Raw genomic sequence first — 70,705 nt, 5'->3', positions numbered from 1 at the left:
TTGAGAACAAAGTAGGGTTTGAGGCCTTAAACATCCAAGCTAAACTTCGGAACTTCACAATCTCAAGATGGTGTCTAGGGTCAAATGCCAAAGACTTCTCTGTTGAAGATGGGGTGTTGGTGCAAATACTAGGCCTGCCTTTTCATCTGTGGAAGCAAGAAACTTCTGAAGCCATTGCATTGATGTGTGGAGGATGGTGTATTCTGGAGAGACCTCTACTTGGCTGCTATTCTACTAAATGCAGTAAAACCAGAGGAGATACCACGGAAGATAGAGGTAAGAGTCAAAGATCAGTTCTATTCGGTTTGGTCTTATTCATCCATTGAAGCTCTGCTATGGAAAGAGGCTTGCAAGGAGGGAGATGAGAAGGTTGAAGAAGAAGAGCTGCGTCGAAGTAAGGGATTGGCTGGTTCAAACAAGAAAAACACTTATACTAAAATGGAAAAACACCTTTTGGAGAGGCAAAAAGGTAGTAAACAGGGGGAAGGTCTTAAGCGTAAAGAAGAAAACAGGCTGCCCTGCAGCCGGACTTTTGCACAAGTTGTAGCTGGTGCCGATACTGATGATTTAAACAAGGAGAAGGTGTCAGTTCAGGAAGAACCGGACCTAGATCAGGTGACTCTGAACCGGATGAAGGATTGAACGTGTGTGGCCCCTCAAAATGTCATGTGGCGTCGTAGGTTGTTAGTTATGGGCTAGGTAATAAGCAAAAGCCCATCAAGAAATTTGGATCGACAACCAAAGGTTCAAAAGGGCCCCAGGACAGCCCGTTTGAAAAAGAGTTAGGGGGACCACGTGAGTCACTTAAAACTTGCGTGGTTGAACAAGGGGGCCTCTTCTAGACAGGATGATGTGTCTATCATCGTCCTCTTCGTGACCTTTTGTTGGTTGCCGTTCCTCAAGAACGAAATCGACTGGACAAAGCTCGTTACAATGGACTTGCTTAGAAGATGGGGGCTGGTCAGGTGAGGAATACAGTGAAGATTTAGACACGGAGGATGCATGTAGCATAGGTAGTGTTGAGTTGCAGGTTAAAGGGGATTTCCTGGAGGAAAGCAGTTTCAATACAGAGATTATGTTCCTAGAGGAAGATTCATCTGTTGGGGGCGAGATCAAGTGTAGGAAGGCTGAAACATTGGCTACTGATGTTGTGCAAGCTACACCCTCCTTAATCGAGGGAGCTAATCAAAGAGAGCAGTATAGTATGGGGTTTGGCACAAAGAGACAGGACTCCCCTGGGTTAGGTGGAAGTAGACCAGGAAGGGAGACAAAGAGGCAGGGTCTGCTTTTGACGAGATCAGAAGAGGCTGCTAATCTAATCCAAACCACTTAACCGCAATGTCTGACCGGGGGGGAATCAACGTCTTAAGCTGGAAAGTCCCATTCCAAAGGCCTTTCTAGCCCTGCCTCGAGTTGTTTTCAGTCAGGTATGTGTGTCCCTTCGGTTTTTGGTATTGACCTGTGTGTTAAGCCTTCTGTAGATACCCCAGCATCTGCTCGAGAAGGGGATGGTGATAAGCTAGAGGGTGGAAAGGTAGATCCTGGAAAGAAAAGTAAAGGAAAAGCCTGATTGTGATGGGAGAGAAGGTAGGGAGGAGGAGATAGAAAGAATTTGGGGGTGGATTTGTTCAGATTTCGAAGAACACAGAATTAGAAAGGGTTATGTGGAAGTGAGTTCAGGAAAGAAGGGGGCCAGGAAGGAGGTAGGAACTGAAGGAGTAGAAGAGGGTAAAGGGATAGAGTCGCTTAATATGGGAGATAGGAGCTTGAAAGGGGAAGATCTTGATGAGGGGAAGGACAGATGAAGAAATATAGTAGGAAAAATGAAAAAAAGGAAGGATAACAAAAAGAAAAAACAAGCCGGGGTGGAATGATTACTTTCAGATATTGAAGGGGATTTAGAGTTTAGTGGAAGAGGTGACAAGAGGAAGAAATCTAGGTAAGGATAGGAGGTTGGCAAAAGAAGGGTTCTGGAAAAACGTTCTCTGATGAAAATAGAAGTTGGAACGTGAGAGGCTTGGGGAGCGCAAGGAAGAGAAGAGTAATAAAGGATCTTTTTTGGAGGGAAAATCATGATGCTGTGTTCCTAAAAGAGACAAAATTGTCTGAGATAGATACAAGATGGGTCAGAAGCTTTTGGAGATCTAGGGGAGTGAGCTGGTCACCAGCTCTGTCCTGTGGTGCTTCAGGGGGAATTGTGACAGATTGGAAGGATGAGATAATGGAACCTTTGGAGTAACCGATAGGGAGATCCTCTATTTCTACCAAATTTAGAAATGTGAAGGATGGTTTCATGTGGGTAGCAACCAATGTGTATGGCCCTAATTCCTATAGAGAGCGGAACAAATGTGGGAGGAATTGTTTGCAATAAAAGGATTATGGGATGGCCTATGGTGTGTGGGAGGGGACTTTAATGTAGTAAGATTCTTGGATGAAACCAATAACCCCCGTTTGTCAATCACAAAAAGTATGAGGAAATTTAATGAGTTTATAGATGAGTGTGAATTGAAGGTGATCCCACTGTTGCAACACAAGTTCACTTGGCCCAACCTCCAGGAAAACCCTTTGAGTTCAAAATTGGATAGGTTCCTCTTCAACCTAGATTGGGAAAACTATTGGGGTAATTTAGTCTCTGGAGCTCTGCCTAGAGTCACTTCTAACCATTGGCTAATTAAGATAGGTGTTGAATTCTTTAGCAACGGTCCTAGATCCTTCAGATTTGAAAACGTGTGGTTAACACATCCAAAGTTTAAGGCTAAAGTGAAGGAATGGTGGGATGAAGAGCTAAGTGGGGTACGGTGGAAGGGAGTGAGATTTCACAAGAAGTTGCAGTGATTAAGATTCAAATTAAAAGAGTGGAATAGGGATCATTTTGGTAGAGTGGAGGAACAAAAGTTGAATATTATCACTCAAGTTGAGGCCTTAGATGAAAAGGAGTCCCATGGGACTTTGATTGAACAAGAGAGAGAGAAGAGAAGACAGTTGAAGGACTTAGAAGATGTGCTGCTTAGGGAAGAGATTTGTTGGCAACAGAAATCAAGGCATTAATGGATTAAGGAAGGAGATGGAAGCACCAATTTTTTTCATGATTTGGCAAGTGGATATTGAAGGAGTAATTTTATAGCCAAACTAAAAGTGGAAGGGGAGGTAATTGCAAATCAAGAGGAAATAGCTAGAACCTTTGTCAATCACTTCAAAAATCTGTATGGAAGACCTTTGGCTGAGAGGCTACCCTTGGAAGGATTGGATTGGCCCAAGTCTGGGCAATGAAAAAGCTTGTTGGTTGGAAAGAAATTTTGAAGAAGCTGAGATTAGAAGGGCAGTGTTTTTGATGGATAGGTCTAAGGCGCCAGGCCCAGATGGTTTTACAATGACCTTTTATCAAGATTGCTGGGAGATTTTGAAAGATCTTTGTGAGATGTTTAGAGAGTTTGCAAACAACCATTTAGTAAGCCCAGGAGTCAATGCTACTTTCTTGGTCTTAGTCCCTAAGAAGATTGATGCTATCCTCCCAAAGGATTTTAGACCAATAAGCCTAGTGACTAGTATCTACAAAATCTTAGCTAAGGTGTTGTCATTGAGGATTAAAGAGGTTATTCCTTCCCTAATCAGCAAATACCAAGGGGCTTTTGTTCAAGGGAGGCAAATTATAGACCAAATCTTAGTAGCTAATGAATGCTTGGGAGAAATGAGAAGATCCAAAAAGAAGGGATTTGTCTGTAAGCTTGATCTGGAAAAGGCCTATGATTTGGTGGATTGGCAATTTCTTTTACAAGTTATGAGGAAGTGTGGTTTTGGAGAAAGGTGGTGTCAGTGGATTATTGGCTGTGTGAGCTCTAGTCACATCTCTATCTTGATTAATGGAGTGGTAAAGGATTTTTTCTCAGCATGTAGGGGACTAAGGCAAGGAGACCCTCTCTTGCCCTTCCTTTTCACCTTGTTAGCTGATGTGCTAAGTAGAATGATCTCAAAGGCTGATAGGGAGAATTTAATAAATGGTTGGAAAGTAGGCAGGTCTGGAGTGTCAGTTACCCATCTTCAATTTGCAGATGATATTTTAGTCTTTGGTGAAGGAGGGGACCTGGAGAAGTTAAGGAATCTAAAGCTATTGATGCAAAGGTTTGAAAGTATGTCCAATCTGAGAGTCAACCTTGAAAAGAGCAGTGTGGTAGGGATAAATTTGGATAATAGAGAGGTGGAGGCGATTGCAGGGTGCTTAGAGTGTCTTGTAGCCACTTGGCCCATGACCTACCTAGGACTTCCTTTAGGGGCAAACCTTAGGGAGAGCAACTTTTGGTGCCCGGTTTTGGAGAAATTTAAGAAGAGATTGGTTTCTTGGAAAAAGAACTATATCTCTTTGGGGGGTAGGATTACCCTAATTAGAGCCACCCTGTCTAACCTACCAACTTATTTCTTGTCAGTCTTTAGGATTCCTTCTAGAGAAGCTAAGAAGATAGAGAAGTTGATGAGGGACTTCCTTTGGGAGCCGAGGGAAAGTAAGAAGGATCATATGATGAAGTGGAGGTAGTATGCAAGATTAAAGAAGAGGGAGGTCTAGGAATAGGGAATCTGATGCAAAAAATACGACTTTGTTGGGAAAATGGCTATGGAGATGGCCATTAGAGGGAGAAAGATTGTGGGTTGAAGTGATAGGAAGTATTCATGGCCACTTGGAGAGCGGATGGGATGCTGGGGTCTCTTGGAGGGCAACTTTGGCAACACCTTGGAAGGCAATTCACAGTGTTCTCCCTCAACTCAACAATTTTCTTAGGTATGATGTGTGTACTGGTAATTTGGTTCTCTTTTGGGAAGATATCTGGGTTGAAGAGGCTCCTTTGAAGGACCTCTTTCCGTTTTTATACACTATCTCCCAGTACAAGAAAGAGCCTGTTTCTTATTTTTGCTCCCCTTTGGATTCTCTGTTGACTCTAGTTTGGGACTTTGGGTTCCGACGAGGTCTAAGGGATGAGGAGATTGTGAGTCTTACTTGCCTATTGAGTACCCTTGAGAAAGTTTGTTTGGACCCCACGGAATCAGATAAAAGGCTTTGGACTCTTGTGCCCTCAGGTAGTTTTTCTTGTGCCTCCTTCTTCAAAGCCCTTTGTCATTCATTGTCTGCTCCTTTCCCTTTTAAGGAGGTTTGGTGCAAACCTGTTCCCCCTAAGGTTTTGGCTTTCTGTTGGGAAGTGTTTTATGGGAAAGTAAACACCTTGGATAATCTACAAAGGAGAAGACCCTATCTCTGCACTTCACCCAATTGGTGTACCCTTTTGCAGATCCCATGGTGAGGACTGCAACCATTTGCTTATCTCCTGTACTGTTACAGCAGATTTGTGGGATTGGCTCTTCTTGATTTTTGGATGCAGGTGGAATAGGCCAGCAGATGTAAGCTTAATTTTTGACCCTTCTACCTTTGCTTTGCGCCATTGAAGAGGAAGTGTGATGTGGAGGGTTGCAAGAGCAGCACTGCTTTGGACAGTGTGGGAAGAAAGGAATGCCCGAGTATTCCAAGGGAAGCTGTGAAGCCAACAAGATTTGAAGGACTGTATCCTGTGTAGGGCTATAGTGGCTAAAATCTTCAGAGTTATTTCAGCAGTTTTTTTTTAACGATCTGTGGAGGCATTGGGCAGAAGTGGCAAGCAGTTCTTCATTGAAGACAAAGTTGCACATGAGCTGGGTACCTCCACCTGAAGGCTTCCTGAAATTAAATTTTGATGGGAGTAGCTTGGGCAACCCATGCCCTTCTGGGATGGGAGGGGTTATAAGGAATGGAAGTGGTTCTGTGGCTCTCCTTTTTTCCGGTCCTTTAGGTGAGGGGGACTCCATGAGGGCAGAACTTTTAGCTGCACTACAAGGGGTACAGTTTGCTGTACAGATAGGAGTGGAGCAGTTACAAATAGAAGGTGATTCTAAGGTGGTTGTGAGGTGGTTACAGAATCCAGAGACTGTAGCTTGGTGTTTCAGAAACGAACTTAAAAGATTCAAATGTTTGACGAGAAACTTATATGTTAGAATACAATGGGCAAGGAGATCTGCTAATGCTATGCCTGTCTGTTTAGCCAAGCAAGGGGCAATGAGGGAACATTTGTATTGGGCTCAGTTGTAATCTGTTTTAAGTGTTTGTAGGGTTGGAGAGGTTGCAGCTCGTGCCTCTCCAAGTGTCTCCTGTAAAAGTTGCTTCTATTTTCTTTCGTTAATAAATTCTTCATTTATCAAAAAAAAAATCTAAAAGTGCTAATTTTTTCCATGTTGACCCTGATGTTCTTTAGGGCAGACACATTGTAAGTGATATTCTGCTGGTTCAGATGAGTCAATTTTCAAAGTAAAGTAATTTGCTTTGCAGGAAACATGACATCTCTCGTGATGCCAGCTGCAGCCTTGGGTGCGTTGGGCTATGGATACATGTGGTGGAAGGTATATCAGATCAAATGACTAAATTAATCCCTTTCCATATTTTACTTTAGTTCATTATGAATTCCAAATCCCAAATAATATCTACATTAACACTGCAATAAATAAGTATCTCATCAGAAAATGCTATATGCTGTTTTTCTTTTTCTATTTAAAGTAATGTATATAGTTCATATTGACAAGTTCAAACTTCTCTCTCTCTCTCTCTCTCTCTCTCTCTCTCTCTCTCTAATGTTGTGTGTTTGTGTTCAGGGTCTGTCATTCTCAGATCTTATGTATGTCACCAAGCGTAACATGGCAAATGCTGTTTCCAGCATGACCAAACATCTGGAGCAAGTTTCTTCTGCTCTTGCTGTAAGTCCCGGTTTCGTTTTTTACTATTGTTTTGTGCATTTTATAATTAACCAATAAAAAAGTTTTTTTTTTTTTTTTTTTTTTTTTTTTTTTTTTTTTTTTTTAAGAATAGTTCCTAGATTCACATTCTCGTGTTTTGAAAGGATTGCAAATCCAAGCTTATTCTTCTTGCTTTGAGAGTTTTTTTTTTTGAAAGATGTAAAATTAAATTTGTATTAATATCAAACAAGAGGGAGGGCAAGAAACCCTCATCCAATTACAAAAAGTGTGCCTCTGTAGATATGCACAGAATGTATACAATCAGCTCCTAGACATACTCAAAATATGATAGACAACCAACTTGAAGAAAAAGTACTAGCTGACACTCCTACAAAAAGATTAGAGCAACCAGCCCAATTCTGCAACAACCATTCCTCTCTACCAATAACTGATTCTACAACCTTTGATTTAGATTCAAAGATCCTATGGTTCCTTTCCTTCCAGACTGTCCAGCAAATGGCAAAAGGCAAAAACTTCCACAAGCACTTTCTCCAGGCTGAGAAAGCACCACACTCCCAAGAGGATAACATATCAGCTACAGAACAGGTAAGACACTTACATGGAAGAGCCCGAAGAAATGGCGCCACACCTGATAAGTAAACAGGCAGTGAATCAATAAATGATTTACAGATTCAGAAGCCGACTCGCACAAGCTACAGGTTCCTCTGAAGTTCAAGCCTTGCCTTAGTAAAACATCCATTGTTTGAACTTTATCCCTTTGCTGCAATCCATAAAATAAAGATAATTTTTGAGGGAACCTGAGTCTTCCAAATCTAGGACCAGGCCACTTTAACACCATGACCAGACACAGCTGCATAACAAGATTTAGTAGTGAACTGTCCATTCTTTTCACAAGTCCACACTCTAGTATCAGTATACTTGAGATTGACTTCAACCTCCTACAAACTCCCTAACAGATTTTGGAGTGCATCCACCTCCCAATCGTTAAGGTTCCTTTGAAACCTGGGGAACCAAACTAACTGACCATTAATAGACTCCAAGAAATCCCTTACCACACCATCTCTGTTAGGGGCAACTACTGCCCTCCCCTACTTTGAAACCGAGGAAGGCGTGCCAAAATATCTTTCCACACTACTTTACTTGTTTTGATAGATAATTGTTAATGTCTTTAATTTTGCTACCTCCATAGGCTGTTAAAAGATGATGAAACTCTTATTCCTTTATATCTTAGGGCCCAAAAATCTCACAACTTTTATCTTTGTGATCCTAGCAATCCTGTAGGAGTATTTTTGATATTGATTTAGTTATTTTTACTGAAACATTGCTCTTAACAAGAGAAGAAGCTATAACCCAGAGGCTAGCTCTGATTGAAGGTGTTAAGCAAGTGAAGAATCACAGACAGGAGTGACTCTGGGTTTATCAATCTTAAAGAAAAGAAGGTAAAAACGAAAGATCCAGTAGGCTACCAGCACTGGAGGCACATTCATTGCACATTTAGATCCTGATCATGAGCTAGTAAAACTATCAGAGAGAGTTGTGAATCTGCAATGCTTGGTGGAATCTACTCATAAAGTAGAAAAATAAAGCCAAAGGGGAGGCAATATGAAAAATTGCAATAGGAAAATAAACAGTAGAGGCAGCTTTCTTAAGTTGAATCTGAAGATTTCACATACTTCCCAATGACACTTATTCCATTCCCTTTTATATATGTATTCGTATGCATGTACATATCTATTTATGTGCATATGCTATGAGTATACTAGATTCTGCCATGATGCTTTTAGTAGTTATTCTACTTTGGTTATTTTGGGTTTAAAGTAAGGATAATATGGTTGCTGTCATCTTTTTTTCTAAAAGAAAAAGGTAAGTATGTGGATTTAGGCATCAAGTGTACAAATGTGAATTACTAATAAAAAGGGTTAAGGAGAAAGTGTAAAGGCGTGGCACAAATTAAAACATGTCAAAGCATGGATGTACAGGTTCAAAAATATTTTAGTAGAGACCAACACACATATCTACATATATGAATATGTATGCAAATATATTTATGATAGAAAACGGTAACTTTTATTGAGTTAAATTAGTACAATTTGTGCACACTGTATGCAGATATATTTAGTAGTCCCACTCCTTCGACACCATTAGTAGTTGTACTGCTTTGGTTATTTTGAGGTTATAGTAAAGTTGATGTGTGGTTTTTTGACATATCGTGTTTTCACGCTTATGTTGTTGGAAGATCAGGGGTCTGAAGGAAAAAGGAAAGTTGGTGTGGAAGACTATCCCGGCAGCTGTACTCTGGTCCATTTGGACTGAAAGAAATAACAGAATTTTCTGTAACAAAAAGAAAAATCCGGATGAAATTGTGCAGTATGCAGTCAGTAAACTGGTTTCTTGGGTTGCTGTTAATACAGTCTTCAACCATGTAAATGTATTCCAGCAACTTAGGACCCAGCTCCTTTGGTGTCTGTAGCACTTGTTGTATTTCTGGCCATTCTCATAGTGGACTGACTAATTCTGTAGCTTCTTTAAATATTCAATAAAATTACTTAACCTTTTCAAAAAAAAAAGTGGTTTTTGGCATCAAGTGTCCATACCCAAGTAACTTATATTGGGTATGGGGATGAGGAGAAAGTGTGAAAACATGGAGTTAACGCATCAAAGCATAGTTGTACTGAACCTATTGGTGCAAGAAGGTTTTGGTAATACCTTGCTAAAGGTATCAAATGGAGAGAAAATTATGTTTTGGGTGTATAATTGGAGAAATGAAGGGCCCCTGTTTCAACACTTATCCCAACTAGATTTAAGAAACCTAGATCTTTATCTAAGAGTTGATCATGTTATCAATAAAAAAATGCATCTGTTGGGATGTAGACAAATTAAAGGATTTTTTTCCCCCTGAGTTATTGAACAAAGTAATAAAAACCTATTTACCAGAGACGAACCAAGAAGGCAGTATGTGGTGGGGCAACAGTACCAATGGAAAATTCTCAATTAAGTCAACTACATGGCTGGACATGAACATCCAGCAGGAAAACTAGAATGTTCTCAAATTAAAAATAAAAAAAAGTCCCGAATCTAAATATTCAACCAAAAATAAAAATTTTCTTATGGTATTATCACCTATTTAGCTACAATTAGGTTGCTGCATATGAACTGGTATTTGATTGGGTCTCTTTGCTCTTGTCTCTTATCTATCTCAATGTCTTCATCTCTTCTTCAGTCATGAATGCTCAACATTCTGTTCCAGGCAAACTTTCAGGGAATTTTAAATTTGCTAGAGGGGATTGAACCTTTGTCCTTGGTGTTAACTTACATGGGTATTTTAGTAAATGTCAATTTCATACATTATTAGTGGGGACAAGCAATTTGGTAAAGTAGCATTTTTTTTGAGGAAAGTTTAACCAATTTGGTAAAGTAGCATTGTCCTTGTTTGGATGGTTGCTGATATGATTTTTTTTTGTCATTTTATCTTTTAAGTTGGAACTCCTTGTTTTTTTTGGAAGAAGGTAAAGTTGGAACTCCTTGTTCCATGCATGTATATGCTTTATTGAATCTGTTTTCTGTTTCCCAATAATATTTCAGGCCACAAAGAGGCATTTGACACAGCGGATTGAGAACTTGGATGGAAAACTAGATGAGCAGAAAGAGATATCAAAATTAATTAAGAATGAGGTACACTTTTATGGATATCTCCTCTATTTGACAGGTTTACTTTGATATGGAATGTCCAGAAAAGGCATGCCATAGGAAAGAAGTCCTGTATTTTGGTTATTTTGAATGCAATAATCTGGATTGCTGATGGTTGGAGTAACCAAACATTTCGAGGAGAAAAATGGTATTTTGCATTTCCTTTTGGAAGAAACCAAATGTGAAGCACATTTTAACCTAGTTAGTATGGCTGTTCTTTTGGTAATCTATGATTTTTAAGATGAAGCGTTGTTTTAATCATATCCATTACCATAAATTGTTTCTCTGATCTTCCTGCTCGTGTTATAAATATTTATGTTTTTAAGAAAGATTATAGATGTGAAAAGGATTCTAATTAGAGATATTTAATTTGTCAATATTCTAAGGGTATGTAGCTCATATACCATAGTTGCATAAAACTTTATGAGCTTCCTGCATTTTCAAAAGTACTATTGAACATCAATGGTTGATTGGGTTAAACCTTGTAAAACAGGTGAGTGATGTTCGTGCTGATCTCTCACAAATTGGTTATGACTTGGATTCTTTACAAAGAATGGTTTCTGGTCTGGTGAGCTCAATTCTTGAACTTCTGAATATTAACATCTCATCTCCCCTTTGTTGATAAGTTTAAGTTAATTAAATTCTTATTTATTCTCACTCTTTCAGGATGGAAAAATATGCTCGTTGGAAGACAAGCAGGTGAACCTTGGTCCTCAACTTATATGCATAATATATTACATGCATGATATAGTATTCAATATTTTAAAGTGGATTTTTCTCTGATTCTTTACTTACCCTTTTTCAATGATTGTTGACAATACATACCTTGTTCTACACCTACCAGCATACAATATTTTAAAACGCGGAGGCGTGACGCGAGGCGTATAATTCAGAACGCAAGAGGCGTAAGCCTTCTTAAGAGGAGGGGGTTTAGGAGGATGATGAAGAGGAAGGGGGGATCTCATTTTTTCTTTATTTTTAATAAAAATCTTTTATATTAAGAAGAATAAAGATGCATAACAGTAGTTCAAAGGGGGGGTCTTGTCAAAGCGAAGCGAGCTCACCGAAGGGGCAGGGGGCAAACCATTTTCTTTCCCTTTATCTTTTCTTCCCTTACCTTTCTTTTTCTTTTCTTTTCTTTTCTTTTCTCTTTTTTTCTTCTCTTTCCTTTCCTTTCCTTTCCCTTTCCCTTTCTTTTCTTTTCCTTTCCTTTCCTTTTTTTCTTTTTTAATTTTTTTCCCTGTATTTTCATATCAGGTGTGCATGAGGCGTACGCTTCTAGCATGCCTCATGAATACGCCTCAGGGCGTTTTGGGAGCGCCTCCAGGCGTATGCCTCCCACGCCTTTTAAAACACTGCCAGCATATCTATGCAGGAGACAGGTAACCATACCATTCCTGGTTCTCCTGACTACAGTTTTAGTCAAAATGGTGGTTTCTTGACTTTATTTGAAGCAGAGCATTCCCTTCACTCCAAAAGCCTTGTTGTAGAGGGTAGCTTGCCAGTGGAGATTGGCTAGCTGTGATTATCTCCATTCCATTTCTTTTATATATCCCCAATTCCATTTTTTTATCATTGATCCGTTAAGGTTTCTTGCACCCAGGCTGTTATCTGAAAACATGTCACAGGTGTGCGGAGTCCTGTGGGTACGACCCAACCTTGAACCTACTGATCCCAGGTACAGCAGGTTGTTTGATCATGAATCTATACAATTTTGATCTTTCATTTGGAGAGCTCAATTAGCTTCCAATATAGTGATCAAATATTGGTTGTAGAAACTATTAACCATTTCCTTCCTGCCAAAATTGATCGCAACTAACTTGTGATGTTAGGGAGATGAATTCTCAAATACTTGGGAGTTAAAAACTAGGGAACAGTACTGATGAAGCATCTAATGAAATTGAGGTTTGTTCAAGCTTACCACTATGGATAACAATGATGGGTGATCATTGTATGATTCCTAAGTGCAAACCTATCTGCCAATGCAAATGGAAAGGCTCAGCAGAAATCAGCCCTCCACTTGATAAATGGAGAAAGTTTGAAAACCATAAATTACCAAACATTTAAACATTTTTTTATCAGTTAAGCACTTCTTGCAAATTGCAACAATATTTTTGGTGTTCTTCTGTACTTAGAATAGCACATTCATTTGTGCTTCCTAAACTCAGTTCGTTCATTTTTAAGGTTTATGAGGAAAATAAAGAAAGAGAGCTGAAAGGTGGAAAAATAAGAGAGAATCAATTCGGTATACCATGCTAGTTGATCTAGTCTAATTTTAAATTTTTAATCTATTATAAGGTCAATTACAAGTATACCCCTCATAAGGTGTCTTGCTTTCCAACTGGTGCTAATTAATTAGAAACATATGAAATAACTTCCATAATCTAATAGTCATTAACTTCTTACACTCTTAAAAGGGGTTTATTTATGAGAAGTACAAAGACATTCCTATATTGTTTTTGTCTGTGAGAATAGGATGAAATTTCTTTCTTGCACATATGCCAGAGAGTTGATTGAAAAATAGAAAGCACCAAACTAGCTAGCTGGTTATTGTTGATGAATTGTGATGCTTAGAGTTGACAGTGGATCAGTGAATGGTGTAACAGGATTTATTAGGCAGCCTCATATGGTTAGGACAAGTCTTACTTGAGTTGAGAGTGGATCAGTGAAACAAAATTGCCTCCATCTTGCTGCATGCTAATGCAAATCATGAAACAGGGCGACTAGCTTGAGTCAAAATTGGATATGTGAATGGATCTTCAGTTTTAACCCTTGCTTTGCCGCCATCTTAAGATGCAGCACCCCTTTACATAGAATTTTTGTCAGTTTGCATAATACACTCCGAGTAAGGTTTTATACTTTAGTTTTGATGCAATATTCAGTCGATGTGAAAGTCTTGTCCTCACAGAAACATTGTAAAATCACACAAACTATGAAAACACTAGAAATATTTGAAATCTATGTTAAACCTTTTGATGAGATGCAATAGACATCAATACCTACTTAGGACTTATTATACAACCAAAAAACTATTTAGAATAGGAAACAGAAACAAAACATAGAAAATTATGTATGCTGTTTTGCCTGCCTAAAATTCTTAACCATAGTTTTCAAGGCACCAAGGTGAGGCTAGGCGACAGGGGGGCACCTTGTTGCCTAGTCGCCTAGGTGATGGATTTTTTTTAAGTAAAAAATACATATCCTAGGTAGTTCCCTAGGTTCCATAACCATCTTTCCTTAACTATCCATAATTTTCTTAAACTTCATGTTTAAGCCTAGAAAATCAACATATTTATGGGAAGAAAAAGAAGGAAGAAAAGAGAATTCAAAAAATGTGGGGACTAAACCCCTATTATTGTTATAGGAAAAGAAGAAAAGAAAAGGTGGAAAGAAAATGTGGAGGAAGAAATGTGTTGATTAGACAAAACTTTAAGTTTTTCCCTTACTTATTGGTTCAGATTCTGAAGTCTTTGAGGTTCAATACAGCAGTTAGCAATGTTTGTGTAGATTAAACCCTAACAAATAAGAATTTAGTAAAAAGAAATTAGTTTGTAAACACAAAAAATGATTTTTTTTTTGTTTAATAACGTCTATTTTATAATTGTAATCTCAAAAAAGTAACAACATAAAAGTATTTTATAAGACAGTATACATAACTGCTTGGCAATTGGGTCAGGCGAGCCTCCAAGGGCGCCTTGTCGCCTAGATGTTGCCTTGAAAACTATGTTCTTAACATCAATCCCTAAACAAATAGTTTATGGCCATAGTCATACGGTAATGCATTGTCTTCACAAATAAATAAAACAAAAATTAATTTATGTTCATTTGAGGTTTTGTTGTTTTAATCTATTGATTTCCTTTAAGTTTTTTTTTTTTTTTTATAAATGAATGGTAATTTATTAATAAGAGGAATAAGTATACATTCACCCTAAGAGGAGGCACAGGATGTTACCTCCCCTTAGAAATGAAAACATGGATACAGTCTTTAATGAATACAATTATAAGGAAGCCCCAAACAGAGAAACCCGAGTTACCCCTTGTTTAGCCAAAGAATCATCTATGGCATTTGCCGATCTGCTAACCCACTGAAGTCTGACTGAAATATTCCTTGTGAGCCAATTAACTTTCTTAAGAAGATCCCTGACCCTGTAACCCCAGAAAACTGTTCCTGTATTCAACAACCAACTCACTACGGCCGCTACCACCTTAGAGTCTCCCTCAACTGTCAAGTTCTCCACTGGCCTGAAATAAGGATAGAATGTTGCTATCCTTATCTCTCAAAACCCCTCCTACACCTGAAGGTCCTGGATTGCCTTGGCTATTCTCATTAAAGTTCAGCTTTACAACACCCTCCATTGGGGGCCTCCATTCTACATGTAATCCATTCTTTTTGGAAGCTGTGGACGCCACCCCTACCCAACTTTTCTGAAAATCATCATAAGAATAACTCACAAAAAGGTCTGAAGTTTTCAATCATAAAATTGTTCGTGTTAATATGCACCCCTTTACTTCAGTGGGACTCTTTTCCTTTTCTTGGAAAATTCTAGCATTTTCATTAATTTTTAGAAAGAATCGTCCCTTTTTGAACTGAAATCATGTTTTTCATGCTATTAGTATAATATTTTGACTGGAATAATCAAAGCCTGTCGAAATTTGATAACAAGATATATAGATATTAGATGTTTGACCTAAACTTTGACTGGGTAAGTTTTGCTTTGGTTACCATGAAACCACAACATGAGAATTATTGGTTCATTAATATAATGATTAAAAAGAGAAATTATTTAGGCAAAATATGCTTTTGCCAAGAGAAATGCTAAGGATATATCTTTTTTTTTTTTTTTTTACTTTATGCTGCTTAGAAATGCATCTTACGCCACACAGCTGGAATATTATGCAACTCTCATGGACTGTTTTATTGGGGGACCCATCTCAAATGACATAACATTTCAGATATGTGGTGTAAGATGCATTTATAAGGGGTGAGCAGCCCAGTGCACGGGGCTCCCCGCCACTGTGGGGTCTGGGGTGCATTTCTAAGGGGTAAAAAAATAAGTTGGATTGTTAGTATGTTGTGTTAATGCTACCAGAGCTACTTAAAATAAGGGATTTATGCAGCTTCTGTGGCAGTGTTTATACATACATTGGCAATATCTTTTCTCTTAAAGTAATTAGATGTAGGCAATATTATTACCCACAAGGAATCTCTTTCTTCAGTCCTTACTGGAGAGAAAGAGAGAATATCTGAGAATGGTTGAAGTCAGGCATTAATTTTAGGTTAAAATTTTAGGGTCTCATATGACATCACTTTATATTTCTGTAGTGATATATTGATATATCTTCTACATTCCAGTTCAACTGCAATACTACTTTACCATGCTATTGAGTTCTGTTCCAACTCTGGATTTTATCCATGTCAAAAATATATTGTCAATAAGTGACTTTTGGTCGGCTTATTATCATATAGTAGATGCTGGCATGCTGCTATTGAGCTGGTGTGTGTTGTACCATGCTATTGACTCTGTATTCGTTCCTGACTTGTAGCTAAGGACACTGGTAGCATAAAAACAATTACCCAGTTGTTTATATTCTTATTCCCTGTACTGGTTGTGGTGACAGGATTTTGCAAATGCTGGTGTGTGGTACCTGTGCAACTTTGTTGGTGCAAAGGATCAAAAAATGTCTGACTTTTTGCAGGTTGGAATTATGAACTGTACATAGCTGTTTTATTTGTTTGGGTGGGTTGGGCACTGTGTTTTGCCATACTTGAATATGCCACAATTGATACTTCTACTTCTAAACTGTAACCTTGTAAACAAATTTTCAACTTAATGGAAACTATCAAAAAAAAAAAAAAAAAATCAACCAAATGGGACTCTCTGTGATTGTGTTACCATTTCATTTGAGGTAAAACTGCAATTATATATGTGCTGACAGTTTGTTTGACATGTTTTGCAGTCTCTGCCTAAACCGTCTAATAGGTCACGTGGTCTTATTTCAGAGGCTCCATCTCTAAAGGTTTATACTTTACTCTATGCTTCTGTTAGTTAGTTTTCCTAATAAAGAACTAGCTACAGAGGAGTGATGTTATGCGCCTTCAAAGGCATTCTGGATTATACCCTTCTTAGGACATTGACTGTGTTGATGGATTTTCTGTTCACATGCTGAAAACCAATCTAGTGTTTTATAGGTCTAAAGTTCAACTTGGGATTATTCCCTTTTCATTAGTGACACAACTATAGGAAGTCGTATTCTGGTAACCTATAATTCAGTACCAGATGCTGGAAATCTTGTCATAATGCAAGAAGAATCATGCTTTTCTTTGTTGCAAGTCAATATGCCTGATAAAGGGCATCCTATTTACCTGCTTTTCATCCTATCAGATGGTCCTTTTTATTGCTTTAAGATTTTTTAATCATTAGCTGTTTGTATTTTTTTGATGGTAAAACCTATACAGTAAAATGTACAAAGAATATAGGTTTTTTTGCATGGATCACATGGAAAATTTGGAGCTAGGTCAATGCTACTCTACCTGCTCCAACTAGCTTATTGCTATAAGATATTTCCATCCTACAATTCACCTTTGATTATTTTTACAAATCTTTGGACTATAGTTTCAGTCATGGAATTTTTCTTGATGCTTACTATGGTAATTTGGTGAATCTAGTTTTAAGACTTGAGAAAGAAAGAAGCTTATGGAAATATACCATGAAATATTTTTAATTGGATTTGGAATATTATTTCCTTTTACATTCTTGCAGGGCCTCAAGCAAATTGCAGACACCATTACATCAGGAAATATTGATAAGACTAATGGAACCATGCAAAATGATTTTGGCAAGTTGGAGAACCATCCCAAAAGCTTGACCAGGTTTGGATGGAGTTTTACTTCGATTTTAGGTTTAGTTCCTGTTGAAGTTCTTATTATCACCCCTTTCTTTCTTCACGCTCTTTCAACCACCCAGACCAAAAGTTTATGATGCAACCAGAGGTAAATCAATTAAATAACAGGGTAGTAATAAAAGGAATTAACACAGATTTTTGGGGTTATCATACAAACTTTATTGTGCTTCCAATTCGTAGTCAGTTGATCACTGCATGGATTGGTAACCACTTGAAAATCTGGGTTGATGGAAATTTCCCTGGTAGTGGGTAGAGGCGGATTTATATGTTTTGGTTATCTGCGGCTTATGCAATTGGTTTTGCCTTTGCAAGTATTTAAATTGGAAATTTCCCCGGAATGTTTATCCCTTTTTTTGTACTAAAATTCCTCTTATCTTTTTAATGAAATTGATTCTGTTATTAATCATATATACACACACACACAATTGGTTATTGCCTCGGAGGCTGTCTCATATCATAGCAATTGCACATGAATCCCTCGTTGACTTTGACCAACCTTTCGCCTTTTCCTTTATTTTGGTTGAGCCCCTTTTTAATCTTTAATTTCTCTGATGCATTTATGAAACATGCTTTGCAGGACTGCCTCCATCAAGTGTTGAATTTAATATTTTCAAAAGAGAGATGTTTGCCAGGATTTCTATGTTCCATATGCCTGTGGAGAAGTCTGACGAATTGAATAATTGGAATGTAAGCCGATAAAAAAATCAAATTGGTTTTTTTTTTTTACCTTTTTATTCTCTTAACTCAAAAGGGAAAAATGTACTTGTTTGATTTGGTGCGCACTTCCCATGTAGAATTTCGGCCTTGGACAAAACTATTCTGTGTGCAAATTTACTTGGCACAAAGCACAATAGAAATTGTTAGAAGTGTCTTAGACGATATATTTTACATGTATAGAAATTCTAACACATTTGCTTGTTTGATTCAGCATTTCAGCTCTCCTTACTTGCATTTAATAACCCCCATGAAACAATCCGTTCCAATAGATGGTTTTGCTGGTGTTCTGTATCTTATCCTTGGTAGTTTAATTCAAGACATGCTTTACCTGTGCCGCTGGTGAGCTCTCTCTCGATGAGAAGCATTAGTCCATACAATCATGCCTTAAAAGCATTGTGGATCCGTGGATCGCACTAGGGCTGCAAATAAGTCGGACAGATCCGATTCACGGATTTGGATATTCCTCCTGATCTAATAAATCAGTTCGGAACGGAAAAGTTGATCCGTTAACTTAATGGGGCGAATTTGGATATCGACCAATCTGATCCACTATGACCCGATCTGATGTGTTAATATATTATATATATTAAATAATTTATATGACAACTATACCCTTTTTATTTTAACAAGGCTTTTTATATCTATAATTTTTTAGTTTTATTATGTCTATAATTGTAATAAAAAACCCTAAATCCTAACATCTAATCAAGGTTCAAAGTATCAATATGTATTGACCCGTATTGGATAATATGTATCATGTCAGTGGCTTTGCGATATGCCCTTAACAGCCTGCTGGCAGTTTGTTGTTCATCTTTGAACGGTTGTGGTCGTTAAACACTTGAACTTGAACCACTATGGCTGAGTGCCTCTGCTATTCCATCACTGCCAGCGCCGTTGGCAACACACCAGTGTGTTGGAAACTAGCACATCTCCCTCTTTTGCTGTCTCTCTCACTCTCTAGCTCAGCCATTTAAACTCAGGAACAGGAGGATCATTTGTTGCAATCAGTTTCTAGTTCCAGTTAGCCATTGCAACTGGTCGATTGCTTGGGACTGCAAGTAATTTGTCTCTGAAACTGTAAATCTTCTACTTGCCCCCTATTTATCTGTCTCTCTCTCTTCTTGACTTCCTGTATCAAGTACAATAAACTGTAGATCTTCTAATGGCTGAAAGTTCTCAATAGTTAACAATCTGATTCGAATCAGACTTTGCAAAACCTGCTGGATTATTAACGGATTTGAATCACTAAGACTCAGTTTGGAAAGAGTACAAATACAAATACATATAAAATAATGCAAAATACAAGGTTTTGCTGTCTACATATTTATATTTGTACTCCTTCCAAACTGAGCCTAAAAAATTTTATCGAATCAAACCAGATATACCTCTTACCAAATCCTTCGATCCATTTGGAGCACTAGATCGCACAAGCTGTTGAACATAAACAGCCATTTATTTTTGGTCCGATTGATTAGTTGTTTAAAGTGGTATTCAAGGATCTCTTTTTTATTCTCAAAATTTTAAAACAAACTATTGGGAAAACGTTTCTGCAGTAAATCAAGATCGACAAACATGATGATTCCTTATTCTCGTTCTCCGTAAAATGCTGACATATTAACTTGGTGAGATAGATCAGCTATGAGATGTATTATTCAAAAAACCCTGCAAGGAGTAGCAGGGATGCAGCACTTGCTTGCGACCTCAAATACAACGAAGATGCAATAGTCTTTTGTATTGAAATTCAAAACCCCAGAGTGATCTGTTTTTTAATTTGATCACTGGTTCGACCAGATTTCATTTGGGGTCGAAAGGCAATGCACCGACCTTTTGGAACTCCCCTGAATGCTACCGTTTCACTTTTGAAAATTGTCGGCCCCAAATATTTCAGTTCTGCCAAATCATATTCTCTTGCAGCTTGTCATAAGCTCCTAATCATCATTCTCATTATAGTCACATGGTTTTCAAAACCGACCGGACCAGAAAAACTGGACCTGACCAGTTCTCAAAAGCCGTTGATTTGATCAGAGAATCGCTGACCCGGGTGGTTGAATCATCTAACTGTTCGACCTGAGAATGTTTTTTGGCATTTTTTTGGGTTTTTAAAATTATTTTGTCAGATCAGGCCGTCCATTTGAACGAGACGATCAGAGTGTTCAACTTAAAAGTCGGACCCCAAAACGGTTCCTGTCTGGTCCGACTTTGAAAACCTTGGTTAGTCAGGTCTCAGGTGGTAGTCATGGTAAGCTAAATGGACCTGAACAGCAAATTTCAAAAAGGAAAAGCATGTCCACATTCTCACAATGCTCTCTGACATTCAATGTGTTGTGCAAACACCAAAACCTCCTATTAAAGTTCCTATTGATCATACCAAATTGGAAATTTGCATTTTGAAATAAAAATAAGTATAAGAAACGTGAACCAATATCTATTTCATAAGAATTTTGATCTTAATGTTGTATGATTTATGAAACATAACATGAATCACTAAAGGAAAATATGATTTTGAAACTAGAAGTTCATGAACAAAGTTCTGGTTTCACCCCTCAGAAAAAGATACAAGCATCAGAAAACCCCTTTGGTCTCTGTCAATTTCATTCGTGGGCTTATTTTCTTAATGTGAGGAAAATGATGGTTGCCATGGTTTCATGGCCCATGGTTACAGCATTTCTTTGTTTAGGGGAATGCTAGTAAACAATGTCCTTTTTTTTGGCTATGTCCTCATTGTTTATTAGCATTTTCAATTTCCCATTTGTAAGTTTTCTCCTTCTAGGCCTTGTCTGTTTTTGTTTTTCAGGAACCTGCTTTATTGGATTTACCTGAAAAATGCTTGCCCAGGTAAATGTACATATTTATGTTTTTTTTTTGTTTAATTTATTTGGATAGATGTATTCTGTGGAGTATTTTTAACCATTAAATATTTTTTCATTTACCCATTTACTTGGGAGACTCAATTTGCTAAGAAATGTATTACACATGTTTCTGAATCCCACAAGGAAAAATCAAATTTGCCATAAATCTCACATGTTTCTGAAATAAGAACATGAATAAGCTAACCAATGGAAACCACAACTCTATTTAACAACTTTCCCCCTTTAAAATCCAAAAATGAACAGTCTTAAAAAAATCCTAACATTCCCAAGTTTTACTAGCGGTGAAATGAGTTGTGCTTTAATCAAACAGTTTGGGTTAAGTTTCATTAGATTCAATTTGAATTCTACTAATAAAACGTTTGGCTGTATATATAATATTTTTAAAATATACAAATACTAGTTTCTCAAAATTTTGAGCTGAATTCGAAATTAGTGAATATTTAATAGAACGGAATTAAGAAAAAAACAAATTTGAATCAAGTTTGCACTCAGAAGTATTTCAATCGAACCAAGCGAATACAATAAGGTATGCTCAAATTCGGCTCAACTCGGTTCGATTACTTTTTACTATGCCTAATTCTTTTGGATATGTCGTTTTTTTAATTTAATGAGATTATAGTAGATAAGGACAACTTTTGGGCCCTAATATCAATAAAAGTAATAATTTTAATAAAATTTAAAAAATAGGTGCCATTGCCTATCGCCGCCTCCATCAACCTCCGATGACACCTCCGCCTACTTCCGCCTTCAGAGGTGGTGGTGTTGGGCAGAGGTGGAGACGGCGACGCTGATGAATGATCTACGAGAGAAAGATGATAAATAGTAATTTTGTCCTTATTTAATATTATTTTTAAAAATTTAACATATTTTTAAAATTTTATTAAATTAGGGCCTAAAAGTTTTCCTTATTTGCTATAATCCCTTTTTTTTTAATTGTCCATAATTCAAATTTGTTGTTTGAATGCATTCCTCCAAATGTAATAACATATTGATATCATTTCAATTGAAGGAATTTTTAGGATCAAAGGAATAAGATGAAAAAGCTCAAGCTGAGTTATTACTTCTAAATTCTAATCAACACTTAAAACGGTTAAAATCAAACCAGATTAACGGTTGCCCATCAACGAATTGGGAATCAGTATAGCTGCGCCATCTACCCGATATGAAAAATCGATCGAAACCGTTAAAACAATCAAGCAGGGGACGTGTACGGATGTAAATACACTCAACGAGTTGAACAATGAAATCGGATCCATTCAATTCATGCATTGCAACAGAACGAGAACGACGCTAGCAGCCTAGCGAGCGCCTTCGCCTAGCAGTAGCAATAAAATGGCGGCAAACCCTCCGTTGAGATGAGCATCAAAATACACTAACTGCCACACTCTCATTTTTTCGCGATCGGACTATATTTATATACACCCTTAATCAGAGAAATAATACCCGCGTTCTACACTTACAAATAGAAGCATACCGAGCGATTTACCTGAGCTCTCGTTTCTCTTCTCCTTGGAGATTTTCTCTCCAAACTATCAGTCATGACGGATGGTCATCTGTTCAACAACATTCTTCTCGGTGGTCGTGGTGGAACTGTGAGCTCTCTCTCTCTCTCTCTCTCTCGATTTAGGGATTGGTGGAACATTTTTTTTAGACTTGGTTTCCTATTGATTATTGACACCATTACCGTTTTCAAAACCCTAATACTTCGTTTTTCTTTCTTCTAGGCAATACGTACCTTTGGTGTTCTCTTTTCCATATTTATTTTCTATGTTCCTTATTGAAGCCTTTTGAGCGTTGAAGTGAAGAGTTTGATACCTGTTTATTGGGTTTTCCGATGTTTTTTTCAATACATTTCTAGATTTTTCGGTTTATTTTTTTTTCACAACCTCCTCTGTGAATCTGGAAGGAGAATGTAAACTTATTGCTTCTTTTTAGGGTTTCTAGTTTTTGCCCTTCAGTTTATTTGGAGAACTATGAGCATTTTTTTCTTCAAGTTTTTGGATTTCTTTGAAATTTTATTTTCAAGTTCACAAGTTTATTACTTCTGAGTTTTTTTTTTTTTTTTGTTTGTTTGTTTACATTGGTATTTTTAGAATCGTAGACATCTAAGGATTATTATATGCAACCTCCATCTACTGCCTTTCTGAAAGATTAAAGTTTTCCCAAATTGCTTTCATCTGTGTTGATGTTTAATATTGGATTATGTAATTTGATTTTATAAACGTGGTTAGAGGGTTCAGGGACTTATGTTATTGGCTTTTGGAACTTGATTTCCCAAATTCCCTGCATCTTTTGGATTGCAAAAGCAGGATCACTATATGTTTCTAGGGTTTCAGATGAGCTTGACATGGATCGCAACATTGTCTGTTTTCGTTGTTGTTTTTCAAGTTCACTTAACCTTTTCCTCTTAGTATATCGGATTCAATAGCTATTTCAGTCTAATGCTATTGCCTTTCTCTCTCTCTCTCTCTCTCTCACACACACACACACACACACTTCCTCTATTGTTCAGAACCCTGGGCAACTTAGGGTTCATTCAGGAGGAATTATATGGAAGAAGCAAGGAGGAGGAAAGGCAGTTGAAGTTGACAAGGCCGACATTGTTGGTGTGACATGGATGAAAGTCCCTAGAACCAATCAACTTGGGGTTAGAATTAAAGATGGTCTGTACTACAAATTCACAGGCTTCCGAGACCAGGTGATTCATCTACTTGTCTATCAACTTTTCTTTCTTATGCTATGTGAATTTTGGCCATTATGGGAATTTAAAAATCATGTTGAGAATTGTGAAGACAACAAAAATTGGAAAGAATTATTAATGGGGTGATAAACTGAGAAAGAAGAAGAAACCAGAAAGTAAAAGGGAAAAAATAAATGATTTTTTAAAAGGCTTTCTGCATTATATTGTGAAAGATCTATTGCTTTCCTTGTTTGAATTCTTTTTAGTTATAAAATATTTAGAAACATATGCAACTTTTCATTAATATTTAAGAAATTTATTTCATCTAGTGGGTAGTCTTGTTTGTTTTTGCAAGACTCTTGTTTGAAATGCTCATTCTATTTCTCTTAATTTTGAACTATGGTGCTCTCTTCTGTTGATGCTCACTTTAATGTAACTAATGCTTTTTAATGAGAAAAATTTATTAGAGAAAGGAGAATAACAGATGCAAAGGACCCATGGAGAGGCATGAGTTGTGACTTCTCTGAACAATAAAAAATTAGAAATTATGTTAATTATCTTGAGGTTTAGTTGACCCTATGGCATTAAGAAAAAATTAATTTGCTCTTCAAAAGAACAGAATTAAAAATATAGCCTTTTGGGAGGAAGTGGCTAAATCAGCTCCAAGGAAAGATGTCTCTACTCCATTGTGGTCTCCACCAGATGAAGGGTTTATAAAGTTAAACTTTGATGGAAGCAGCGAAGGTAACCCAAGGCCTTCAGGTATTGGAGGTGTATTTAGGAATGAGTAAGGACAGGTTTTGGCTTTGTTTTCTGAGTCAATTGGTGTTGGTGATTCTCTCAGGGCAAGGGTCTTGGCTGTGTTGGAAGGGATAAAAAGAGCAAAGGAATTAAATTTACATAATCTAATCATTGAAGGTGACTCCAAGGTAGTTATTAGCTGGCCGGAAAAAGCAGAGAATGGACTATGGGAATATGCAACTGAAAAAAAAACGAAATTCAAGTGGTTGCCAAGGGGTATGGCGGTAAGGCTTCAGTGGGTCAAAAGGAGTGTTAACTCCTTTGCTGATGCCTTAGCTAAACAGGGGGTAGGAAGGGCTCAATTTTGTGGGCCTGTTTGTAACTCATTGATTGTGCTTTGGCTGTCCTTGGGGAGGGTAAGAGAGTTTACCCCTCCTCTTGGATGCTGTATTTGTAATCTTCCTTTGTTAATAATGTTTCTGTTATTGATACAAAAAATATAGCCTTTTGTGGTGTTCATTTAATGAAAAATAATTCTTGTTTCTGGTCTTTGCTGAGAAGTTTGAAATTAAACCTAAGGAGCATGATTTAGATTATATTACTGAAATGGATATGCATAGATGTGCTACACTCCCCTTTTCCTGTGTCCCCTGTTTCCTAAATTATCAAAAAAGGGAGCATGCAAATGTTTATGATGAAGCCATGTCTACTGAGCTTGCTAATATTCATGTTGTGTGCTTTCTTCTTGTTTTGTAGGATATCACTAGCTTGACAAATTTTATTCAAAACGCCGTTGGAATAACACCAGAGGAAAAACAGCTTTCTGTTAGTGGTCAGAATTGGGGTGAAATTGATTTGAATGGTCAGTAAGAAGCTAACAAGCTTTATAGCTAATTTCCTTCTACTTTATGCATTTTCACTTCCATCTTCTCCAAAGTATTATTTCCCAAGGAATTTCTATATTTTCCCTCCACTTGTTAAATGATAATTGTTGTAGGAACATGGAAATAAATTCTCTAGCTGCTCATAATTATACATCTTTTCAGGAATGCCTAGTGTTGTATATATACAAGCTTTCTAGATCTATAACCTTTTTTTTTACACCTTTACCTTTTTATCTCTTTTTTCTTTATGGTGACACTAATAGTTATATCTTATGGAATCATGTAAAGGGGACGGGGATTTATTTTATTTTAAATATTTCTGATAGCTCTCACTACAAGGGATTTGCTGAGGGGTGCTGGTTTGGGCACAGCCCCTGGTTGATAAATGTATCACATTCTCTTGTAAAAGGACAAGAAATACTATTCCAAAATAATAACAGTAACTAACTATGCTAGGGGTTTTGTCTTTTAAGAAAAACATTTCTGGTTTATAAATTAGGGATCAACTCACTTATCAAAAATGGTATGTGCACCAGTTACCACCCTTTGCTGATATTGAATTGAATCAGGAATTACTAAGTTGTAGCTTGGCTTCAATGGTTGGTGATCTTTCTTTATTTTTAGAGAAAAGGTTAGCTTTTTTTCTGTATTTGCTCCATCATGCACTTCTTTGCACACCTAAGATTCCACAGTTTCTTCTTTGTTCCCTTGCATCAAAGAGAGAGCATTTATGAGGAGTGAGAGCTGTCCCCTTTTTTGCAAAGTCTTTCATGTGTCCCAACAAAAAACCCTACCTTTAGGAACTGGCCAAGAAAAATTTGAGTTAGCTCTTTTTCATATTCAAGTTGGGTTCCTCTCTGACCTTTGAACTGGCCACCATTGTCATGGTTTGTCCCTTCACTTTATCTGCAGTTTTAATGTTTAAGTGGCTTTTTGTGGATAATAGTTAAATCAAATTTTATTGCAGAAATGTAATTGAAAGGATATCACTTGGCTATAATCATCTAAGAAGTACTTATATTGCATACATTTCATCATTTGATATTTACAATTGTCTGCCATCTAGGTCAGGTCCCCCATATAGATCAGTACTGTTAGCCCCTAGGAACTGGCACTATTAGGAATCAAGTTAAATAAGGTGTGCAATCTGGATACATGGAAGCTTGCTTCCCTTAGGTGCTGGCTATATATCCAAGTTTCTGATCTCTTTTAACCAGTCTATACAACACTATAATCACCTTCTACTTTGAGGTCTAAATGACCAAATGATATTAGCCAGTTTCAATCCTTGTATGGCTTGGATTCTTGTTCTCAATGTTCGCGGAACTTGTCTTTTGCAGGGAATATGCTGAGTTTTCTGGTAGGATCTAAGCAGGCATTTGAAGTGTCTTTAGCAGATGTTTCACAGACACAGCTTCAGGGAAAAAATGAAGTGATGTTAGAGTTCCATTTGGATGATACAACTGGAGCCAATGAGGTGATCATATCACCCCACATATTAGTTTCTGCTATAAGACTATATCTAATATATCTATAAATAACATTTTCTTGGGAATTGGGATTCCAGCTGAATGGTAAGACTGGGATGTAATGATCATATCAATTTTTTTTTGTCCAAGTCTAATGGTTAAAATTCTGGTGTTAAGGTGCTGATTTTGCAATTATTGCTTCCTGCAATACTTATATTGTTTTCAATACTTGCATATTATGATCACAGAAAGATTCGTTAGTTGAGATTGGTTTTCACATACCTAGTTCCAACACCCAGTTTGTTGGTGATGAAACTCGTCCCCCAGCTCAGGTATCTCCATGTTGCTGTTTTGTTAGGTTTGTTTGGGTAAACATCAGATAATTATTCACACATATGTGAACTAACTTCCTATTATTAGGTTTTCCGTGATAAAATCATGTCAATGGCGGATGTTGGTCCATCAGGTGAGGAAGCTGTTGCTACATTTGAGGGGATTGCGATTCTTACACCAAGGTATGTAATGGTATTGAATTGGATATATCTTTGAGAGGCATCATCTGTACTCTTGCCCTTGCTACTTCCTTCCTAAAGTTATTGCTTATTTTGTTGAGCTATGGTTGTTTTCTGCATTAAAAATCTAACCCAGAAATTTGCTTTCTGTAGGGGTCGGTATAGTGTTGAACTTCATATTTCTTTCCTGCGTCTTCAAGGGCAGGCTAATGATTTTAAAATCCAGTATAGCAGTGTTGTTCGCCTTTTTCTACTGCCGAAGGTTTTTTCCCAACTTCTTAATGCACTATTAATTGGCTAAGAAATTTCTGGATCAAATTCTTCAATGCGAATTGGTTCTTTCTGACATTAAAAAAACCAATTATTTATAGCTTTATCTCTGTTTATTTTGATGCGTTATGGTAATCTTATGGCCGTAAATGGGGTTTTCTTTTAATGTTTGGTGGTGCTAAGCTTTTTCCTATCTAATATGGGCTTGTCTTATGTACAGTTTAATCAACCACATACCTTTGTTGTCGTTACTCTTGATCCCCCAATTCGTAAGGGCCAAACTTTGTACCCACATATTGTGTTGCAGGTAATGCCAGTTAATCTTATTTAATTTTTGGTTCTATGTGGGGTTCCATAAGACTTGCAACATTTCTATTTTGAATTGGTTTATGTATCACCTTCTGTCTTTTACAGTTTGAGACAGATACTGTTGTTGAGAGCACCTTGTCAATGAATGAAGATCTCTTAAATACCAAGTATAAAGATAGATTGGAACCATCATATAAGGTAACACATTAGTTAGTCTTCCTTTTTTTTTCTCCAGTTATCAATGAACCTCTTGGTTGGATTCCATTGAGTTGCAAAATGTGACATCTCTTGAGTGGCTCTAGTTTATGAGATCATATTGATTGGATTTTCTCTAAAACTTTAGGGACTCATTCATGAAGTCTTCACTATGATATTGCGTGGCTTATCTGGTGCTAAAGTTACTAGGCCTGGAAAGTTCCGTAGTTGTCAAGATGGTTACGCTGTGAAGTCATCATTGAAAGCTGAAGATGGAGTACTATATCCACTTGAGAAGGGCTTCTTCTTTCTCCCCAAGCCTCCTACTCTCATTCTTCATGATGAGGTATCAATATATTATTCATTTAATTTAATAATTGAATATATATCTGAACTGATGAATAATTTGTCTATATGATGAATGCTTTTAAATATCAAGAGTTTAATAAACTTTTTTTTTTTGTCCTCTAGATTGATTATGTGGAGTTTGAGAGACATGCTGCTGGAGGTTCAAATATGCATTATTTTGACTTGCTCATCAGACTAAAGAGTGAGCAAGAACATCTCTTTCGGAATATCCAAAGGAATGAATACCATAACCTTTTTGATTTCATAAGGTGAGTCTCTCCGAACTTACCCTTGTTCTTTGTACAACTTAGATTCTTGCAAATTTTCAGGCTTGGAGAAGATAATGTGCATATAAAATGGGCATTCAAAGGCGTTGATTTGGTCCTGTGCAGTGGAAAAGGTTTGAAAATAATGAATCTTGGAGATGTTCAGACTACAGAAGGCGTTGCAGCTGTTCTTCAGAATGATGATGATGATGATGCTGTTGACCCACATCTTGAACGGATCAAGAATGAAGCTGGTGATGAGACTGATGAAGAGGTATACCTCAGCTATCATGGATGAATAACCTTTTTTACAGTCTCATAAGAATCATCTTATTTTTTCTCCCAACTGTAAATTATAGTGAAGAAAAATGAAGGTGGCATGGGACTTCCCAAAAACTCTCTCCCAACTGTAAATTAGTTCTTCATGAGAAATATAAGAACTACTTGAATTCTGATTTTACATTGTGTGTGGGGGGGTCATCAATATGCATAAATTTGTTTTTTAGAACAAAAACAACTGCTACACCAGAAAAAAAAATGCTTTTTTTTTCCCTGACCTGGCAATTGTTATTTGTTTAACAAACAAAATCATGCATATTAGGGAACACCCTCTTAATCTCTACAGAACACTTTTGAGGATTTTTATGTTATGTTTCGTATAAGGGGGCATTACTAAATCTTCTGATGTACTTGGATTTGTTGCAATTTCTCCAGGATGAAGATTTTGTTGCAGATAAGGATGATGGTGGCTCTCCAACTGATGATTCTGGAGAGGAGGAATCTGATGCTAGTGAAAGTGGAGACCAAAAAGAGGCATATAACTTTGATTTGATTTTGTTTGCTTAAGTTGAATAATTGGAGTATCTTCTTCTATTTATAACACCTGTTTGTTATTGTGCCAGAATCCTACCAAAAAGGAAGTCAAGAAAGATTCCTCTGCTTCTAAGGCACCTTCAGCTAAAAGGAAACCCAAGGAGGGAGATGAAAAGAAGAGAAAACAGAAAAGGAAAAAGGACCCGAATGCACCAAAGAGGGCAATGTCTGGGTTCTTTCATTTCTCACAAAGTGAAAGAGATGTAAGTTGTAGAGGGTAGAATCTTTAGTTTCTTTGCATGCTGTCGTGAATTTAGCTTTTTCTCTCAGATTACATATTATAAGGGTTGTGTTGTCTGTAATTGGGTCAAGCTTCCTTTCCAACCAACATATCCTAATTTTGCCATGTGAAGGGATAATGTTGCCTATCTTAACCATCTGCCAAATAGGAGTGACCTTTGGGTTGGCTGTCTCTTCACTTTCTATTCTGTGTCCTTGACCCTCTCCATTATCCAAATTTTCAATTTTTTTCTTTGAATTTCACCAGAGATTGCTTATAGGTTGGAGACGCATATGATGCTGCAAACAACTTGTCGACCCCATCTGCACTCCCTGTCATGCAACCACATGGAAAATTCCTGGGTCTTTTAAGCTGTTGCTCACTTTCTCTGAATAACTGTACTAAAAAACCTGTTTACGTGCACAGAACATATTCATCTTTATCTATCTGTCTATCTATATATATATATATATATGGGGAAATCTATGATGCTGGAAAGACATGATACCAGAAGAGCTTTGACCAATCAAAACACCTCCCTTGAATTGTGATAAATAACTTTGGTTACCACTTACTGATAGCGCTGTTGTTTTATAAATGGTATCGTTGTCTGGATATATTCTGTTTTACTTATGCTTCTCTTTATCTCTTCCAAATTCCAACAACATTGAACATGATCTGTTTGATTGTACATTGGCAGAATATAAAGAAAACTAATCCTGGAATTTCCTCAACTGATGTTGCGAGGGCCCTTGGAGACAAATGGAAGAAGATGTCAGGTATTCTCATCTTAATCCCAGTATGTGCTCCATCTTATTATTATTATTATTATTATTATTATTATTATTATTATTATTATTATTATTATTATTATTATTATTATTATTATTTTCAAATCAGGTATTGCTTTCTAGGCTTATAATTATAAATTCCACTTTGGAGGCTTTGACCATGTGGCAAGGATTAAAGTATCAATATCGGGTATTGTATCGGATAACTTGGATATGGATACAGATACATTTTGGAAATGTATGGATAAGAACGAAAGATATAGAAATGCTTGGATACGCTAGTGAAATGCATACAAATCACATAAATACATGCATCATACTAAACCATTTTGGAAATGCATGGATACTAATGAAAGATATAAGAACACTTTGATACGCTAGTGAAATGCATACAAATCACATAAATGCATGCATCATATTAAACCAAAAGCTGAATCATCTATGAATAAGATATAAACACATGAGAAATACATACTTCAATAGGTTATATGAAGAGATTTATTACAATAAATAATACCGGGACACTAGAACATTTGGACATTGTACAATAATTATCACTCTTTCAATTTTATAATTATAATTTTCAATTTTTATTAAATTTTGGAAATATTCATTAATTTAATATTTTATTTAAATAATAACCATTTTTTAAATAATAAATATGTTTTCATTTTTAACATATAATGTTTTATTTTACACAGTTGTAAAATAAAACAAATAAATCATTTAAGGTAGATAAAATAAATTATATTTAATTTTCAGTTTTTATTAATTTTTTTGAGAAAATTATATCTTAAATTATTCGTTTCAGTTTTTATAATTATAATTTTCTATTTTTCATTAATTTTGTTGGGAAAATTTATTTATTTAGTATTTTTATATAATAACTATTTTTTCAAATAATAACTATGCTTTCTTTTTTAACTTATAATTATGTGTAAAATAAAATATATAAATCATCTAAGGTAGATGAAATATATTATTTTATGATTTTTATTTTTTATTAATTTTTTTGAAAAAGTAAATCTTAAATTATTTATTTTAGTTTTCATAATACTATTTTTTAACTTGTATTAAAGATGAAAAACAATCCAAAAGTACTCAATGTATAATATTGTTAAACTAGACACGGATACACCTACATATTGATGTGTCGGATCGATGTGATACGGCCCGATGCGGGGGTGTATTATATTGATATGCATGACTTGTAGGATACGTATTCAGTCGTAGCGTATCTTGTATCCATGATTATGGATACGAATACAATATGCCCCATATCCATGAGTATGGACATGTATATGGTTGGCAGGCATGTCTTTTAAAGAATATTTAATCAGTTTGAACAAACGGTTTTTGTTTGATGCTCAGGATATTTTATCTTATGCATCTTTATATCAATGTTGTCTTTTTTTTGGTAAAATATATCAATGTTGTGTCTAATGGGCCTAATGAGTATTGACCCCTATAGTCCACTCCCTTAAAACTTTTGTCTACAGCGGCAGAGAAGGAGCCATTTGAGGCAATGGCTCGTGATGATAAGAAAAGGTACAAAGAGCAAATGGCTGACTACAAGAATCCAACGGCAAACGCAAATCCAGGGAATGGATCAGATAGCGAGTAGATTAAGGAGCTTCTGGCATTGTGAAAGCGAAAAGCTGAAAATGCCCTGCAGCGCTCATGTATTGCTAATATTTTTGACACATTTTAGTGGTTGCCTAATGTAATGCATCTATGTTTTACGTTTGTAAAAGGATTGGCTCCATGTTAGTAGATTCTGTCTAGCCTTTGTGTCTTGAGACCATCTCAAAATTTATTAGATTTTTTTGTTTTTTTAATCCATGTCAAGATTTTGTTTTTTGTTTTTGTTTTTGTTTTAAATCCTGTTCACTTTGGAAAGTGAAATGTTGAGTGCCCATTGCAATGTCGTCAAATTTTGAACTCAAGTTAAACTCCATTACTTAATTATGAGTAGTAGAAGTCTATCCAAACAGCGCCTAAATTTCTCTTTATTAACCATTCTATTTAATTATCAAATATATGGCATTTTAACTAATGTCTTAAAAACCTAAGAACCCTTTTTGATTTAGGTGGCTGGTCAGAGGTTCGACCGGATTTATAAATTAAAAGGCGAAATGTAAAAACCTCCCGAGTTTTCTGACAATCATATAAACCTTCCCTACATTTTGACCCCAACAGAAACTTCCCTATATTTTGAAAAAAATGTGCAAATACTTCCCATGGGTTGGTTTTTCGCTAATGGAGATGCTAAGGTTATCAAAATGCCCCTAGTACAATTTATGAATTATGACAATAAATCAACACCATGTCACCATCTATATTCTCCATTTGTCGCACCAACATACTCATGTTTTGCGTGTAAACATATGCATTTTCATTGCTACCATTGGATTGTTCATCGCTAATACACTGTCGACCACCACACACCGAGTTTGGCCATTAATTGATTGCATGGCAACCTGTTAGGAGGTTCTTTCATGTATAGTTCTGCTACATCAACCAACTGCTTGCAATTGGCGAGTTCTGTGGCTATCAGTCAATTGCCGGGCCTTCTCAGTATACTCTTACAGGAGATGTATCGGGTCAGGCCATGGTTCAGAAGATAGCCGGGACATAAATTGATTCATTTGAACTGGTTTTGAAAAAAAATAACATAAAAAAAAACACCGACACAGGCTGATGTGCTCTACCGATGTATCGGCCTGTATTGATATTTAGAAATTATAACCTTGCTACTCTATTGAAAGATACCCTTGTATTCTTTTTACTATAAATCCTCATCTTTCCTAAAGATGGAAGAATCAAGAAACCAAGATACTTTCCAACCAAGTTACTTAAACGTTTATTTGAAAATGCTATTTTAAACATTCATTGCTTTTGTTGTTTGATTGGGCTTTTCATGAGCATTTCAGGTAATATCCCATAAAGTTACTTTCTACTTTAGATTAACACCCCGTAAAGTGTGCTATATAAGCATTTCATTTCAACAAATGTTGAGGTGTTAGGGAAAACAAGAACTTTGAGTTTCTCCCAATGCCTCGTGCATATAAATCCAAGCATTTTCCGTTGCATCTATGCTCTTGTGTTATCTACGAAAGAAGAGTTGCATAGATTATGAATGGTTCATAGCAATAGCAAAGAAACCGAGGTCTATGAATTAACATTTTCATCTCCATATTGTATTTCTCTAATCATAATTAATAATTTAGAGGAAGACACAAGACTATTCATTTGCGATGCTTGGACCTGAAAGTGCCAATTCAACAACAAAAAATCGAGACAATTAGTTGGCTTTATTCCCAAATCCCAACAGCCATTTCTTCGTTGTTACTTCTCCGAAACAAGTTAGTGTAGTGCTTTGTAACCTTGTTGGATTCGAACAATGGAAATTGCAAAAACCCGAGAGAGAAAACTTGGTTAGCATTGCGAGCTTTCTTCTTAATGGTGACCACTTTTCAGCCTAGACACTCTGGTCTCGATGACTTAATGCTAACGCCAGTTCTTAATTTTCAGTAGGCTTTTGTTTCCTTTAGACTTAATTTTCTTTTATGGTACTTGATAGTAAGGGTAGGGGTTACAATAGGATGACACTCTGGTCTCGATGACTTAATGCTAACGTCACTAGTTGGATTTCGAAGTTTCTAAAAAGGGTGGGGGTTACAATAGGATGACACTCAGGGTCAGGGAGTTTAGTGGCTGAAAATTGGCTAGTCCATTTTGTTTTTGATGGATTCAACAAGGAGAAAGTTTGGTTGATACTTGATAGTAAGGACTGAGACCAAGTTTTTGTTAGAGTAATTGGATTTGGATCCATTAATTAGGGTACCAAAACCTGGAGGGTTTAAAAGGGGCTATTAGCTAAACCTAGCAGTGGAAGGATTTGTGCCACGAAACAAATGCTCAATATGTTAATTGGATCCATTAATTTCGGTTTCCCTCTTTAGAAGCCGAAAAAGAAAACTCTTCAAAGTTTGTTTCTCGTTTTCTTTTCCTGTTTTTTACTATAACCCTCTCAACATAAACATCTCTCTCTGGTCTAGGGCTGTTAATGGGTGGAGTCCAACCTCACTGACTCAAACCGATTGAACCGATTCTGGTTTCAGAATCTGGTACTGATGGGTTGGTTCCCGTTTCTAATCTATCTATTGTTGCAATTATTATCAGTTTGGAATCGATTCTACACAATTAATCTTGGGTCTGCTTTGGTTCCGATTCGTTAATATTTCTAGTCTGGTCTGGTCTGTTGTCTTGGTTGTTTCTCGAGATTTTAAAAGAAAAATTCTTTACTCGAAAAAAAGAAAGAAAGAAAAGGCAATTAATATACAGATTTATATATATATATATATATATATATATATATAATAAGTAGTTAACAAGAAAATGCAATCTCGCAATTAATCTTGTTTATATCTCCCTTTCCTGCATATTTGATGTTGATAACCGGTATATTGGTATACTGGTATAGTATATGAATGAAAATGAACTAGTGTACCCCCAACCCCAAGAAAAAGAAAAAGTTTAACAACGTTTTCCCACTTTGCAGTTGAGAGCACCCGAAAAGCGTACAAGCCTTTTCACAAAAGTGCCCTTCTTTGCAGTAATCATATCTCGCTTCTTTTTGATGGGTTTCCCTGACTGTATGAAGTAGGCTCCATTCATCATCAGATCACCCTCTGATCTCCATGTCCAATGCTTCCAGACACTTTCCGGTGCATAGTTCCTATTGGTCACCTACACCATTCCACCACACAGACACAGGCCAAAGAAGAAAGAAATTAAGAAGATCTAAACAAACTAAACAGTGAGAAATTGAGAATACTGATTCTTTTAGGATCAAATACGTTGTAAGCTAATAATAGGTAGGTTGTAATACCTGCTTAGCAGCTTCGGTGGGAGGAGCAATGAAGCGGTTACCCTGGCTAATGATGGTGGGGTTTGAGCTACCACCGATGGCATACATGAGCCAGTGTGTGTAGTCATTGTTGACTACATGGAAGAATCCCCATCTGCATCTCGGCATCCTCTGCACCAGTCCTCTCCCGAAGTGGTTGAACGCCACTGTTATTTGCATTTTTGAATCATCAGGGTAGCTGTCGCTTGCTCCGAACAGCATCACCTGCACCACCACCATCATCGATGATCATATACATAAACATCGATCATTCATTCATTCCTCATTCAATTCCTATAACTATTCTAACATGTACAGTAATACCTCATTGTGGTGGGTGAGGTGATTGTTGGAGATGGTAATGGCAGTGGATCCCATGATGGCGTCGACGAGTCCATCCTTGCAGTTGGACATGGAGTTGTGATCGATCCAGACATTAGTGGACCCAAAGATGGAGATAGCATCGCCATCACTGGCTGTCCTGAAACCGAGGTGGTTGACAGAGTCCCTGATCATTCCACCTTCACGTGCAACGATGTCATGAAAGTGTAGGTTATGAATGATAACGTTCTTGATGAATTGGATGGTGATGCCAGCTCCGTAGGCGATGTGAACCCTAGCACCCCGACCGTCGAGGGTCTTGTCACTGGTCATAATCAGCTCTTGTTTCAGCCGAATGATCATGTCATGCTCGAATATGATCCACAGTGGCTCTGTCTGGATCACGGCGTGTCTCAATGTGCCGGGCTTTGGGTTCTCCATGTCGTCGTCCGACCCATCCGTCACAACGTAGAATTTCCCGTACTTGCCTCCGACGGTTTTCCGGCCAAAACCCAGTGCGCAATCCGCCAACTTCTTGCGATTTTTGCCCCATTTCGACCGGCACCTCCAGCATCGATCGATGGGGTTGGTCGCCATGCATGGACCTTTGTATTCCTTGTTCCTCAAGCTCCTCCTGGTTGAGCTGTTCCCGCTCCTCACCTCCGCCGTGGCCCTGCACCCAGAAACGCAACCGCAGCAGCTATTCATCAGACTAATTAATTACGTCAACGACACTCATTAACATATTAATTAGAAGGAAGTTAACAATTGATAATTATTAATAATAAAGATATGGGGATCAATTGATCGGGACCCACAAGTGGACATGATGGTTGAAATGATTGATAACTTCGTCGGGATCGGGGTGATAAGCTTCGAGAGCATTACTCTTCGCCTCCTCAGCTCGCTTTTGCCACACCTCATCAAAGTCGCCGATATGTGCCCGGAGCGTGGGAATTATTGCGGCAAGGATGAACAATAAGAAGCACAGCAATAAACTGGGCTTGGTTGTAGCCAAAGCCATAGCCATAGCCATTCTTCTTCTTCTGTTATCTCCGTTGTTGCTTTTTCTTTTTCTTTTCCTTTTAATTATTTTTTGTTGGGTTGAATCGTTACGTTTGCCGTTTGGATGGTGGTGGCCAAGGTCTACGACTCTAGCTAGTAGGGTTGTAAGTAGTAAAGGCTAGACGTAAAGCCAAGGCGACGACCAAGTAAAAATAAAAATTAAAAACCAACCTAAGGAGCCTCTCAAATTATAGTAGAATGAATGGTCCACCCGGGATGAGGGAGGGCATTGTAAGTATGGATAGGGAGTGTTTTAATAGTGGGTAAAACGGGCTAAATTAAGGAAAGCCAGAGCTACGTACGTACTACGCACCAAAGGGCGTGAAACCAGGGCATCCATTCCTTCCTTAAATTTCTCTCTCTTTCCGTGTCTTTAATTTCACTGATACGGGTTGGACTTGGAATTATTCAAATCTTATACTATTTGTGGGCTTTTATTTTGGGCCCCTTCTTTTTTTACTTTTTATTTTTAGTTGTTTAAATTCTTATTATTGTAAAATACCTTCATATCCGAAATTTAGCATAATGCATGTCAATGGTATCAACAAAAAAAAATCTTTTTGATACCGGAAGGGCTTTGACCAATCAAAACCACAATTGATTACCACTTTTATCAAACCGGCTTGATTGGTTACAAGTTTTTCCCATATCTTGTCTTAATTTTGGGATATTATAGTCCAAATATAGGATTGATGGATGACCAGAACAGATTAACATTAATTTATGACTGTTAGAGAACAAAAGGGCATTGATACATTGAAACAAAAATGATTCCATATGTATATATGGAATCATAACTTTCCTCTACTTACAATTTTTTTGTTAGACACATGGTTTTTGAATCATCGTTGATCTGGACGGTTGAACCATTTGGCCCAGTACCATTGACCTGTTCAACAGTTTTTGGCCATTTTTTAAAATTTAATTATTTTTTTATTTTTTAAATTTTTTATCAGAATGAGTTGTCCGTTCGAACTGAACAGTCAAACTATCGACCTAAAAACCGATGACCAGAATGATTCCATTTTCGAATCGTTTTTTAAAATGTTGGTTTAAGACAACGTTTAAGATTGAGGTGCTTTTTTTGGGCTGGTTTAAGATTGAGGTATTTTTTTTTTTTTGGGCTCGCGAAATCCTTTTTATGCATAGCTTTATGGATTTTTACCAAACAAGGCTTGATGGGTTTCGGATTTCTTGGTTCTTGCAACCAAACAAGCCCGGAAGACACTGAGGCAGCTCTACTACACAGTCACAGGCCCACTGTGTACGGGCCGGGCCGGGTAACTTCATACATAAAGGCCTCTTAATATGCTTAGCCCATCACCTAAGCTTTGGGCCTTTGGCATGCAGTATCAATAAGCACAAGTCTCATTGATGTAGTTCTTCAACTTGTGCGTGCCTACGTATACATATGGAATGCTTGTATTTCATGACACGTAAGAGGCCTTAAGAAGCATATAAATGAAGAAAAGAATACTACCTTTCCCTCTATTAGACACTATACGAAGGCCGACCTCTCCTATTCCGCCCGACCCACGACCCGTGACAGAAAAGCTTGGAATGAGAATCGCATATTTCTGCAAGGAAAGCTATCCATCAGCTAAATCTTGCATGCAAAATCGTTACTTTTTCGTTGTTCTCTAAACTATATATTATGAACAATATGAACCATCCACTCCATTCACCATTACCATTGCAAACCCAAAGCCAGATTATCAACTTGAGCAAAAGGTTTCTGTGTTATTTGTCCTCTGTTGGTTCATCAATATATAGCACCATGGAAAGCATCGCAGGAAGAAGAGGAACAGAACAAAGAAGCTATTCTCGTCAGTTTGTCTATGAAGACTTCCAGCCTTCTTCTGACTGGACCCAGGATTCGGAATGCCACATCCTCCTCGTCGATCTTCCTGGTATTAAATTCACATATATTTCTAGCTCACAGTTTATAATTATTAATTTGGGTTTATGTTGTTGATCCACAGCTTGAATTAATTAATTGACTTCTTCCCTGTATATTTACAAACTTCTTTCTTTTTCTCTGCACTTGTTTTTCTAAGGTTTCAAGAAGGAGGAATTGAAGCTACAGGTCGACAACTTGGGCAAAATAACAGTCGGCGGAGAGAGATGGTTGGGTGAAGGCAAATATAGCCGTTTCAAGCAGGTCTTCAGCTTGCCTGAGGATGCAGATGCTGACAAGATCAAGGGTAAATTTGACTGTGGCCTTCTCTTTGTGATCATACCAAAGAAAGCAAAAGAAGTGAAGGAAGAAACCAAGCAGCAGGAGCAAGAGAGTGCTACTGAAACAGAAGAAGAGGAGAGGCATGAAACATCTACTAAAGAAGTGCAAGAAAAGGAAACAACTGATAAAGAAGAAGAACCAAAGAAAGACGACGTCAACAAAGGTGATGCTGATCAACATGTCGCCGGACATGGTATTCATGAAGAGAAGAACAAAAAGGAAAACAAGGGAAGCGGTGTGGAGAAGCAAGGATTATTGGTTGGAGTTGGAGAGATAGGAGAGAGGAGAGCGAAGCAGAGAGTATTGGATGTTGATTGTATGGAACGTGCAAGGAAGATGATCGTTAACAACAAGGGGGTCATTGTAGCCACACTGTTGGCCTTTTCAGTTGGGTTGTATATATCTCGCAAACTCCACTCAAGCGAAGACTGAGTCCAAAAACTGATATATGGCTGTTGTGCCCCAGGACTCGCCCGTCTCTCTCTGCACTGCATATACGATACATGTATGAACAAAGAAAAAGAAGAATAAGAATTTGACAAAGTTCTTTATTTTTTTTCCTAGTTTCCTGATAAATTCATGACTTATTTATTCAAGATTGTCACTTGGAAATTAAAACGTAAAAATCCTTTCTATGGGGGAGGCATAAACGTCAACAGCTTTAAGTTTGAAAGTACAAACCGCACATTGTTAAAAGTAACCCATTAAATCATATTTCGTTTTTCACTCTCTTTTTTTTTTTTTTTTTTATCAACAAATCATATTTCGTTTTACACGCCAAACCTTGTAAGAAGTAATTAATTGAGCTAGCATAGTAACAATAAGTTTTCAATATTTTTTTTTTCAGGCAAAAGAGTTGATATCGTATTATAGATAATTTTCAATAAAAATTGGACTGAATTAAAGGATCATCCAGAAGATTGTCTAGTGCCAGTCTACCAGGTGGGGTGGTCGAACCTTTTTACCCTTCCAAAGTAATTAAGTTTTCAGCGCTGCCTGCCCGGGTTGGATCTTGGATGTATAGAATTGTCAGATCAGACGAACCAATGCTTTGTTTTTCAGGATTTACCGCATAAGCCTAGAACTAACTAGTATAACAGAACTTGGAGCAAACCAGAGCGTTCTACAAGTATATCAAAAGTTTTCTTTTCATGTCAAAATGTCCACTTACCAATTAAAAGACAAAGAAAACCATTATCATGTTGACAAACATTCATTTACAGGGACGAAAAAATGTCCACAATACATTGAAGTAATCTTTAGTTTTAGAGAATTTTCCACAATTTTTAGTGTGAAAATAATGGCATCAATGTAAGACCCCAAAAAATTTCTCTTTCCCAGTCCTGAATCCGAGCAAATTAAACTTTACAATTATTTTTAGGAACCAAACTGCTCCTTTAAATGAAAAATTGGCTCAATAAATCAGCTTTTATTTTAATTCCCCCCCTCACATCAGCAAAACTTCAGTATCGGTTGTGGGATATTGCGCAATTGACACCCATATCATCATTATATTCCGTGGTGTTGCTTCAGCTCACTTTGCGGACATTAATTTCATGCTGCTTCCCAAACCTTGTAATCTTTCCCCTCAATGGCCAAAACCCACCTCCCGGAACCACCAGGAGGCTCATAATAACCAGGTCCAATCTTCATTGCCACTTTGTCATCAATGATAGCCGCATACACATCTCGTTCAGCCTTGGTTATTTGAACCTAGATGAAGCATCAAATAACAATACATTAATAATCCATGATGTCTTAAGTTGACAGAAAATTATACAGGCCCAATTTCATAAAGGGAATAACCCGCACTAGAATAGAAAAAAACTGTTTTTCCTCCTTATGCAATGGCATCATACAAATTCAAAATGGATCCATTGTTCAATTGGTTTCATTGAGGAAGCCAGTGGGTCAATGTCTATTCCTTCACCATAAAAAGTTTGTAGCATTGTTTTTGAACAGCCAGAAAGATAATATCTGACAATGAAAATAAGGTCCAAAACGGATATGTCACATTCATCAGCCTGCTAATTCTTTCAAGCAAAGATAAAAGCCATGATGCTTCCTAAGATAACATGATGATGAGAATCAAGGATTCCTTGTGGAATGCAGATCCTAGAGGACATTGGATGCAGATGCAGTCCCTCCACACGAATGGATGTGAAAAAGGCAGATGGAATACTGAAGGGTTGAGTTCAAGACTGAAGGCTACATAAGGATTTCCAAAACCATCACATGATCCTACTTGGATCTTGTAGAGTGAATCCTTGTATTTAAAATGGCAAAGCATCAGGGTCCCAAATTGTGGATGAATACGTGTACATATAGCCCCTTGAAATTCACAATGAATTACACTTGTATGGGAAGGTCCATTCGGTACCAATAGAAGATATGGTGCCTTCTGTAACATGGACTTCTTCATCCATGAGTCATAAATTTCTATACACAACATATGGAGTGCATATAGAAGGTTTTGATTTAATATATCCAACTGGGTCTGCCTAAACTAACACCCCCTCCTCAAATGAAAAGAAAACAAGTGAGATTTAACAGAAAAAAAAGAAAGAAAGAAAGACACAGTTTTGGAAAGTGAGTTGGAGTTGTAAGTTGTAGGATATATACTTTACTCCTGCAGTTGATCTCGGTGCGGTGTCTCAGGGAGATGAGTGTTGAAATTTCAGATTGATAGTGAGAGAAAATGTGATCATAGAAGACTGCTGGTGTTCCTGGGTGAGTCAAGATGTAGGCATACCCTTGCATCTCCTTTCCACTTGGAAATCTCCAATGACCCTTTCAGAAATCAGAACAAAGAGAATGCCAATTCAGTGTTTTTTTAGAAACCAACCAGTGGTGATGGTCTTCTAGATCTGAAAACACGTTTTAAGGTAACCAAAAGTTGAAAAGGACAACATATTCAAATAATTAATAAAAAATATGATAAATAGATCAGCCCATGCCAACATTAGGATAAGACAAAATGCACAAAACCAACCTTGAATAGTTTGATAATTAGGATAGTGCAACACTTTTATAATTTTTGAAACTACCACTTATTTGCTAGGTAAGAAACAATTGTAAACAGGATCAATCCATTGAGCAGGCATGCCTATGATATGGCATGGGGGGACCAAAAACTGCTTCATTAATTGTTCTTCAGTTCAAAAACATTTCATGTAAGACAAGTAAATAAATTAGAATAGTGTACTTCAAGCAGTAAGCATTACTTTGCTAACATATAAAAGTTTCATGTATAAATCATTGGTTTCGATATGTTAAGTGCTTCTTATTTCCTAAACTAAAGAGTTCTTCTATGTATGAAATTGTGCTACAACACTGTTCTAATCTGATTGAAAAGATTATATGAACCACAAATTTTGGGAAGTAAAAGTGAACAGACAGCAACATGAACAAATGTGAGAGAGTACAAAGCATAAAGTAGTCCACACCTGCGTAGAACCTGTATCATGGTTTTCTATGAAGGTAATTGCACGCGATGGCCACCACCCAATAACCCCAGGTGGTTTTCCCTTTTGATCTGATAATCTCCAGTACTCACACCTTTCCAGAGCCTGTTTAGAAGAATTGAAATGAATATTGATACTCCTTTTTGCTATATCAAAATGTCAAGCAGGTACAACCAATGCGGATAATCAGGGAGCAGTGGCTTTATGAGTCATAATTCCACCATGCATGAGTAGATGCAGGCAAAGATCACTCAAATATTATAAGAAAGAGTCCAACCATGATACCGGAAAAACTTGTAACCAATCAACTGATATCATAAAAGTGTTAACTATCAAAGTTAACCAGGGGGGGGGGGAGTTGATTGGTCAAAACCCTTTCAGTATCATGTCTTTCTAGCAGCATAAATTTTTCCCAATTGAAAAGAAAAAAAGGACAAAAGGATAAAAAAAACTTCCCAATTTAAGAACAACATACAATCTAGAGTGAGGGATAAAGAATTCAAAGAACAATTAACAGTTCCACTAAATTTTTTCTGGAACCATTTGGTAGTATAGAGAGATTTGAGCAGAAACTTAGACTTAACTGTATTCATAGGGGAAAACTAGGGAAAACTGAGAAGAATAGTTGCACAAGAGTAGAAACGCTCAGTTAATAACTCTTTTTTAACTATTTTCTAATTGTAACAGTAAAAAAAAAGGATTTTATTTAACATACAAGTCAAGTAATCCAAAAATATGAGAAAATTTGCATAAACAATTTCAGGAAAACATCTAATTAATCTTACAGAATGAAGGATTCCTTTTGTAGTGACATCGAAGGCCCCAGCAGTTCCATTAGTAGCGTTGATCCAGTCAATAATCCTCTGCCTATGCCCATCTTGATTGTAATCCATTTCACCGTATGTATAACCAAGAGAATCCCAGTATTCACCTACTGCAAAGTAGGGTTCACTTGCTTCCAAGTAGTCTTTGACATAACCACCCCAGAATCCTCGTACAAAATCAAGTCTCCATCCATCATACCCAATTTCCTTTCTGCAGTCGTGTATTCACAAGCATATTTTGTGAAAATCATTAACCATAGAAAAGAGAGGAGGAATAATCTTAAACTAGAACATGTTAATTGAATAAAAATCAGTATTCAGTTTTAAACGTAGGTAGCAGATACAAAAACTACACCATAAATAGCATTGTTTTTCCTCTTTCCAGTTTATAAGTTCAGTCCAGTTGGGTATTTTGACACTTTCATTTCTTATATTTAATAGCATTACATCCTTGTTTTTGGGGATGTATCTCAAAGTTTAACGAAGAACAAGAAGAGGAGTTTTTGTCTTGGATACTGCAAATATATTTAGCACAGCTGAGAGTATCATGCAAAATAAATTAAAACATTTTATTGAAGACTGCCAATTACCAGGATGTCAAAACATGGAAAACAATTCCAGCAATGTTTGAGAACAATTCCAGTCTCTAGGGCAACAAGAATAATTTCTCCTTTCTTTGATGTACATAATAAACACAATTTTTTTATAGATAAACATGCAATTTTATTAATTAATTAAATGAAAGAATGATTTACATCAATGGTGTACTAGGCACCCCAACAACTGGTCCAGTTCCCACTAGCCGCCCTTCTAATTTCCATTACATTGAGCCCCTCTGAGAAACAATTTCCCAATAGAGTTGATTTCTGTTTACACCTTGCCTTGCCCACCCATCTGCCATGCTGTTGACAGACCTTGGAACTCAATTATACTTCACTCCCAAGGTGGCCTCTAGTTGTGCAATCTTAACACATAATGCTTATATGACATAGAAAATTGCATCATATTTTGTTTTCATTTTTTGTCTGTTTGTCTTATGACTCTTGGTATTTTAGGAGTAATCTGAGAACAGGCACTTTATCATCATCATCTAAGCCTTCTCCCAACTATATGGGATCGGCTACATGAATCCTGTTCTGTCATTATATTCTGTTTAGTGCCATGTCCATTGTTAAATTATGAGAGTTTATATCATCTCTTACTACTTCAACCCATGTCCATTTTATTATTCGGCCCGTAGCCCTTCTAGCCCCTTCAACTTGCAACAGATCACTTCTTCTAACAGGTGCTGTAGATGGTCTTCTATGCATGCAACTAAACCATCCTAGTCTACTTTCTTTCATTTCATCACCTATTGGAGCTACTCCTAGGTGATGAGTTAGAGATAAGGTCCATATTCAGTCCATGAATAGCTTAGACCAGAACTAGGTGATGAGTTGCATATTTAGGAGTCACAATTGAAAAAAAAAAAAACATTAAATGTACATAACAATGCAACCAAATTGAATGCATTCCTTCAAATTTCTGTTCTAATGGTTGACATACTAATGGAATTCCAAGCACTGAATTCGTAAAAAAATCTAGTGGCTTGACATACTAAACTGAATGCATTCCTTCAAATTTCTGTTCTGATGGTTGACATGCTAATGGAATTACAATCATATCGGTCCAAGTTTTTCCCATCCAAATTCATCACTGACAGGTAAAGAGCATCATCTCCTGTTTTTCTTAAAGAAACAGATAAATAGGGTCTAATTGCTTTACTTGATTTCTGCTATATATTTACTATCCAAAAAAAAAAAATCAGCTATATATGTACTAGGGGTTTTGATTGAGGGAGTTTCAAGTAGCTTTGAATGCTTTAAAAGGTGATTAGCATAATAAATACATCGGGCCCATCTTATGAAGAAGCAAGCTCCTCAGTTTTCCAAATTTTCTTTTTTTTTCTTATTTTATTTCTACGTTGTTTATTCAAATTTTAAGTTATGGCAAGATGATGGTCACTCAGTGATTTGACTAGACAAAGGACTGTAACCCTGATCTAGACTTCTAAATGATAATAAACACCAAACCCTTAAACAAATATTTTTTTCCAATAAATTTGACTTTTGCAAATTAAGAAAAAGAAAAGAAAAGTTACAAGTCTATCATATTCGGCATCGAAGGAACTCCTAGGGGTACAACAATAAAGAAATCTGGGTCATGTCAAACCTCAGCCAGCAAAGCCACTCTTTCAGATCGTTCCTCACAAATTCTTGTGAATGATCAATGTTTGGAGCAGCATGGAAGTTATCCCCATTACTCTTGTTTCCCCTGCCCTGTAGAAAAAAATGGAGGGCATGTAGCATGTAAAATACTTAAGTTTGAAGATAGAAATTTGTACTACAAAATATAATTAGAGGCATCCCTTAAGGTTGCAAAGTGGATAAACTATGAAATGGGAACAAGAAACTTGCTCCTCATACAAAATCGTTCAAGTGAACCAAACAATTCCAATAATGGATTTCTATCTAAATATTTTGTAATGGCACCATTATCCCTTCAAAACTAGGATGACATTACTTGGATATCCAAAAGATGTAATTTTGGACTTTGCCTGATCCATGAGGGTAACCTGCCGAACTACCAGGCCAAATTTAATGAAGTGCATAGTGGACAAGGTAGAGAAGAACATGAGATGATCTCCCAGAAACTATCAAACTGAATCTCTAGAAATAATATGAGCAATGCTAGTTTCATAGAGAACATGGCAGCAGATCCTTTGAATCACACAGTGGATAAATTGTAAACAGAGAGCTCCGTACAAATACAAGGGATAGGAGTATTAAGTCTTGTCTTCTTGTCATTTAAGGCCACCATGTTACAACCTTTCATGATGCCAGCAGCGATGACTATGAGATGCTTATGGTCGTACAGCAATTGAAAATGTATGTGCTAGTCTGGCACTACAAGGTCCATTAATCAAGCAAGAAAACAAATGTTTAGCATAGAGCCTACATGATAAAAAATGCTTGGCATAGAAAAGAATTAGACTGTTTCAAAACTAAAAACTAGATAGGTATTCTTCTTTTATATATAATTTTTGCCTTTTCTGTTTCTCCCACGTTATTTTGAGACATTCAAGTATTCAACTGAGAGAAGGTCCATCTGGACATCATGGCAACATAGTGCAGCTAACTAAATGATCACTATATATACACACACACACTTCTCCATGGCAACTAAAACCAGAATCAGTTACCTGGTTCACTTAACCTGAATGTGACATTTATGATTAATAATCGGGCAGGGGAGTTAGATAAAGGTGAATATAAATGGCATTAGAAAGAAAGACGAATTCCATTTTGAAAGAGTCTTTTCTCCATCAACAGGTTCATACTGGAGACCTAAGGTTCAGAGTTCCAGCTTCAATTATAAGAACTACAACAAAGAAAATGGAGGCTTATCAGACCTTTGCATTTTACATACTACCCACATTCTTTCTATGTTCATTAAGATTAGTTAATCCAATCACTATAGAATTTTCTACGAGTTGTTGGTTTTCTCTGTGCATTGTTAGATCAGTCACAATGATTTTATGCTGTTTACTTGATGCTCATCTACAAATATAGTGTTCTCTAACATCTAGATTTATACTGATAAATAGGTGGTAGAAAATACTCCACATTAATATGCCTCTCTTAATTTTATACTTTATGAGCTTAGATCAGAAAACTTAACTTTTTGGTGAAACTGGAAGTCTGGAACTCATAGATCACTCTAACATGAAGAATAATATGTAGTCTAAATCTACTGGTAATGAACAGTTGTCAACTTGCATCAATATAGATAAGGATCTCTGTAAAAAATGCTTCAATTAATCTCCGAACTTGAAACATTGAGCTTTTGATTTTTCATTTTCTAACTAATACTACTAAATTCAACAGGGGTCATTCCTTGGTGACTCATAAAACCTCAGGCTGACCAGTTTAAGAATGTAGGTTTGATTCTGAGAGTGCCCACTTCATGCAAGAAAATGTCAATGATTAGGTCCATATCCTGTTCAACTTGATGACTAATATCACTTGATTTCTCATTGAGAAACTGATACATGAAAGAAAGATTTCATACCTGGAAATGCGGATCATCTGAAACCACAGCACGGTCATCCCAATTCAACTTACCACCAAAAATATTCCAAACTCCATTTTTATTTTGGTAGTGGGCACAGCGGTGGTTTAAGACAACATCACCAAGAACTTTGATGCCAACTTCATGGAAATTCTTCACAACTAATTTTAATTCCTCCATACCTCCATATCTGGTATATAGAATGATAAAAAATCAATATGAATTTATATGATAATAGGATATAGCTATCAGAAATTCAGAATATGCATGTCCTGTTTTAGTTCCATGGAAAAAATTAAAGAAAAAAGGGTCAGAATGGATGAAGATTAGAATCTAAGCATGTCAAGGATTGATCAACCAGTGATCTCTAGGGTGTATCAAAACTTGTATGGATCCCCAAAATTATATTATTTCTAGAAGATATCTGGTAGTTCTAAAATTACCAGGTGTTAAAACTAACTGACCTACCATAACATATTGCATGATAGAGTCAGTCCTACATATGAGTTTCTTCACATATATGCTCCTATATAAGAAAAGGAACTCCTTAAAAAGTTCTAGATTAAATTCTTTCATGAGAGAGTAGAAACATCAGAAACTTTGGTCATAAGAAGGATAAGAAACCAACATAAAAGAGAATTCAAATAACCATAATGAAAATAATTGTACTTTTAATCATAAGTGAATAAGGTATTTTCACAATGGTGCTCATATTCTTGGGACAAAACTATAAAAAAGTAATCAGTATTCTACCTTTTCAGCCTTGCTCCTTATATTTCTATGTGTTACTCCAATAAAGTATATCAAGAGATTTTTTTTTTGCAAGGTGCCAACCAGTGGGTTGGTAAGGTCTCCTGCTGGTCATAGTGGAGACTTGGGATTGAATCCCACCTGCACCTGGGTTGGGGGATGGGCTACCCCCTGTTGTGTAGCCCCTTCAAAAGAAAAAAAAAAGAGATAAATTTTCAAATCTATATAATGAATGAAAAATATAGTAATTGCATGATTCACATAGATGTAGCTTTTTGTGATGAAATCAGACATCTTGTAAGGTAGCTTTGATGAACTTGATCTTAAGAGTCAAAATTTGTTTTTGGTATCAAATTATTTGCCAAAATATCCAACCAAGCAACCATCAATAGTGGCGGTTCAAGGACCCAAATTCAAAAAAAAAAGTCTCTAGTATATAAAGAATAGGCCTGTTGTCAAGGTGACGCCTAGGCAGTAAAGCACTCTTTGAGGATCGCCTCGCCCAATACCACAATATTTTTATATTTTTATTTTGTGTTATTAATAGTAGTATAATAGATATTAATTGACTAAATTATTCATATTGTGGGTTTATAGTAATAGCATTATTATTCTTATACTAGTTTCTTCTTATTATTTTCTTATTTGTTAGGGTTCAGTCAACACACAAGTCACTAAGTCAGTGAAATAGTCTTGAACCCTTTAAGACTTTATAACCTAAATTCACAAGTAAGAAATAACTTGAATATTTTATCCTATTGACACACAAGAACAATCAATAGGACTCTTTCTTCATCATGATTGTCTTCTTCCTAGGACCAAAACAAGGCTCACCCTTATGTTTTGTATGCTTTCTTTCCTTTCTTATTTTTCTTCTCATAAATATGTTGATTTTCTATCTTTTGATTTGTGGTTTATACTTATTCCATGAAGAGTATGGTAATTATTAGTTAAAGAGTACTAGGGCTACAAACGATGGAACTTCGAGGGAGGACTATGGGTTCCCTTCTGGGCTGGATGGAGTGAAAAACAAGGCTCCCTTTGTTATCCCCACTGCGGAGGTAAAGTTTGGAAATCCTTTCTTTCCCCTCCTCCCTGTCCTCTGCAGTTCCTGTTTTCCCTTATTCTTCTCTTGGAGCTGGAATCTCAAAGGTTGTTGGAACTGGTGTGGGCAGGGAGACTGAAGATGTGGGAGGGAAGGGAGTTAGATGGAAGAGGTCTGGGGGAGAAGCTAACAAAGTGTATAATGGGAGAAGAAAGTATGAAATGAGGGAGTATTCAGAGTTGAAGAAGGGTGGTGAAGGGCTGGGGGAAGGAAGAGAAATTTCAGAAGAGGTTGAAGAAGGGAAAGAAAAAGGGGAAGAATGTTTTGAGAGAGGGAAGGTAGATATTGGTAGCTTGGTGGAGAGATAGGTGAAGGTAGGTAAATCTCTCGGGCTGTTTTTCCTGGGAGGGGAAGGGACAGTGAGGAGAGCCATAGAACAGTTCGAGAAAAATAGAAGGGAAGAACTTAAAAAAAAAAAAGAATTGTTTCAGGGGAGGGGGAGAGGTGTGGGAGGAAGGGGAAGGGAGGGAAGATGGTTTAATTGATGAGGAGTGACAGGTGTAGCCACAATTTGGGGGTTCAAGGGGAGAGAGGGGTCAGAGAATGATTCTGTTTTCTTGGATTGTAAGTAGTGTTTTAAAAGTGAAGCACAGAAAAGGCAAAGGGGCCAATTTGCACCCGAGGCACAAGGCACAAAAATACAAAAAAAAAGTCAGAAATTTCAAAAAATGCCAAAAAATAAGAAATATTAAACATAATATTAATAAAAAATATAAACTTAAAATTTAAAATAAATGTTTTAAAAAACCTATTATCTAAAATTAAAATACATAAAATATTTTCAAGCATTTAAAACCTGCAATTTTTTTTCCCTCAATTGCAATACTTCAAATAGCTAATGTGATGTAAAACATATTACATTCTTGATTCTATGAGCTGCCTTTGTGCCATGCCCCTCAAGGCAAGCCCAAACAAGTCCATGTTAGGGTCTTAAATTCTTAATTCTAACAGAAAAAATAATGATTTTATAATTTTAATTGCTTTTTAAAAAGATATTTTATTAGGATGAATGAATGAACATTAGCAAATAGGGGGTTCTCAGAGCTTTGGTGAGCAGGTGAAGCGAGCGATAGGCAAGCTCTGCCCCCGGCCTGCTAGGTTTAAAAAAAGCAAAAAAATGTGATTTTCAAAAGGAGCACGCCTAGGTGCACCAGGCATGCACCTTTTGAAAGGACTGCGCCTAGGACATAGGCCTGTGCGCCTAGGCATGCCTGAGACACCTTGTAAATCACTGATTGTGAGGGGGCTGAGATAAGAAGGAAGAAGAATAATAGTCATGGTTGTATTAAGAAAAGTTTGTACCAGATGTAATTCTTCTGCAGGAATCGAAGTTGGAGGTGTTTGAATTGAAACTAAAGATTGTTTTGTGGGGTGCTAATAGTGGGGTGGGGTGGCGTGGGGGGGGGGGGGATTGGGGAGAGGAAGCATGAAAGTTTGGAATATCATGCTTTCAGCCAGAATCTGCTGCAGAAATTTTGCCTTCATGGCCAAAGTTGAGGGGAAGCAAGTAAGTTAGATTGCTCTAGAGTTGTATCCCATTTGTAGGTTGCTGGAATTTTTGAAAGAAAAGGAATCAAAGAATTTTTGAAGACAAGTATTGGAATCTGGGCAAGATTGAGGCAGTTGTTAACATATCAATTCAGTTTGGATTTCGTCATCTCTAGAATTTAATCAAGTTTTTTTTATCAGTAAATATGTATTTTACTAAAATTCAGATTGTAAGCAGTTTATACAACTTGGTGATGGGACTGTTGATCCCCTTTAATCACTCTATTCTATCCCTCATTACAGTGCAGCCCAAAATAATTGTTGTCTCAATGCCCCCTGTTTTACTAATCCATCAGCTAGCCCATTTGCACTTCTTCGGACCCATTTAAATTCAGCCTCAACCTCCTTTGCAATCTTCTCCACTTCCCTAATCACATGTTTAAACGCCCATGGGGTATGGCTGCTATTTGCTGCCCATGAAATTACTACTTTTGAGTCCCCTTCCACTTCAACATGTCTGCATCCTAGTTGTTTGGCTAGCTTTAACCCTTGTAGTAATGCCAATAGTTTAGCCTTTAGCGAGTTTCTGTTGCCAATCAGTCCTGAGAACATACCCAATATCTTCCTTTCAAAGTTTCTTAATACTCCTATTCTTGAGATGCCTGGATTTCCAAAGGAGCACCCATCAAAATTCAGCTTTACTTTATTACCTTCTGGTGGTTTCCACTCCAGCCTTACTTTATCTCTTATTCTCGAAGATTGTGCTACTTTGGACCATGTTCTTAGAATGTCTGTGACTAAGAAGACTTGAAAGCTATCCAAGGGTTTTACCCAATGGGCTACTTTCACCTTGATACTATCAATCACCTTCTAGATTGTAATCTTTTTTTCCTTTTTTAATGAATTCTCTTTTTACCTTCAGAAAAATTACTAGGGCTGCAAACAGATCAGATCAGATTTGTTTAAGGGTATATCCGATCCGATCCGTTAAGAAATCTGACTAATAAGAATCCATCGGATTTTCAAGAGCATGAGTTGAATTCGAATTCGAATATATTATCGGATATCCAATTTGAATAGGCATGTACTAAAAAAACTTGATTATATAATATAAATAATATAACATATTATTTATAAATATAATAATATATTATAATATAAAATATATAACATATAATTATATAAATAATATATAATATTTCATAACTAACGGATCGGATTGGGGTATATTCAAATTCGATTCGTTAACTAAATGGATCGACTTTTCCGATCTGATCCGATTTGTTAGGATCAAGGGAGGTATCTAAATCTGGCTCTTATCAGATCGAATTCGGATTCTAATCGGATCAGGTCCAACTTATTTGCAGCCCTACTTATTACTATGAAATCTAAGGGATTACTCTAGGATTTATATTTTTTTAACCTAAAATACTCATAGCCTAGGAAGGCGACTAGGCGATAAGGTGCTCCCCATAGTTGTCAAGGCGACGCCTAGGTGACTAGGTGCCCTTGGAGGCTCACCTCGCCTAATCGCCAATTAGTTTTCTATAGTGTGTTATAAAAAACTTTTATAATCTTAATTTTTTGAGGTTATAATTATAAAATAGACATTTTTAAACTAAAATATTCATTTTGTGTGTTTATATACTAATTTCTTTTTATTATTTTCTTATTTGTTAGGGTTTAATCAACACAAACATTGCTAAATGCCATATTGAACCCTCAAAGACTTCAAAACCTGAACCAATAAGCAAGGAAGAACACAAAATGTTGTCCAATCAACACATTTTCTTAATTTTCTTTACTAATTTTGTGTTTATATACTAATTTCTTCTTCTTTCTTCCACCTTTTCTTTTCTTCTTTTCCTATAACAGAAAGAGGGGTTCAGCCCCTATATTTTTTTAGTTTTCTTTTCTTTCTTTTTTTTCTTCTCATGAATATGTTGGAATATGTTGATTTTCTGAACTTTAATATGAAGTTTATACTTCTCTTATATTTATCAAAAGAAAAGTTTATACTTTTCTTATGAAAATTATAGATATTTATTAAGGAAATATGATTATGGAACCTAGGGAACTACCATAGGATACATGTTTTTACTTAAAAAAATCCATCGCCTAGGCGACTGGGCGACAAGGCACCCCCCTATCGCCTAACCTTGCCTTGGCGCCTTGAAAACTATGGTGCTCCCCCATCACCTAGCTTTGCCTTGGTGCCTTGAATACATTTTTTTATCAATAACAGGAAACATTTCATTAATATAAGAGATTAAAATACAAAGGAGGGGAGATAAAATATCTTAGCTCCCCAAAGGATCAGAATAATGCTCATTTGGCAGTTTTGAATCCAAAGAAATGCTAATAACTGATATGCAGAAATATAGTACTGTGGTGATTATGATGAAAAGCTATTGGTGGAGGTATATAAATATGCTAAGGAAAAAAAAAAACTTAGTGTATTGTCTAGGAATACCTGGAGTTTAGGTTGTATAAATCCTTTGGCATGTAACCATGTGGGGAAACGGATTCAGTTGGTGGTGGTAACCATATTATAGTGAAACCAAGTGAAGATAGTTCGGTGGCTTTTTCACTGAGCTCCATGTACCATCTTCCAGATTTATGAGATTCCCAGTTAAATCCTTGGCATAGTATTTCATATCCTGAGCCTGTTCCTGGGCATATCTTTAGAGAAGGCTTCAATCTCTCAGCTTCTAAAATTGCCTCCTCTGAAAATGTTGGAGTAGAGCTTCTGAAGATACTATAGGCTTCAGCAGCTAACTTTTCAATTTCTTGAAGTATGCTTTCCTGTGTTTCTTTGGTTTTTGTTTTGAGACTCTTTTCAGCGGAGATATCACTTACCAGATTTCTTATTTCAGTGATAATACCATCAGTATAACCACCCTGAACAACAACCTTATCAGCCTCTGTTGTTTTTTCAGATATGCCTGCTGTACTTGGTTCAGCCCCTTCATTAATAACTTCAGTTTGAACCCGAGTGTTTTGCACAAGAGAGTCATTGGCTTTTGGAAGTGGAGCATAAAAGTCATTCCCCATATCATTCAGCCAAGTGTTCTCATTTAGTTTCAGCACAAAAAGGAAACCTGTAAATTCCTTATCCAAAGAGAATAGTCCCAGACATCCATGCCCATCCTCTTTTGGCTGCAAAAACAGGTCCAGGTAATAGATATTTAAATAGCTGCAACTAATCCCAAATGAAAAATCCCAAAGCAAAAGAAGAAAAGTACATAATGAACTCCTAGACAATGTTGCAAGGAAAATGTCACCAAAAAAAAAAAAAAAAATCAGGATTAGTACTGAAATTTTGAGTTAAGTTCAAGTAAAAATAAAGTAAATGTAGAAAAACAAAAGTTTACGCAACGGTCCTGAAAGGTTAAACAGCTTGGCTTGACGCGTTCCAGTAATCTTAAGGCTTTTCATGTATTGGTATGTAACAAATAGTATCAGAGACTACCGCCATGTCTCAAGTTTGAATCAGAGAAAGGGCTACCTAGAGCAGAGTGATAGCTGTCACAGAAAGGGCTACCTGGCGCCGAGTAAAAGCTGTTAGAGAAAAAGGGCTACCTGCCACAAGAGTGAGAGCTTCTCAAAGTGAAGATGCTGAGATGTCAGCTGCAGAAGCGTGGTGGTATTTTACAGTCCTAAAAGGTTAAATGGCTTAGCTTGAACTCTCCTTGGTGAAGAACTTAGGCTATTGCTAAGTGCAATGGTAAGATTGACAAGTATAAGAGTATCCACCTTGTGCAACAAAAATGTCAAAGGTCAGGTCCATCTCCAGTCCACACCTCCCAAGATCCTGGATGGCTGGGAACAACATTGGGTAATGGCCCTTTTTAGTAATGCTCCTTAACAGAACATGATTGTCTCAGGGAAGTCACATTTTGTTCTGTGAAATACATCTTGAGAAAATGGCCCCAAGGAATATTATAAACGATTATTCCCATGCTGCTTTCAAGTCCCCTACTAATATGGGGCCAGTTGTCAGGACGTACATGTATATAAACAACCCTTAGTCAAATAAGGAGAGCCAGATATATGACCTTATCCATATTCTATTGATCAAAACATGTAGACCAATTTAGCCTCTAGGATACATATCCTCTTTATTGCATGTGCAGAATATATATCATTTCCTTTGTTTTCACTATTAGATAACGAAAGAGCTATTCTATTAGTGAAAGAAGAGAAAAGCAAAATCTTCCTGCAAATGTCAAAGATGTAGCACACACGACAATTAATTGGACCCACAAAATGCTGTGTCAAAACTTTGATTAGGAATACCCAGAACCAGGTTTGCATAATGATCTTAGCCATCTAAATGAAGTGTTAAAAGAAAATGTATTGTGTGGGGAAGATTTGTCAGCTTGTTTGAAGTGTTGGGCTGTTTCCCCTACAGGTTGGGTTCACTATTGTTAACTTGGAATCTAAGGGGCCTATCAAAGAAAGGGACTATAATTTCTTAGAGCTTGGTACATAAAGAATTTTTTGGATTCCAAACTTCTTGGTCTCTCTACTAAATTTTGTTTCAATAATTACTAGTTTAAGACTCAATGGAGGATATTATTTAGTTTCAAAGTATTGGTCAAAATATTTTCCACTTCTGTACCTGTAACAAGGTTCGCAAAGCCCTTCTCTTGAAAATTTGAGTTTCAGGTGGATGTGGAGCTGCTGGAATTTCCCACTTTTTGTCATTATCTCTGCAAACACCCCAGTGAACAATAACATCCCCAGGTAGATCGGTATCTAAATGAACAAGATTCTTATCCCTCTCAGGGCATTTTCTAACAGAAACAGTCAAAGAGTTCTGAACAGGAACTTCTTTGAAGATAGAATGTTCCTCATAGAATCCTTCCTGACACTTATTCTGCTTCTTAGTTTCATTTGTTTCACCAGTATCTTCCTCACCCTTAGGTTTCTCTGACTTGAGAAGAATGTTAGATATTTGGCCCAAAGCTCCTGCAATTGAAGAGGTAGATTTTTTATATTTCAATTTACACATCTAGGACTCTTAAATATCAGATCAACAAGGAAAGGATATGGCAGATACATGAAGACATTGTTTTAAAAGGCTTAAGCCTTGAGGCATGAGGTGTACGCCTTGAGGCAAGGCACTCGGATTTTGCCTCAAGGCTTAAGCCTCACAATTTTGGTTTGAGGATTAAGCCTTTGTCAGAATGAGGCATAAGCCTCAAGCCTCAAGGCATGAGGCGTAAAAAGGTGTAAGCCTCAAATATCAACATTATTTAGTGATTTCATGCAAAAAATATACATATTTTTATGTATATTTTATAGTTCAAAATATATAGAAAAAGCATTTTAATAATTAAGGCCTAAATAAAAAGAGTAAAAATGAAAAACCAATAAGGCAAATCAAGTTCCATTAGTTTCTCTTAGTATTTTTGCCTAAGAGTGTTCAATGCAAAAAAAAGGGGACAATCGAGTTATTAGTTTTCTTGGATAAATCAAGTGGAATTTTTTTTTCTTAATATTCTAATTTAACATCCCAAGTGTGTTGTTTTTCTCATTCCTTTTCCTAATGGATTTATTTTTCTTTTTATTGATTTTTTTTTTGCATATATCAAATCAACTACATTGTTTCTTTTCTTCACAACTGTTGGATGACCATAAATCTGATGCCCATTATCATAGTTGTCAAGGCGACGCCTAGGCGACAAGGCACCCTTTGAGGCTCGTCTCGCCTAACCGCCTAGTAGTTTTCTACTTCCTACTATAAAATACTATTTTATTCATTCTTTTTTGAGATTATAATTGTAAAATATACATTATTAAACTAAAATAATCATTTTGTGTGTTTATATACTAATTTCTTTTTATTATTTTCTTATTTATTAGGGTTTAATCAACACAAACATTGCTAAATGCTGTATTGAACCCTCAAAGACTTATAAACCTGAACCAATAAGTAAGGAAGAACTTAAAATTTTATCTGATCAACACATTTTCCTCTTCCATATATTCTTCTTCTTCTTCTTCTACTACTACTACTACTAATAATAATACTTTTTATTTTCTTCTTTTCCTATAACAAAAATAAGGGTTCAGCCCCTATGTTTTTTGAATTTTATTTTCCTTGTTCCTTTTCTTCTCATGAATATGTTGATTTTCTATACTTTAATATGAAATTTATACTTTTCTTATGAAAATCATGAATAATTATTAAAGAAATATGGTTATGGTACCTAGGGAACTACCCTAGGATCTATATTTTTAACATAAAAAATCCATCGCCTAGGCGACTAGGCGACAAGGTGCCCCCTAGTCGCCTAGCCTCGCCTTGGCGCCTTGAAAACTATGCCCATTATACAGATGATTTTTCATATGAATAATTTCGTAAGATTGCATTTTGAAACATAAAATGTAAAATACTTATAATTGTTAGATGATTAATTATTATTTTCTTTAATGCTTAAAAGTTAAAACTTATTGCTTATAAACTTCTATTTTATGGATATTTGTACCTTCCATCATTCTAACTTGGTATATTACATTTTATTTTTATCATTTATAAATTTTAATTACTTTTTTCTTAATCTTTGAGGCTTACACCTCACAACGCCTTTAGCCTTTTAAAATCTTGCATGAAGAACAGATTGATTTGCTTCAGAAACTAGAAAGTATCCATATATCTACAGCATACATAAAACATTTCTATCCATCAGGTAATTTGCATATGCACCAATGCCTATAAATTCATAAAGTTCAAGTAATTTGCATATGCATATGCACCAGTTCTTTGATCAGCTAGAACCTGAAGGCATGATCCCAACCGTCTGGTGATTTAATTAACCAAGAATTAACCATATTTTGTTCAATCATTGAGGCACTTCTCAGATCAGCTAGAACCTGACGAGTTGATACCAACCACCTGGTGATCTTTTAACCAAGCATTGTTTGCTCAATGATGGTTGGTCTACTCTACTAGGCATGGACTGAACATACGGCTTAACATCAGGGTAATAAAAAATTCAACTGTGTATGATGATCTGCAGGAATGCCATGGCTTAGAAGTGTGAGGGGAATATTAAGCTTCAATAGAATATGACTGGAACCCATGTAACGATAGCATGATAAAACTCATCAAAAGAAAATTATATGCCTAAATGCAAGTTCTATAGCATCCAATCAGAAATAGAGAAATATTGGTATTAAATGATGAAGCCAAAGTCTCATTCAAAACATCTTATATTAGTCAAAATATCATTTATGACACAGTAGTGATACTTGATACAATTTTATGATTGAATATTAATGCCTTAAGATATCAAGGCAGGAACCTTACTTCTCCATACAGTATGACGCCAAAACCAGCAGAAAAAAGTAAGCAACATATTGAAGAGGGCAAGCATAAAAAAAAAAAAATGAAAATTTAGCAGATCACTAGATATGGAAATCTATACAACCTGGCCATATACCAAAGCTCTTTATTGTACCCATAAGATTGGAATCTTCATGAAGGTAATCAGTGAGAGGCACCTTGAAATCTCTTCCTCTGTGCTGACACCAAGCTCCAGTTTCCTCATCCTGCACCCAAAATCCCCATATAGAAAACTTCTAAATATGTATATACTACCATAAGCATTTCAAAATGCCCACAAGGAAAGATACTTGCTAGAAAGAACTAATATACCAATCGGAAAAAAAAAAACAAAAAAAAAAAAAAACAAAAACAAAACAGAGAACTGATATTTCAGACTGCAAAATGTGGAAGGATGTAACCTTCAAAACAAAATTTATCGCTGCAATAGAACTGTTACGGTTAAAATTGATCTTCACTTCGTGGAATGTTTCTCCTTCTGAAGCTGATGATGATTTCTTTAAGGGTGTCTCTATTGCATAATCCTAAAAATACCAAAGCAATATGTACTTAAGAAGACAATGCATAGAGAAAGTTAATCCAGCAATATCAAAATCCAAGAGTTACTATAAATACCTTAATGGAAATAGATCCAGGGGGTACCATCTCAGGCGGAGGTTGATCCCATTCACTGCAAAAGTTATAATATAATAGGAGGCACCATTACCACTCATTACAATCCAATTTGAAATCATATGAAAGCGTAAAATCCAAAATCAAACGAGATGCAACTCAATTTACTTCATGTTTCTCCGCCCAATCGCCTCGTCCTGTTTAATTTTTTCTTTCTATGATATATTGGAAAAATGTCAAAATTGCATATTTGAATAAACAAAGACGGCTTTGACAGTAAAAAGAATAAACCAGAACGGGAAAAAGGAGAAAATTGACAGTTAGGCTAGAAAACCTGCCAACGTCATCGATATAGTTGACACCCCAGTGCAAGACCCACGTCCCAGGAAGATTACATCCGACTGTAAGTTGCCAATTCTCTCTATCTTTCCCTGGATCCAACTTCACCGAGATCCTACCTTCCAGCTGCCATTGATGAAACGCCCATAAATTCAAACATGAAAACAAGGAAACTACTACGTGACATATAAGACGATGACATCATTTACAAAATACCGTTTGGGTTCGGTTCAACCGAAAGGTCTTCTTAAAGAAGACGTCTGCCGCTTCAGAAGCGTCCATGAGAGCAGTATCAGTATTGCCAGCTCTAACTGGATGAACCCTGAGAGGTTTGAAGTTGCAGAAGCTCCTGCCGTGGCAAAACGGCTTGGTGGGAGAGAAACCCAAACGAGATGGTTTTACTTTCTTCGGTTTCAGACGAAATATCAACCTTTCTCTGCAACGCTGGTGGAAGAAGGGTTCAAGTGTAATAGTCGACATTCTCGACCAAAGTGTAAGCAGAGAGACAAAGGGGTGGTTCGATCTTTTTACAAACTTTAGGGCTCCAAATCTTTAATGAGCAGTAGGAGATATTTATGTAGTAAATAATAATAATTTCCCTTCTTATATAGCGTGGATAAGAATAAGAATATAGGATATCTATAACATGAGTCCAGAGAATTTCGTTTTTTTTAATCCATACCTCTCGGTGGCGAATATATTCAGGAAAGCAAGCTTTACATGGATTCAAAGTGTCAAAAAACGTCGAATCAGAGAGATTTTAAGCTGGGAAAACGTGTCGGACGCGATGACTACGACCGATTTGAACCGTTGAAACTCTTCTTTGTTCTCTCTGGTTAAGCCAAATTCCTGGACGACGAGATGGAAGGTACAAACACCGTTGGAGTGGAATCTTTTAACACTCTGATCACCCAACATCGTATTAGAAGCAGGTTAAAAGATTCCAATCCAACAAAAAATCTTGGTTTTAACGTAGATAGGTATTATCTGTGCAGAGCCGGTCGCTATTTCGACGTCGCATTCGAAGTCGGAGTGGAGCTTTCTAGTAGACGGTGGAAATCGGAGACGGTAGAAGATCCCAGAGTAATTGATTAGGGGACAGTATTGTAGCTATCACACGTTTGTCAAAAGGCTCCAACTAGGAGCCGTATGAAAGAGGAGAGAGCGTCTCGCCCTCGCGTCGCCAGTCGCCGCCCAAAGTAATCAACAGAGCAAGGCGACAATAAGAGACTACGTGCCCCTGGATCAAATAGATTTTGACTAATAACCATCCCATTCCCATAAGCTCTGTGGTTTTGGTCCAGCCATTCAAGTATCCCGCCAAGCTTCGTCAGCTCATCTGGCCAAGGCAAAACATTATTAGGTCACCTTTATCTTGCCACAGTCCAATGCCAACCAAAGGTGGGATTGTGTTACCAAGCATCCTGCCTTTAAGGCTTTAATACTTAATCAACATTATCTTGATTCCTGGTATTACTTCATTATTATTTATTAATAACTACCTGCCTTGAACATTAGTACATACTTCAACTTCAAAACTGTTAAGTGATATGTGAAAGGATGTCTTTGAATGTCTTTTATCAATCATCCAATTAGGTCACCATTAACTACCTGCCTTGCACATTAATAACTACCTACCTTGCAGAAGATGGGGTTATTAAAGTTTTGAATTTAGAGGAGGGTGGATCATTCACAGTCAGTAGCGTAGAGGGTATGCTCAAGGCTCTTCGATTTTTTGAGGTCGGGGGCTTCCCGTTTTTTGTTATGTGGTTTCGGTACTCTATTGAATCTCATTTCTGTTACACTTGATTTAGTTTAGTAGATGTCATGCCCTGGATTTTCTTGGAAAGAAAAAAAAAAAAAAAAGCTCGAACCTTTAATCCCTGGAGATGGCAGCAGGCTCCCATCTCTCTCTGTTGAATTCATAAATTCATTCACTTATTTATTTTAATGAAATAATGAGAGAGGCGTTGTAACTTGAAAATATAATTGAAACAAGTAATACGGGGGGAGTAGCAATAGGAATGGGGAATTTGTTTATGCCATTCGGCGGAGACCCACGTCACGTCTTTGTCCTGGTTATGAGCTTGGTGCAGTCGATATCTCAGTCTTCCTCCACCACCTCGTCACCCGCTTGAGGTATGATTTAAGATGTATACATGCACCAGGAAAAGAATTTTTTTTTTTTATCAGTAAAAAGAAATTCCATTAATGTAAAGAAATTACAGGGGTTATAGTTTATGAGTAGCCTCGGCTACGCCACTATAAATTTACTTTTCACTCTTACAGTTGAGCCCAGAAACATTGATGCCTGTTTACTCTTTGTTTGGCTAGTTGGGCTGCAAGTCCGTCCACTGAATTGAAAGTTGCATGTCCTTGATAGACTTTTAATTTTCTTGATGTCATTTCTGAATAACCAGGGTGTCATGTCATGTTATTTTAGCCAACTGATGATAACTTTGGAATCCCCTTCCACAACCAACATTTTCACCCCATCTCCTTACTTTTTGGATCCCATATACAATTGCCTTCAGTTCAGCTGTAATAGAATTTCCAATTCCAATGGGACCTGAATACAGTCCCAACAAATTTCCTCTTTCATTTATTATAATCCCTCCGGTTCCAGATCTTCTTGGGTTTTCGAAACTGCTGCCATTAAAGTTTAATTTGACAAAGCCTGATTCAGGGGCACCCACTCCTTCAAGATCTTCTTTTTTGTCGAGGAAGAGAAAGCAACTAGCCTCCGATTCCTAATCATGTCATCCACTGTAAAATTTGAAAATAAGTTTAGTGTTTTCACCCATGAGATCACCTTCATCATAATACTTTATATCATTTCTACCTTGCATCTTTCCTTATCTTTAAATAATCTCTGATTTTTTTTCTCCCATAGTACCCATAGTACTGCTGCCCTTATGCATCTGGGACACCCCGATGAACTCATTAAGCGTTAAACAAATGGTAGCTAGACCAACATCCAACTTTAGAAGGAAAATTGCAGCAAACATAGAAGAATAAGAAAAACGAAGAAAAAAAAGACAGAAAATGTGAAATGTAACGGAGAAGATTGAATAGGAAGGAGAATATCATAATTTAGAAGATAGAAATAATGCTATGTTGGAAGTTTGATTCCACCAACAATTCTCCCAAACTCTTCCCTCCCCATTTGGGTTTGGGTTTGGTTTTGACTCTTTGCTTTGGTTGAATGTTGATTCGTGAGGAAGAAAATGAATAATGTCTTATTTCAAATGTAATTTTTATAAGTTATACATGTCATCATGTGGTAGAGATCAGTCAGGATGAGCTGGAGACAAAATTATACACCCCCGGCTGAAATACCTATCATGGTTGAACAACCAATGCTCACTGTGGGCCCCATCTAGGATCCAGCTGTATTGAACATCGGCATATTCAACCATAATAGTTAGTTCAGTCGAGTGTGTATGTTTTTGTCTCCAGTTAATATGCTCCCGATAGAGATTACTACGAACTACTAATAATAGGGATTAAATTGGCACGTTTTGGAAGTTTAGGTATTGGATTGGTACATTTTTAAGCTTGGGACCAAAGTGAGACTAGGCCCAAAGTATAGGGTACTATCATGCAATTTTTCCAAACAATTAATAGCTAGCTCGTATTTCCATGAATCAAATGTTAGATTCTTACAAAAGAAATTTTAGATTTAGAATGGGATTTTCAAGGTTTTTGTGATAAATTAAAAAAATATATATATTTGTGATTGTGCATAAAGCTATATAAAATGCCTATACTGGTAATTGTGCATATGAATTTACACATGGCAATATTTTATGATGATGATGGTAAACAATGTTTCCAAAATTTTTATGTCCGTAAAAATTAGTCTTATTTATTACATTTACTTTTGTTTAATATGATGAATATACATGTTCAAATGTTTTTTACAAATCTTCTTTTTGTAATTTTATACATTTATGTGTTTTCGTCTTTTTAATTATTATTATTATTGTTTAATTATTTGACATTAAGAATTGATACATTTGACCCAAAACGTTGTTTTTTAAAATTGTATTTTATTTCTATCATTAATAAAAACAATCGTAATTGTTCTTTGTCACATTTATTTTTCTTATCATTTATTAATATTAATTATTTGCCTATCACAAGTTGGAGTGGTTAAGGAAGGAGAGAAGCAATGAATCTTATATCAAACTTGGTTTTAACTTGGAAATAATAGTCTCATTTGGTAATCTAGAATATGGGGAGAAGAAGGAAACAAACTCAATTGCTATGAAATTATTCCAATATATAATGGAAGTTGGACATTCTTGCTAGACAATAATGAATCAAAAGCACTAAAGGCCCCGAGTCCCCAATAACATTAAAAAAAAGTTTTACAAAAATGCAACAAGCCCAAGCAAGTAGAGCACACACCAAATTGATTTTATTTGATTGTAGTTCTCTAGCCATTCTGAGCTTTTTTATTGATCCTTGGAGTGTCTCGCCCTCACAAACACAAATGGGAACTCTCTATGTTGTGACACTGAAAGCCACCTCTTCCCATTCTCCTCTGTAATCCCCACATTCCCACACTCAACATGGCAAGATTCGCATACGCTAGGACAATAGGTGATTCGGTACTCGGGGTTTGACCTGCTAATCCTTTCTATCTTGAACCAATTTCTCACTGTGGAGGATCCTGGATGACCTGGCTGCCCTTTAAGGGTCACGTACCTTGTTGTTTGGCTAGATGATGACGATGATGTTTCACTATTTGCCTCCTCCACTTGCCATACTCTCTTTAGTCCTGAGAACCCAATATTCAGATCGACCTGCTCCTCAATCCTATTTTCTTCCGATGACATCTCTTTAAGGTACTGAACTTCGTCGAATTCTTCCCAAATAAGCATCTCTTCGGCAGAATTAGATGCCGGAGTGAAAGTAACAGGGCTACCCAAGTTCATGTCATAGGAGTGTTGTCTCACAGTGGGTGTGCGTGAACTTGAACTTTCTCTTTTACCGATAGTTACCCCACCACCACCACCTCCTCGAATGGCTGAAACGATGTAGTATTCTCTTTCAACTTGGAGTTGGTTACCATCTGTGTCAAGGACTGCTTGCGCTTGGTGATGAGATCTGGACCCAGCAATGGCTTCTGTACAGAAAAATGAGGCTAAAACTAATAACCCAAATATTACATATCTACGCCACATGGTTATAGAAATAGAGTGGTTGGCGTTAGTATTAGCAATTAATGGAGGTTTTGCTAGTATAAAGATTTCAACTTCACTGGGGTATGGAAGAGTGCAATGGAGCTCCCCCATTTATAAAGTTGGAAATTTGAAGTCATAACTGAAAACAGTTTTACTTCACCTAAAGTGGTGGAAATGTGGGTATTGTGTTCAAAGCGACATTAAATGTCTACTAATTAGTTATCAATCTTATGATCAAACCACCATGTTTGTATGAGACCATAGAAATTTCAGGTCACAAATAACAAGTGGCAAATTTTGGTTTGATTGATGAGTAAATGCATGTTTATATACTAACACATAAATTAGCATGGGTGATAGTCTGGTAGTTAGGAGTTATCGTGGTTGAAGTTTCACGAGCATTTATAGGACTATTTACTAGTCAACAATAACGCTAGTGGTTTGGAAATTTTAATTAAGTAATTTCATATTTCAAATTTGTTTTTGGTGACTCTAGGAATATGTAATATGTATTAGCCTTTATTAATTTCTAGTAAGTGTGTGCATGATGATGATGATAATAAATAGTGGTTTCAAAATTTCTACATTTTTTTGATATATATATATATATATATATATATATATATATATATATATATATATATATATATATATTATTGGTCACACTTATTCTTGATTAATATGATGAAAATATGGTATTAGAGATGTGTCCAAATATTTTCTACAAAAAAATTTACATTTTTTATACTTTTGTATGTTTTCATCTTTTTTTTTTTAATTACATTATCAAGGGTTGACACATTTGACCCAAAAGGTTGAATTGTTGGCTCACCACCAAATAGGAAAATAACTCAATTTTTTTATTGGTTTTGAATTTGTATTTTATTTCTATCATTAATAAAAAAAATTATTCTTTGTTACACTTATTTTTTAATATGCTTAATTAATATAAAATACTAGAGATATGGCCAAATGTTTTCTATAGAATTTAGATATTTTTGTATATTTTTGTGCTTTTATCTCTTTTTTTTTTTACTTTTTATTATTTAATTATGACTTCACAAGTTGTCACATTTAACGTGAAAGGTTGAATTATTGTTCATATATCACCAAATGGGAAAACAAATTCATTTTTGGATTAGTTTTAAATATTGTATTTTATTTCTGTAATCAATAAAAAGTTAAAAACAATTCTTGTTTATTGTGCTTATCAAGTTGAACAACTTATTCACCACCAAGATGGAAGAACAATTTCGTTTTGGGATCAGTTTTAAAAAGCATGTTTTTTTTTTTTTTGATAAAAGGAATAACTTAAATATAAGATTCAATAAGAGAATGGAGTTAATACCTTATATATAAGACTTAATGAGAGGGAATTGAATGTGGAAAATTTACATTTTGTGCCCTCACAATTAAAGAATGACCAAATTCAAAAATACGGGTATTCTAGTCAAGAATGAAATTCAATGAATGCTAATGAGAGTTAATACCTTAAATATGACTTAATGAAAGGGACTTGAATTAGGAGAAAAGTGGTGGTTCAAATTACATTTCTATATTTACAATTAGAAATGACCAAATTAAAAAAAATGGGATATTTTAGTCAAACAAAAGTTACATACTCTCATTCAGACATTTAATAGTGACTAGCAAATGTGCACATGCTTTGCACATGACAATTTTAGACGACGACAATGATGATAGTAATAATATGTTTCCAAAATTTTCAACCTTTTTTATATTTATATGTATAAAAATAATAATTATTTATTCATTTTTTGTAACTTTTTTATGTTTTTATCTTGTTTTAATTTTTATTATTTAATTATGACATTAGGGGTTAACATATTTGACCTAAAAGGTTGAACTATTGACATACTACAAAGCATGAGAACAATATCGTTTTTGGGTTAGTTTTGAATTTTGTATTTCATTACCATCATCAATAAAAGTAGTTATTTTTATCACAATTTTTTCTTTAATATGACTAATAAAATATTATCATCAAATAAAATACTAGAGATGTACCCAAATGTTTTTTACAAAAGTTCTACATTTTTTTTTGTATTTTTATCTTTTTTATATTTTTCATTAGTTTATTATGATATAAAGGGTAGACACATTTGACCCAAAACGTTAAATTGTTGACCCTCTACCAAATAGGAAAATAATTTAATTTTTAGGTCATTTTGATATTTTATATTTCATTTCCATCATTAGTAAAAAACTTCTTGTTTATCACACTTATTTTTATTTAATATAATTAATATAAAACATTAGTGAATTTCTATTTTCTCTTTTTTATTTTCATTATTTTATTCTAAAGTCTAGGGTTGAAAAGTTTGACCTAAAAGTTGAACTGTTAACCTACCACCAAAAATAGGAAAACAATTTCATTATTGGGCTGGTTTTTAAATTTTTTTAATCCATTTACAACATCAATAAAAACCAGTGTTTTCGAACCATCGTTGACCCGACCGATCGAACCATTTGACCTAGAAATTGGTTAAGGTACCAGTTATGTTTTAGTGTTGAACCATTATCTTATTAATAACTATTGAATTGGTCAACAAACCATTGATCTAGAGATTAAATTAATCTCTAGATCTCAGATATGATATAGATCTTTCTTCTCTTTGTTTTTCTCTGTTTTTTTGTTTTTTGTTTTTGAAAAATTTAAATAAAACATCACTGTCTCACAAACCCTCCTTTCACTTTTGTTCTCATGCCCCTTTCTCATAAGCATTTATATCCCATCCTACCCTAATATTCCATTCCAAAGGATAGGATGCGACATATAGTTAAAACATTTGGATTGGTTGACCCAGACAGTCAAACTGCTGACTTGGAAACCAATGGCCAAAACGGTTCCGCTTCTAGGTTAATTTTTAAAACATTGATGAAAACTATTATTATTTACCATACATGTCTAACAAAATTTCCACATTCTCATTTATACTTTAGTAATTATATTGATATAATGATAATAATATAAATTATAACTACAGATATAGATAATAGAATATTCTGCAACATATTTGGTATCGAAGCATCAACTTTTCTCTCTTTCTAATGCACTTCATACATGTGGTTTTATGCCAAAACCCTTAAACTTTGGATAAATTGCTGAAACAACCCTTGAACTTTCTAATTGTTGTTGAAACCTCTCTTAAAGTTTGAGAATTGCAATAACCTCTCCTGAACTTTCTGGCATAGTTGCAAGCAAACCCCCTTTTGTTAAAATTCTCTAAAAATAGGTATAAAATATCCAAAATACTCATGTAATTACTTTTCACCAAAATGTTTATTTTTCAAATTCTATTCATATGAATCGTTAACCCAAACAAGCCAAACCCATTCAATCACCTTTTTAAAATTGTTTTATTTTCTAAATTTGCCCTTCATATCAATCACTTAAAGGCAACTTGAAACTTTAAATTCTCTCTCTTTTTATTGTTATTGTTTTTCTGTAGAAACCAAACTCAATAGTAATCTCATGGGTATTTTAGACATTTTTGTGCCTCTTATTAGTGGATTCTAACAAAGGGTGTCTACTTGCAATTGTATTAGAAAGTTCAAGGAGATGAATACAATTACCAAACTTTAAGGAAACTTTCAGTAATGGTCAAAAACTTCAGAGGAGGTTTCAACAATTTACCCTTTTTTTTGTACTTCATGAGGCTACACAACGGTGGGTAACCCACCCCCCTCCCTTACCAGTTAGGCAATTACCACCCCCTGCCCCCCAAACCCTCAAACTTGAAGTTGTTAGGGATGCAATTGAGAATTTTCAAATCTGGCAACCCTAACAACAACATGAGGGTCTCCAAGTGCCTCTTTCATCTTTCAGAACATTTTGAAATGATTCTCACAAAAAAAAAAAAAAAAAAAGAGAAAAAAGTAAAATCCATTATCACACGCATGTTGGTCCCACACCAACAATCAACTACGAATGTAAACCAGTTAAGCTAAGGGGCCTTAACCCAGTTTGGCCCAGGCTCATGAACTAATCCCTGTTCCGCATGAGCATTTGATAACTGATATTTTGCATTTATATAAATTATAACATATATTGAAAAATTGTCATAATATGACCACAGCTAATACATACCTATTACTATTAAAGCTTAAAAGCAATCCACATGATTTAGATATTGGCAAAATCTTTTTCTTGTTTTTTATTTTCCTTTTTTTTTATGATAGATTGGGAATATATGGCTAAAGGGGTAGCAAGACCCCACACATCATAAAAATAAATCTAAGCTGATTTTTAGTATATGTTTGGTTTTATTGGCGTTTATAAATGGTCTATTTATTGCTTTAAATGTTTATTTGTATAAACTTACTTTAAACTTTTTTCATTTTAAATGTTTCTTGTTTTTGTTGTTTGGTTAGACATTATTTTAAGGCCTTGTTCACTTTTTGGTAAGTTACTTATGTGAGTAAGTGCATTTATCCATGTTCTTTTATTTCCCATGCAAACAAGACAATGACCATTTTAGCCATAAAAGTACATTATTACAAGGGACATTTTTGTCCCATTTAAGTATTGACAACTTTCCCCCAAGGTGGGAAAGTTATTTATCCACCTAGGAGGTAAGTGATACCCAGGTAAATAAACTTTCCCTGGTCCCCACTTAAGTCTGAAAAAGAACATGAGATTTTTGGTCAATGAGAATTTGGACCAATTTTCCCCCTCTCAAAATCCATAAAAACGATGCCCCCTAAATAATACCAACTGCACATCAGCCATCAGCTCTTCTCAACTCAACAAAGTTGATTTTAATTTTTCCAAAATCTGGTGGCTTCCAACGAACTTGACCATGGGACTAGGTGAGGATATCTGAAGCATGATGAAACTGCAAAAACTCCAAATAGCTTGATCTGGCCTTTTTTATTAAAAAAGGTGGTGGAATGTTTTTATTTTCAAAGATTTTACTGTTTCTATTCTTCCATATAAGCCAAAGAATCATACTTGCGTTTTCCAGAGTAAACCTTTCCTGTTAATATTTCCCACTCTTCTCGCATGATTCCACCAATCAGAAATGTCTTCAACTTCAATCGGCTTGGGTACAGTAGGGTTACGGGTGAGCCAAATTTGCTTGACCAAAATCACAATGGATGAACAAGTGAGTGGTGTCTTCCTCTCCCTCACAAAAACTGCAGCATAAATCCTCAACTCCCAATTTTGTAGTTTTGAACTTGTTAGAAGGTTTTTCCTCAACAATAAATACATTAAATGATGAAATAAACAACTTTCAAGGGCAAAATCTATAGTGCACCCGCTGCTGTAAAAGTACGAAGTATATCAATAAAATGTAAGCAGAAACATGATTTTGATTTGTTAAAATCTTGATTTAATGCACAAATATTATCAAGTACAGCGTGTTTTTTTTGTATTTATATTCATGCCATGTGGCATCACAAAACAGCTAGATCATACCTCGGCACCACGTAAGCAAACTACCTTAGACACTTCACAACTACATTAACGATCTCGACACTACCCTGGTAGGCCGAACTGCGAACAACTAGGTAGGACCTCAAGTCGGTGTAAGAGGCAACTTGTTTCCACCAAACCGCCCTGGCCCCGGTTAGTGATTTGCTTGGCGTGCCGAGCGACCTCCCCCTTAAGTGGTCAATCGCCTCTAAATTCCCTAGGATCACGACACCACGTTGGAAGAACTAGTTATCACCCCACCCATTTTGGATGGGATTGGATAGACATTACCTGCTTGCACAGAGATCTCGATGCGTTTCGTGAGGTTTACGACAGCCTATATAAGGGTCTCACCTCCAATCTTAGAAAGTATACGTGATTTAACATTCACAGTTCTCTAACTCTCTCGCTTTTTAGCTCTCTCAACACTTTTCGCTGACTTAAACATGGAAGTGTCTACCCCGGGTCAAACAATCCGGACACTTTGACATCTTCTTTTACAAATCAACTAGGCGACCTACTTAATCCAGCATCCAAGCTATCCGCCAATAAAAAACACCAGATCACACACCATGAGGACTCAAATCCACATCACCACTGAAACAAACCAACTAACGTACCAAATTGTGAACCGTGGTTGAACTCTTAGATTTATTATATTCATAAATTAATCATACCAAAAATATACATTACATAGCTTTTAAACAAGCTATCTTCAAATGAATCAACCGGAAATAAACTTTAAGCTTATCTTATAAAGTAAAACTGAACTTTGCGCTCAGCCTCATATCAAACTGTATATAAGGAGTTGAGATGCCTAGAAAGGAGTACGGCATATAAGAATTTGAAGTCAATGAAAACATTCACCGGAGTAAAGAAGCTTTTGGATTAGCCACGTGTTCTCTGTTCAATCCACATCAGCCCAATGCTCAACTTTGTATGGGAATATTCCATGAGTTATTAGCAGGCCCATGCAATAGATTAAAATCA

The 70,705-nt window shown here is 36.2% G+C and overlaps 6 protein-coding genes across 10 annotated transcripts in view; 3 read left to right on the top strand and 3 right to left on the bottom strand.

Moving 5' to 3' along the window:
• The window catches only part of LOC148854159 (uncharacterized), a 31,686-nt gene extending 13,401 nt beyond the window's left edge, over positions 1–18,285 (top strand). The window contains exons 5-13 of one of the 2 annotated variants that reach the window (XM_088984024.1): positions 6,344–6,414; positions 6,664–6,765; positions 10,348–10,437; positions 10,946–11,020; positions 11,119–11,151; positions 16,072–16,149; positions 16,411–16,470; positions 17,214–17,323; positions 17,933–18,285. In XM_088984024.1, coding sequence (XP_088840150.1) covers positions 6,344–6,414; positions 6,664–6,765; positions 10,348–10,437; positions 10,946–11,020; positions 11,119–11,151; positions 16,072–16,149; positions 16,411–16,470; positions 17,214–17,323; positions 17,933–17,954 — 641 coding nt within the window. In that variant the 3' untranslated portion in view covers positions 17,955–18,285. Of the gene's footprint in view, positions 1–6,328; positions 6,415–6,663; positions 6,766–10,347; positions 10,438–10,945; positions 11,021–11,118; positions 11,152–16,071; positions 16,150–16,410; positions 16,471–17,213; positions 17,324–17,932 lie in introns of both variants that reach the window. The other variant, XM_088984023.1, reaches the window with a different exon arrangement.
• Positions 18,286–22,114: 3,829 nt separating this feature from the next.
• On the top strand, positions 22,115–32,491 carry HMG (high mobility group). Its single transcript, XM_088984022.1, has 16 exons — positions 22,115–22,534; positions 23,455–23,640; positions 25,120–25,225; positions 26,588–26,724; positions 26,965–27,048; positions 27,137–27,231; positions 27,382–27,490; positions 27,719–27,805; positions 27,913–28,005; positions 28,151–28,348; positions 28,474–28,619; positions 28,743–28,890; positions 29,331–29,429; positions 29,519–29,692; positions 30,410–30,488; positions 32,000–32,491. The coding sequence occupies exons 1-16, from the start codon at positions 22,481–22,483 to the stop codon at positions 32,122–32,124; spliced, it is 1,920 nt and encodes a 639-aa protein (XP_088840148.1). The 5' UTR covers positions 22,115–22,480; the 3' UTR covers positions 32,125–32,491.
• Positions 32,492–34,890: 2,399 nt separating this feature from the next.
• LOC148854157 (pectate lyase-like) lies at positions 34,891–37,029 on the bottom strand. Its single transcript, XM_088984020.1, has 4 exons — positions 36,552–37,029; positions 35,737–36,406; positions 35,395–35,637; positions 34,891–35,252 (listed from the first exon to the last, which is right to left on the bottom strand). The coding sequence occupies exons 1-4, from the start codon at positions 36,767–36,769 to the stop codon at positions 35,040–35,042; spliced, it is 1,344 nt and encodes a 447-aa protein (XP_088840146.1). The 5' UTR covers positions 36,770–37,029; the 3' UTR covers positions 34,891–35,039.
• Positions 37,030–38,483: 1,454 nt separating this feature from the next.
• LOC148854156 (uncharacterized) lies at positions 38,484–39,588 on the top strand. Its single transcript, XM_088984021.1, has 2 exons — positions 38,484–38,708; positions 38,856–39,588. The coding sequence occupies exons 1-2, from the start codon at positions 38,576–38,578 to the stop codon at positions 39,467–39,469; spliced, it is 747 nt and encodes a 248-aa protein (XP_088840147.1). The 5' UTR covers positions 38,484–38,575; the 3' UTR covers positions 39,470–39,588.
• Positions 39,589–40,211: 623 nt separating this feature from the next.
• LOC148854155 (alpha-amylase 3, chloroplastic-like) lies at positions 40,212–60,428 on the bottom strand. Of its 4 annotated transcripts, XM_088984018.1 has the most exons (14): positions 59,766–60,428; positions 59,300–59,527; positions 59,079–59,209; positions 58,748–58,802; positions 58,534–58,656; positions 58,218–58,338; positions 55,403–55,752; positions 53,252–53,937; positions 47,436–47,625; positions 45,537–45,643; positions 43,287–43,536; positions 42,484–42,606; positions 41,660–41,827; positions 40,212–40,750 (listed from the first exon to the last, which is right to left on the bottom strand). In XM_088984018.1, the coding sequence occupies exons 2-14, from the start codon at positions 59,363–59,365 to the stop codon at positions 40,592–40,594; spliced, it is 2,529 nt and encodes an 842-aa protein (XP_088840144.1). In that variant the 5' UTR covers positions 59,366–59,527; positions 59,766–60,428; the 3' UTR covers positions 40,212–40,591. The 4 variants fall into 4 exon arrangements, with proteins under 4 accessions (XP_088840144.1, XP_088840142.1, XP_088840145.1 ...); XM_088984016.1 differs by lacking the exon at positions 59,766–60,428 and having other exon boundaries at positions 59,300–59,699; XM_088984019.1 differs by lacking the exon at positions 59,766–60,428 and having other exon boundaries at positions 58,913–59,209; positions 59,300–59,603.
• Positions 60,429–63,321: 2,893 nt separating this feature from the next.
• LOC148854154 (kunitz trypsin inhibitor 5-like) lies at positions 63,322–64,345 on the bottom strand. The gene has a single exon (XM_088941104.1). It carries the CDS (start codon positions 64,273–64,275, stop codon positions 63,544–63,546), a length of 732 nt encoding a protein of 243 aa, XP_088797230.1. The 5' UTR covers positions 64,276–64,345; the 3' UTR covers positions 63,322–63,543.
• Between the last annotated feature and the right edge of the window lie 6,360 nt (positions 64,346–70,705).

This window comes from Nelumbo lutea, chromosome 4, assembly GCF_056320005.1.
Source record: "Nelumbo lutea isolate HS-2025 chromosome 4, American lotus-T2T, whole genome shotgun sequence".
NCBI lineage: Eukaryota > Viridiplantae > Streptophyta > Magnoliopsida > Proteales > Nelumbonaceae > Nelumbo > Nelumbo lutea.
Note: the sequence above shows the minus strand (reverse complement) of the source record. Positions and strands in the feature narration are given on the sequence as shown.

Excerpts from the sequence above, each read along its gene's own strand:
- LOC148854155 (XM_088984016.1), bottom strand. The coding sequence starts at position 59,563 with ATGTCGACTATTACACTTGAACCCTTCTTCCACCAGCGTTGCAGAGAA. Across the intron at positions 58,657-58,747 it reads CTGGATCTATTTCCATTAAG|GATTATGCAATAGAGACACC; the intron begins GTATTTATAGTA and ends TGGTATTTTTAG. Across the intron at positions 40,751-41,659 it reads AGATCAACTGCAGGAGTAAA|GTTCAAATAACCAAGGCTGA; the intron begins GTATATATCCTA and ends TGCTTCATCTAG.
- LOC148854154 (XM_088941104.1), bottom strand. The coding sequence starts at position 64,275 with ATGTGGCGTAGATATGTAATATTTGGGTTATTAGTTTTAGCCTCATTT.
- HMG (XM_088984022.1), top strand. The coding sequence starts at position 22,481 with ATGACGGATGGTCATCTGTTCAACAACATTCTTCTCGGTGGTCGTGGT. Across the intron at positions 27,232-27,381 it reads ATTGCGATTCTTACACCAAG|GGGTCGGTATAGTGTTGAAC; the intron begins GTATGTAATGGT and ends TGCTTTCTGTAG. Across the intron at positions 29,693-30,409 it reads TCTCACAAAGTGAAAGAGAT|AATATAAAGAAAACTAATCC; the intron begins GTAAGTTGTAGA and ends GTACATTGGCAG.
- LOC148854157 (XM_088984020.1), bottom strand. The coding sequence starts at position 36,769 with ATGGCTATGGCTATGGCTTTGGCTACAACCAAGCCCAGTTTATTGCTG. Across the intron at positions 36,407-36,551 it reads TTCAACCATCATGTCCACTT|GGCCACGGCGGAGGTGAGGA; the intron begins GTGGGTCCCGAT and ends TTCTGGGTGCAG. Across the intron at positions 35,253-35,394 it reads CCACCGAAGCTGCTAAGCAG|GTGACCAATAGGAACTATGC; the intron begins GTATTACAACCT and ends GGAATGGTGTAG.
- LOC148854156 (XM_088984021.1), top strand. The coding sequence starts at position 38,576 with ATGGAAAGCATCGCAGGAAGAAGAGGAACAGAACAAAGAAGCTATTCT. Across the intron at positions 38,709-38,855 it reads CCTCCTCGTCGATCTTCCTG|GTTTCAAGAAGGAGGAATTG; the intron begins GTATTAAATTCA and ends TGTTTTTCTAAG.